This window comes from Hyperoodon ampullatus (assembly GCF_949752795.1).
Source record: "Hyperoodon ampullatus genome assembly, chromosome: 19".
NCBI classification, from domain to species: domain Eukaryota; kingdom Metazoa; phylum Chordata; class Mammalia; order Artiodactyla; family Ziphiidae; genus Hyperoodon; species Hyperoodon ampullatus.
Window position 1 is genome coordinate 32,794,082 of NC_136932.1, and position 69,282 is coordinate 32,863,363.

A 69,282-nucleotide genomic window follows, 5' to 3' on the forward strand; every position below is an offset into this window, starting at 1 on the left:
TAAAACTTGATTTGCAATTAGAGTTGTCTGCCAACTGTCATTGTCACCTGATGTGGTGATGCCTCTGAAGGACCCGAAGGTCTCCATTTACTCTTTAATTTTTCCCCAACAGCACAGTAATGCCCTCTGCATTATGATCATAATTCAAAGCCTTCCTGAGCACCGACTGGGGGCTGGACGGTGTGCTGGGTGATGAGATACTGCAAAAAAAAAAAAAGCAAGATCTCACCTCTTGGAGAGCTTGGTGGGTAAAGGTGTGGCTCTGGATTTGAATCCTTGCTTTGTCACCTCGCAGCCACATGGCCTTGGACAGGGTATCTACTCTTTCCCAGCCTCAGTTTCCTCATCTGTGAAATAAGGTTGCTCTAAGAGTTGCACGTAAAGCACTTAGCACAGCGTCTGGCACGTAGTGACTGCTCACAAGGCATCTGTTATTGTTAAAGGTGAAGCCAGGTCTTCCCTGGTGGCGCAGTGGTTAAGAACCCGCCTCCCAATGCAGGGGACATGGGTTTGAGCCCTGGTCCAGGAAGATCCCAAACGCTGTGGAGCAGCTAAGCCTGTGCGCCACAACTACTGAGCCTGTGCTCTAGAGCCCGCGAGCCACAACTACTGACTCCCGTGCACCTAGAACCCCGTGCTCCGCAACAAGAGAAGCCACCACAATGAGAAGTCCACATGCAGCAACGAAGACCCAATGCAGCCAAAAATAAATAAGTAAATAAATTTATAAAAAAAAAAGATGAAGCCAGATGATTAAGTAAATGTTAACAATACTGGACAATGAGTTATGATCAGAGAAATGCGAAGTGTCATGGAACACATAGTGGGGTCTAGGAAAGGCTACCCAGAGGAAGTGATGTTTAAACAGAGAGGTAGGAATTGGCTAGAGCAAGGCAGTGTGTGTTTGTGTGTGTGTGTATGTGTGTGTTCCTGGCAGTTGCAACAGCTTGTGCAAAGTCTTGGAGGCTTGGAGGCAACAGAAGAGAGCATGGCATCTGGAGAGACTGAAAAGTGTTCAGAATGTCCAGAGCAGGACTGTGCAATAGAATTCTCTGCTATGATGGCACAGTTCTATCTCTGTGCTATCCAATGTGGCAGCCACTAACCACATGTGACTATGAGCATTTGAAATGTGGCTAATGTGACTGTAGAACTGAGTGTTTGATTTAATTTTATTGTAACTGACTTAAATTTAAATAGCCACTGTGGCTGGCGACCTTACATTGGACAGCACAGGTGTTTACACTGGAGTGTAGTGTGTACCTTCAATCAGAGATGAAGGTGGAGTGTGGAGAAGGGCATCCAGACTGCACTGGCTTGGTATGGACTTTGCCTTTTACTCCAAGTGTCGAGGGAAGCCACCAGTTGGGGGGAGGGGAGTTAGGTGATCTGGTTTTCATTTTTGAACGACCACTCTCGTTGCTGTAAGTAGAATCGATTATGGGGGTGTTGGGGACAGGAGTGAACCAGGGAGACCAGCTTGAAGGCAGCTGTGGTCTCCCCGGCAGGGATGATAGTTGCTTGGATCAGGCAGAGATAGAGACAAATTGCTAGGTTTGCCGGGTGTGGGGTTCCTGACGGCTTGGATTTTAGGAATGAGGGAGAGGGAGGTGACCTAGGGCTGGATACTTACTTGGATGGTGGCTGCGTCCCCAAGCCCCAGCGCTGAGTCTGGACCAGGGCTGGTCTGGAAAGGAGGTCTAATTTCGAAGCACAGGTCGGGCTCCTGTCCGCCCCTGCTGGCTGGTGCTGGAAGCGCCTTTAGCTCAGAGAAGGAAGGCAGCGGCCGTCAGGGCCACTGGCTGGGGGGCTGGGGGGCTGGGGGGCTGGGGGAAGGCCCCGAAAGGCCGGGTGGGCGGGGTGCATTTCCAGGGCGAGGTGCTGGGCTGAGTCTCTCCTCTCCGGGGGGCGTCCACATCAGCTCTCCCTGCCCTGCGACGGGTCAACCAGTTCCCACGCTGAGACACATGGCCGTTGGGGGGCAAGTGGAGGGGAAGGGGAGGGGTGGATGTCCGTGCAGTGGGGCGAGTCCCCTCCCCGCCCCACGCGACACGCCAGCTTCCCCCGAGGCAGGGCCCCGCACCCAAGGGTTGCCTCTGACTGCCCCCCCCGCATCTGGGGGCCTCAGCGGCAGGCAGTGGGGTGGGGGCGGGTGGGAGGAGGGGCGTGTCTCCCCAGAGAGGGTGTGGCCCATGGTCCGGAGGGTCAGTCTCCCGGCCAGCGGGTCCTGCCGGGGGAGAGCTGACCCCGCGGCGGCCAGGCGGGAGGGCCGATGGGCTGAGCGTGCGGAACGCCGACGGACCCAGCCGGCTCGCGGGGCTCCCAGCCAGCCCGCGCCCCTCCGGGCCGCACTTCCTCGGCAGCTCCGCCGCCCGCCCGGACGCGCCGCGCGCAGCCTCCGCCGAGCCGGTGAGTCAGGGATGATGCGGGCTTCCCAGGGGCCCGGGCCCCGAATCCTGACGGTGAAGGGTGGCGGCCGGGAAGCCCGGGTGGGCTCCCCCGGCCCTGAGCCAGGGTCTTCGAGGGGCTCCGGCTCTCTTCTCCACCTGGCCTACCAGATCCTTCCTCCCCGGCCGGGAGGATGGAGGGTCCGGGGGTCCAGCGGCTGGGCAGACAGCTGTTGCTGCGGAGACTTGGGAGCAGTGGGCTGGGAGGCAGAATGGTGAGGGGCTGGGGACATCAGCCAGGCTAAATGGCGTGTGGCCCGGGAAGGACGCCCCAGGTGGGCAGAAAGACGCAGGGTCGAAACTGCATGGTGAGGCAGTCGACAGGCCCTGGCCTCTCCTGCTGCTGTGGGAAGATGCCCCCCGCCGGCCCCACCCCACCCCGGGGCTGAAGCTGCGCAGAAGATGGTCCAGGCCCTGACCCTCCCACCCTCCGCTTCCCGTCCCCAAGCTCTGCTCTGCTCCCTGCCCCCTTCTCCTCCGCGCCAGCCCAGCTGTCTCCCCCTCCCCAGCTCTGGACTCAGTTTCCTTCTTTCTGCCCACCCACTGGGGGGGCCCCCCGGGGCTTCCCCCTCCCCGCCCTGGGGCCCCGCCCTGGCGAGCGCTGGCGGCTGTGGTTTCAGCTCTCCTGGGAGGGTGAGCTGAGCTCCCCCGCCTGGCCTCGGGCCTGCCGGGGAGCTGCTGGGTGAGAGGGGGCTTGGGCACCAGCGAGGCGTCTCCCTCCTGCTGTGAAGCCCCTAGAGACCCTAAGGCACACAGAGGTGGCACTCCTCAGAGACTGCAAGTACAGACGGGCCCTGAAAGGTTTTGAGAACTGAAGAGGAACGTCACGGTAGGCCGCGGTGGTTTCAGACTAGGCTCTGCCAGCAGCTTGGGACCTTGGGAAAGTCACTTCCCCTTTCTGAGCCCTAGTCCTCCTGGCAGCAAAATGAGGGGTTTGATAGGCCAGGGGTTTTCTAACGATTTCCCCAGAGCACCCCACACCCCCTGTGTGGGAGGTTGAGTGACCTGCCCCACCCAAAACTGCATTTTGTTTTTGATGTAAATATTGGCCACTGGGCAAGATGTTGTGTAGAGAAAGGGGTGTGCTGTTAACACAGATGTTTTCGGACCAGGGGCTGTGGCCTCTCAGGGATCAGGAAGTCCCAGAGGGAAGGTCAGGGACAGCTGTGGCCCCTGTTCCTCCAGCAGATCCTGGTCCTCCCTCCTTGCTTCCCTCCCCGCTCCTGCTGGGCTGAGCTCCCGGCTGGCGGCTGGTCTGCTTGTTACCCAGCTTCTAAACCTCTCTGGGCCCGGGCTTCAGCCAGCCCTCCTGCCCCCACTCCTACTGGGAGAAGCAGATGCCTCTGACATCTCTGTTCCCACAGAGGTTCCAGCCAGAAGGAGCAGCCTCCTCCCCTTAGGATGGCCTCGCCCTCCAGCCCGCCCGCTTTCAGGCTCGAGACGACAGATGGAGGCCAGGAAGATGGTGCCCAGGTGGACAAAGGAAAACTGGGCGGTGGTGCCGGGCCGCCCCCCATGGAGTCACCATTCCAGGGCGAGGACCGGAACTTCTCGCCTCAGATCAAAGTGAACCTCGGCTTCCGAAAGGGGGCAGGTGCCAGGTGAGGCAGCAAGCGGCGCCGGGGGAGCCCGGGGGCCTCACCGCCAGCAGAGTCAGACTGGGTGGCCTAGCCCAGCCCCAGTGCCCCTGTGCCACAGCCTTGGGGGTCCTGGGTCTGGCTCTGATGGCTCCTGGGCCCGACAGGCTGAACCCTGCTCTGCTCTCTGGGATTGCTCCTTCCAGAACCTTCCCCATTCTTCGCCTTCTGTCTCCTGGGGTTGTGTTCTTCTTGTAGGGACATACTCTTTCACCTCCTGGCATGTCCCTTGTTGGTGCCGTCCCCTTCCCAGCCACAGTCCCTGCGAGGGGTGCTAGCAAGATCCACGCTCCCGTCCAAGAGAATCAAGGACATCCGGAAATGTCCCGGGTGTTCCCAGGCTCTGCTCCAAGGCTGGACCTGTTGCCCTGGGGTCCTGGACTCTTGGGATCGAGGACGGTGGCCTTCTGCTCGGAGCCACCTTCACTGTGACTTTCCCGTGATGTCTTCTAATTCAGACTGTGGGAGCCACTGTGGGAGCGCCACCTCCAGTCCTGTGGGTGTGGGGGAAGGGTGCACCTGGGTCCCCACAGTGTGAGGTCTGACATACGAGGCTGGAGAACCTGCATGGGCCAGGCAGCTCTCTGCCAGGGAAGCCCCTCCCTCCCTGCTCATGCCTGGGACTCAGCCCCCAGCCTCGGCCTCCCAGCCCAGAGCCGCCTGTCCTGTTTGTGCTGCAGGACCGAGGTCAGGTTCAGACCAGGGCAGGAGAGGATGCTTGCAAGGCTTCTGGGAGTGGGGTCACCTGCCCGAGGCAGAACCGGCCCCTCGATGCCCTTTGGTGCTTCAATCTGTGCTCCCGTGGGGCCTCCCTATACCAGGACCGTGATGCCTCCCTGTGACAGGAAGTGCTTTGTCCAAATAGCCACTTCCCCCGGCTGGACTGCCCCCCGGACTCCCCAGTCAGCCGCAGTGACCTCTTGGTCACGTCATGGCCGCATGGTCTGCTGGACGGATGATGCTGCGTCTGGCCAGGCAGCTTCCTGCCCTATCAATCACGCGATCATGGTTTAAAACATGACTGATCCCAATAATCCCCCCACTCATTAGAGCCCCCAACCCTTTCTTGGTTGATCCATTCCATGGCAGACCAGAGGGTCCCCAAAGCATCAAATAGTCCCCCCTTTCTTTTCCTGGTCTTGGTACCAGGAGCCCCAGGGGTGAGCCCCGGCGGGGATGCCCACACACGCTGGATTCAGAAGGGCTACCAGCCCCTCCCGGGGCCTTTCCCAGAGGTGTGGCTTCTCAGGAAAATTCTGTGAGTGTCTGGTGTCCGCTCTGGACCCCACGTCTCTGAGAATCCTCCGTCTGTCCAGCCTGGAGTCTCTCTGGGGTTGGGAGTCGGGGTCTAGAGTTAGTTGAACAGCCAGCACCCCACACCCCGTGAGCTCTGCACCATGTGACTTTGGGAAAGTTACTCTACCTCCTTGTTTGTCTGATGGAGAAAATAGAGATTACTCACGCAGGGCAGAAGTGAGGGCCAAAGGGGCAGGTACTCCATTGTTCGTCCATAGATGGTTTTGGAGAGGACGTGGGGCTTTTCTTGATTTTCTTGGTGAGGCCAGAGGCACGTACGGCCCCCAACAGTCTGTGGGCACCTCCGGTAGCCCCGCCCCGACCCAGAGCCCAGCTCAAGAGCCATGACGAGCTCCTGTGCTGAAATGGACAATGAGGCTGTTGCAAGCAGTGGGGCACCTAGCGAATGACAGGAGATGCCTGCAGTCAGGACACGTGGTCCGGTGCCCCAGACAGGCCCCTCCTCCGGGGGTCTGAGCACTTGCGGTCTCCTTGGTCTGCCTGGGTGCATAGAGGCTCTCAAAAGGGGCTCCTGGGCCCCAGAAAAGGCTCCCTGGGAAGCGGGACTTTCTGGGGGCCCAGGGCTCTCCTGCAGCGTCAGTCACAAACCACACCCCCACAGCCAGCCAGACCCGAACCGCTTCGACCGTGACCGGCTCTTCAGCGTGGTGGCCCGGGGGGTCCCCGAGGATCTGGTGGGGCTACCAGAGTACCTGCGCCGGACCAGCAAGTACCTCACGGACTCGGAGTACACAGGTAGGCCTGCTGCTCGGGCCAGAGCCGCCGTGTGCTGTGCTGAGACCAGGCTGCCGGCTGGGTGTTGGCCACAGGAGCTGAGGGGCGAGGAGGGGCGGAGTTCTAGCAGCCCTCCTGCCAGGACGACTGCAGGCGCCCTGCTGACAGAGCGGAGGACGGCCGTTCCCTCTTGCACTCACCCCACCGGCTCCCAGCCTGCCTCTGCCGCCCTCAGCCGTTTCAGTGGCCGAATGGAGGGATATTCACAGCCTTCCTCAATGCAGCCTTTCCCTGTCTCTCTCTCTTTTTCAGTAACAGCATCGCTGAGATCTAATACACGTACCTTACACTTTATCCATCTCAGAGCATTCTTTGCCCCAAATCTAAATATCTGTATTGTTTGGGGATATCTGATTAGGAAAAGAACATGTGTGCCTTCTAGAAGGTTCAAATAGTAATGAAATGTATAAAGCTGAGGGTAAAAACAGTCTGTCATCCTGGACCCCTGATAATGATTTGGGGTACATATTTTCAAACTGTTTAAATACATTAGGCATATATTTACATAAATGGGGTCATGCCATTGATGTAAATACATAATGATGTGCTTGTAATGGGCTTTCCCCCAACTTAGTCCATTTCAGTACACAGGCCTCTAACTCAGTCACTGTAACAACCTGCAGAGTTTCCCATCCTGTACATTTACCACAATTTACTTAACTAACCCCTTACTGGTGGCCATTTAGGTTGTGTGTAGTTTTCGGCCTCAATACACTGTGTGCCAGGCCCTCTGTGGGCTAAGAATTTTGTATATGATTCCACGTGATCCTTACAATAACCCTGGAATGGTCCCATTTTACAGTGAGGAAAACTGAGGTTAAGAGAGGCCAAGGGGCTTTCCTGGTGGCGCAGTGGTTAAGAATCCGCCTGCCAATGCAGGGGACACGGGTTCAATTCCTGGTACAGTGGGCCACAACTACTGAGCCTGTGCTCTAGAGCCCATGAGCCACAGCTGAGCCTGCACGCCACAACTACTGAAGCCCGCATGCCTAGAGCCCATGCTCCGCAACGAGAGACGCCACCGCAATAAGAAGCGCACACACCACAACGAAGAGTAGCCCCCGCTCACCACAACTAGAGAAAGCCCACGCGCAGCAGTGAAGCCCCAGTGCAGCCAAAGTTATAAACAAATAAACAGGAGGCCAAGTGACTTGCCCAGAGGAGACACAGTCATTAAGTGGTAGAGCCACTTAAGAAATACTGCTCCAGGGCTTCCCTGGTGGCGCAGTGGTTAAGAATCCACCTGCCAATGCAGGGACACGGGTTCGAGCCCTGGTCCGGGAAGATCCCACATGCCGCGGAGCAACTAAGCCCGTGCGCCACCACTACTGAGCCTGCGCTCTAGAGCCCACGAGCCACAACTACTGAAGCCCGTGCTCCTAGAGCCCATGCTCTGCAACAAGAGAAGCCACCGCGACGAGAAGCCCGTGCACCACAACGAAGAGTAGCCCTTGCTCACCGCAACTAGAGAAAGCCTGCGCACAGCAACTAAGACCCAACGCAGCCATAAATAAATAAATTTAAAAAAAAAGAAATACTGCTCCAAATGTTCTCATGTAGACACTGTTGCACACATGACGAACTCTGTCTTAGAAACTTAATTTCTAGGGCAGAAACTGTAGTCATACCTGTTGGTATTCTAACACCTGTTGGCTGGAGTCTTAACTCCCTGCAGCATGGCTGGGCTCCCTCCAGCCGGCCGGGGTACTTTGGGGCATGGGCTCACTGTACAGGCGGGTGGGTGGCCTGAGCACTGCGGTGCCCTCTCCCTCCTCCCACAGAGGGCTCCACGGGGAAGACATGCCTGATGAAGGCCGTGCTGAACCTTCGGGACGGGACCAACGCCTGCATTGAGCCACTGCTGCAGATTGACCGGGACTCGGGCAATCCTCGGCCTCTGGTCAACGCCCAGTGCACAGATGAGTACTACAAAGGCCACAGCGCCCTGCACATTGCCATCGAGAAGAGGAGCCTGCCGTGTGTGAAGCTCCTGGTGGAGAATGGGGCCGACGTGCATGCCCGGGCCTGTGGCCAGTTCTTCCAGAAGAAGAGCCAAGAGACCTGCTTTTACTTCGGTGAGGAGGCTTCTTGGATAAATTGAGCTGCAGAGGGGGTAAGGCCTCGCCCAAGGTCACAGGGTTAATGTGACCCTTAAACCCAGATCTGTCTGACCCTGAGGCTCATGCTTCTAATAGCTAGGCCGCCTGCAAAAGCAGTTTGTCTTAAGAGCTGTTGTATCCTTGTCTGGCCACGGAAGCTCACCACACATGAGCTCAGACCAGGGCAGGGGAACAGGGGTGTAGAACTGGTGTGTGAGGAGACTAGACCAGACGGGGCCTGGTGGAAGGGGTGTCTGGGCCCCGGCAAAGCAAAGAGAAAGAGGCGGGGAGCGGGAACACTGGTTGGCAGGCTACCGCTCTGCTCCCTTAGATGGTGAAAAGCTTTGGGCCCCTCTCCCTTGGGTCACAGCTGGACAGAGTCACCTTGACTGGGGCTCCTAGGAGGATGCAGGGCCCGGGGACTTCTCCGCTCACTGCACTGGCCTGGGTGGGCCCGGGACCCCAAGGCAGTGCGCATCCTCTCCTGTGGGCGCCTGACCCGCCTCAAGGAGGTCCAGGGAGCGTGAGAAGCAGGCGGGTGGACGCTGGGAGGCCCGAGGCTCAAGCTGTCCCCTCGGCCCCCAGGCGAGATGCCCCTCTCTCTGGCCGCCTGCACCAAGCAGTGGGATGTGGTGACCTATCTCCTGGAAAACCCGCACCAGCCCGCCAGCCTGCAGGCCGCCGACTCGCTGGGCAACACGGCCCTGCATGCCTTGGTGATGATCGCAGACAACTCGGCCGAGAACACGGAGCTGGTGACCCGCATGTACGATGGGCTGCTCCAGGCGGGGGCCCGCCTCTGCCCCACGGTGCGGCTCGAGGACATCCCCAACCTGCAGGGCCTCACGCCCCTGAAGCTGGCTGCCAAGGAGGGCAAAATTGAGGTGAGTGGCCAGCCCCCCTTTCCAGGAAGCAGCAGGACTCAACCAGGATTTCTGCAGAAAGAGCCTGGGGTGGTGTCTAGCTCAGGACAGTTTCAGCATGCACCTCTCTTGTGTGTGTGTTTGTTGATAAATTATATATGAGCTACAGAATGAATATATTACATTTTACAACAGGGATTTTATTTACTTATTTTCTTTTGGCTGCGCAGCTTACAGGATCTTAGCTCCCCGATCAGGGATTCAACCCAGGCCACGGCAGTGAAAGCACCAAATCCTAAACACTGGACCACCAGGGAACTCTCACGGATTGTTTTTTTAAGTCACTTGGGTTTCTTGATTAGGAGACAGTCTTCTCATGTTCTTTGTTCTCAGGTTTTCTTCGTATTGATGGCTAAGTGTTCTTGATAACGAACATATCATCATATTGTTTACTATAACAGTTGCAAATTTTTCTCCCAGTTCAATATTAAAAAAAATGTTATGGCATTTTTTGCGACACAGAATTTTTACATTTTTATGTATCCAAGGGTTATTATCGTTTCCTTGGTTTTGCTATTGCTTAATTCCTTCTACAAGGTTTTAAAACTTTGTGTGTGCGTGTGCATATGTGTGCACGTGAGTGTGTATACTCCATATCCATATTTGCTTCCAGACTTTTCTTTTGCAGTTTGATTTTTTTTTTTTTTTTTTTTTTTTTTTTTGCTGTACGCGGGCCTCTCACTGCTGTGGCCTCTCCCGTTGCGGAGCACAGGCTCCGGACACACAGGCTCCGCGGCCATGGCTCGCGGGCCCAGCCGCTCCGCGGCATGTGGGATCTTCCGGGATCGGGGCACGAACCCGTGTCCCCTGCATCGGCAGGCGGACTCTCAACCACTGCGCCACCAGGGAAGCCCCTGCAGTTTGATTTTTAATGCCTATAACTTTGATTTATCTGAAAGTTATAGGTTACTCTTTTAAAGAGTAAGCACGAGGGACTTCCCTAGTGGTCCAATGGTTAGGACTCTTTGCTTTCATTGCCGAGGGCCCAGGTTCAATCCCTGGTTGGGGAACTAAGAGCCGCTCGGCAAAAAAAAAAAAAAAAAAAAAAAAAGCATGATCCAGCTTTACTTTTTTCCCAAATGACTTTCCTGTTGTCTGGTCCTTATTATTAGGGGAGCTTACAACCCACACAGCTGACACAGGGCCCAATGCTTAGAACACAGGTATTTTTAAAGGTTAAGATAAAAATAAACATAAGCGGAAGTTTTATGTTTTTTTCCTGCCCTCCAAGGTCCCTGGGGTGTGGGTACCTCTCTTTGCTGTCTAGAGGCATGGCTGTGTGGCTTATGGAAGCCGCCCCCCAATCTGGGAAGCCTCCCCACCATTCCTCATTTGTAAGACCAAATTGCTTCTGGACCTGTCCGGGTTAGGGGTGGCTTCTAGTCTGTTGAAAGCTCTAGACTCTGGCCACAAACGTGCACACACGTGTGTAGCTGGTAGCCTCTGGTCTCATGGGGCCTTAAGGACCCTTGGATTGGGGGTCCCTCGGCCACATGAGTGTCCAGGAAAGAGGCATTGGGGCAGGAGTGCGGAAGGAAGAGGCAGGCTGGCATAGGCGGGTGGGTGGGAGTGTCTACACGGTGGCTGAGTGTGGTGGACCTGTGTAAGAGTTCATATGCGCAAGGACCCGTGGGTGCAGGGCGTGTTCGCGTGTCTGGGCGGTGGGCAGCTCTGTGCACGCCAAGCTCACGTGCCTGCCCTGTAGATTCTCAGACACATCCTGCAGCGGGAGTTCCTGGGGCCGTGCCAGTTCCTTTCCCGCAAGTTCACGGAGTGGTCCTACGGGCCTGTGCGGGTGTCGCTGTATGACCTGGCCTCTGTGGACAGCTGGGAGGAGAACTCAGTGCTGGAGATCATCGCCTTTCATTGCCAAAGCCCGGTGAGCCTGCTTCACCCCGAGGGCGGGGGCGTGCGTAGGGGGCCTGGCAGAGCTCCCTGCAAGGTCCACAGTTCGGGGCTGCCTGCAGCACCACCCCTGCCCTTTAACTGAGCAGTCGGGGTGTGGCTGCACGTGTGAACCCGGCCGCCGGGCACACACTCGCTCCACACGGGCCGGTCCCACCTGACACGGGGGTCACACGGGGGTCCCGGTGGCTACCACTGGGGGCCTCTCTGTTGACCAGCACCTGCTCTGGACTGGTCACTCCACAGCCATGAGGGTGGGGTGGCGGCCGGCGGGGAGGGGTCGTTCGGGGCTCCGCACCCTCTCCGCTCTCCCCTGCTGCCTCCACATGTACTTGCTGAATGCGCCTCTGGCTCTCGCCTTCCCATCCCAGCACCGGCACCGGATGGTGGTTTTGGAGCCGCTGAACAAACTGCTGCAGGCGAAGTGGAATCTGCTCATCCCCAGGTTCCTCTTCAACTTCCTGTGTTACTTGACCTACGTGTCCATCTTCACCGCTGTCACCTACCACCAGCCTGCCCTGGACAAGGCAAGGCAGGGAGGGGCACATCCTGGGGAGGCCTCCTGGAAACAGTCCTGGCAGAAGATGGGGCAGGGATTACAACCCCGCCCTGCAAATGCTGACTGGAGGCCTGACTGCTTGGTGGTCTGCCCACGGCGCTTACATAGCTGGTCATGATATGGAAGTAACAACACAGTAGTAACAACAACAATAATAGTACTTACTCAGTGTGCAGCACACGTGAGAAAGTATTCAAGTGATTGACGACGTGTGTTAATGTATTTAATTAATTTCACAACAACCCTCTGAGATGATGAACTCTTATCATCGCCAGTTTACAGTTGAGGGAAGGAAGGCACAGAGAGTTTAAGGAACCTACCCAGGGTCACATAGGCTGTGAGTGGTGGAGTTGGGTTCTGAACCCAGGGAGTCTGGCTCCAGAGCCCATGTTCTCTCTGCTGCTCGGGGGGCCTCCCCATAGCTCTCACGAGGAATGGGCCCTCAGCCTCGCTCTCAGCGGGAAGCTGCTGTGTGGGGGGTGCCCAGGCCCGACCCGAGTGTGTCTTCGTGCAGGACTTACTCCCGCTGGAAGTGACTGCTGGGAACTCCATGCTGCTGCTGGGCCACATCCTGATGCTGGTCGTGGGGGCCAACATCGTCATGGGCCAGGTGAGGGTTCCTCCCATCCCCCACCCCAAACCTGGAATTCTGCTACAAGAAGCCTGAGAGTGAGCTCACGACAGGGCCTTCATTTATGGGAAGCTGAATCCCACGCCTGGTCCCATCCTGGCCAGCCTCAGGGCAGCTGAGGGCCGAGGGTTCTGGCCTTGCCTTCTGGGCTCGGTACCCTCCCTGCTGTGCTTTCTGGGGTGCCCACGGGGCAGCAGATATCTCCTGTGATTCCTTGGCGGTGCCAGCTCTGCTCACCTGGGAATGGAGCTGGAAGCCCCCGCCCCCAGGTCCCTGGCTCATTCCTCACTTGGGGAGCACAGAAGGGTGGCGTGCCTCCAGCACGGCCTCTTCAGGGCAAGATGCTGCCAGCTTGCAGGAGACAGGCTGGGCCGTGGCACTGAGACTCTTGAGTGAGTCTTTGAGAGTGGGCAGGACTTAGGCACCAAGGCCAGGTTGGCTGGAGCACCCGGTGGTCCCTGTGAGGCCAGTGAGGGGGAGGGAAAGGAGCCTCTTTCACCATGTGGAGTGTGAGTCCTCCACCTGGATCCACAGGGAGACAGGAGGCCCCTGGCATTGTCTGGGTGTCTGCACTTTTTGGAAACAGGGTCCAAACTTTCTCAGCTACCAGCAGGACTCATGAGCACCCCCAAAATTCAAAGCTGCCGCCCGAGCCCCTGAGGTGGTCCTGGCGAGACTTTTACAAGCAGGCCGGCCGGCGGCCCTGAGGGCAGCGGGGCTGCTTGTGGCCTGGAGAGCAGGTGTCACGGCCTGTCCTCCTCCTTCCCCCGCAGCTGTGGTACTTCTGGAGGCGCCGTCTGTTCATCTGGATCTCGTTCATGGACAGCTACTTTGAAATCCTCTTGTACGTGTGACCTCACTCCTCCTCCCGTCTCCTGCCTGGGAGAGGGCACCAGGCGGGCTTTGGGGGTGAGGACCCTGGGCCAGGGAGCTCCGGGAGGCTGGGAGCAGCTCACAGGCCAGACTCCAGAGTCGGGCTGCTGTCTGTTCCGGGTCCTGAGCATGACAGTCACATCGACCGAGCCCTCGCTCCGCACCAGTGGAGCCTGAAGTCTTTACACACGTGTCTCCCTGAATCCTCACCGACACTCTCCGAGCCGGGCGTTATTACTGTTACCCCCATTGTACGGGGGAGGGGACTGAGGTCCACGGGGGTTGAATGCCTTGCCCGAGGTGGAGGTCAGGATGCTTGGATCCAGTCCCACACAGAGGCGGAGCTTCTCATCTCTGAGCCCGCGGAGGGAGAGGCAGCGGGGGTCAGCGCTGGCCACAGGAGGCCTGCAAGCTGACGCCGCCCTGCCTCCACGCAGCCTGGTCCAGGCGCTGCTCACCGTGCTGTCCCAGGTGCTGCGCTTCCTGGCCATCGAGTGGTACCTGCCCCTGCTCGTGTGCTCACTGGCGCTGGGCTGGCTGAACTTGCTGTACTACACGCGCGGCCTGCAGCACACGGGCATCTACAGTGTCATGATCCAGAAGGTGAGAGGCAGGAGTGGCCCCGTGCAGCCAGACGGGGCAGGGCTGGACACCACACCCCGGGGGGCTCCTTGTGGGCCCAGCGGGCAGGTGCCTCCCCCAAGCTGAACCCCCCACGGCTCATGCCTTCTAGGTCATCCTGCGGGACCTGCTCCGCTTCCTCCTGGTCTACTTGGTCTTCCTTTTCGGCTTCGCTGTAGGTAAGGGCCCCCCGTCCCCCACCCACTCCTCGCCCCCCCTCGAGGCTGCCCGCTGGTCTCCCCAGGCTGAGGACCCCCTGCCTATCTCCTCAGCACTGGTGAGCCTGAGCCGGGAGGCCGAGGCCCCCGGGGCCCCTGCGGGCTCCAACACCACGGAGGTGGCGGGAAAGGGGGACAAGGAGGGCAGCAGGGCCCCGTACGAGGGCGTCCTGGACGCCTCCCTGGAGCTGTTCAAGTTCACCATCGGCATGGGTGAGCTGGCCCTGCAGGCCCAGCTGCGCTTCCGCGGGGCGGTGCTGCTGCTGCTCCTGGCCTACGTGCTGCTCACCTACGTCCTGCTGCTCAACATGCTCATCGCGCTCATGAGCGAGACTGTCAACAGCGTCGCCAGCGACAGCTGGAGCATCTGGAAGCTGCAGGTGCCCAGCGACGTGCCCCGTCCCCTCCAGTGTCCTGGGCCCGGCAGGAGTGGGTCCGCCCCTCACAGGGACCCCCCGTTGTCCACGCCTTCCCGCGCAGGGCTGACGTGAGGCTGCAGTAAGGCCTGAGGGCGGTGCCTGGCGCACAGTAGGTGCTCAGCGTGTTAGTCACCATCATCATTAGTATTAAGTGCTTCCTGAGAGCCTAGTGCAGGGCTAGGCACAGTTCTAGGCTCTAAAGACCCGGCAGAGAACAAGACGGAGAGCCCGCCCTCATACAGCCCCCTTCTGTGTTCGTCGCTTGTTCCGTGGGGCTGGCTTGGTGGACGAGGCAGGCGGGATGCGCAATCCTGCAGCTGGCCCAGGCTGCAGGAGCTTTGGGAGCAGGGGCTCGGGTAGCTGGGAGCTCATGTGACACCTGCCTGCCGTGGAAGCAAGAGCCGCTTCTTGACTGGGGAGGGTCGGGGGTGGGCCTAGGCAGTTGGTGCAGGGAGAACCTCGCCCCGGGGGGCTGGACTGTGTGACCAATTCACCGTTGACCTTGGGCAAGCCCCTTATCTTCTCTGAGCCTCACCTGCAAAGTTCTGTGCCCGCCCCCCGCCCCCAGCTCGCTTGCGTGGTAGCAGCAGGCACATGTGACGTTCCGTACCTGGTGGAATTCTAGAACCTGTAACGATGCAATTGCAAGGAACTGTAGGGCGCTCGTCACATGCTGACTTCCCAGCAGCCACCCAAGGCATATTGGCCTCAGTCTGCAAGTGGGAAAGAGACTCAGAGGGATGCAGGGCCTGACACCACATAGGTACTCAAACCTTGGGGCTGGATTCAAATCCACGCACTTAGCAGATGCTGACTTCTACTGTAAAGTGCTGGCCACTCTGTCTGATGCATCCTTTGTCCCCAGAAAGCCATCTCTGTCCTGGAGATGGAGAACGGCTACTGGTGGTGCAGGAGGAAGAAGCAGCGGGCAGGTGTGAGGCTGACAGTTGGCATCAGGCCAGATGGTCGCCCCGACGAGCGCTGGTGCTTCAGGTGAGTGGAGAGGCTGGGGCGCGGCCTGGGGACCTTGCTGAAAACCAGGCGTCAGCGGCTAGGAGTCAGGTCTGGTGGGAAAGGCAGGGCCTCGGAGCACCAGGGGACTCCGCCCTGGACAGGCGAGGTCAGTGATGCTGGATCTCATAGGCCCGGGCTCCACTGCCTGCTCTTCCTGTCTGGTCACCTTCCTGTCCCACTGACTGAAACTGGAGGTCCCTCCCCAGTGGTCCCTGACCGACTCCTTCTGGCCTGAAATGGGGCACATTTAGGAGGCCAAGAAGCCAGAGGCATCCTCGGGTTAGAGCATGCTAAGCTTGCCCCGCCTGGTCGGCTCTGCCCTCCCAACGCCCCCGTCCTGACCACAGAGACTACAACCCTTCCACGGAGAGCAGACGCTCCCATGGGGGCGGGAACCTGGTGACAAGTGCACGGCCAGCAACACACTTTCCTGAGGTAGCAGCCAAGCAAGGGCGGTGGGTCTTAGCCACGTGGAGTAGCTGTGAAAGGGCCCCAGAACTTGGGAACACACAGATCCAGCTGATCTAAACTCCTCTCTGGATGCTGGGGGCAACCCAGGTCGCCGTGAACAGCCAGAGGGGACAGACGCCTGTTCCCCTTGGTGGGCGCCTGGCCGGGTCGGCAGTCAGTCTGAGAGCCGAGAGGATGGGGCTCGCGGGGGCTGCTGGGTGGCCCAGCGTCCTGCGGAGAGAAGCCCCGTCCTCCTCACAGCCCTGGTGTGCACCCCTCGGGGGCCCCTCTCCTGGGGCAGAGCACGCTGCCGCCTCGGCCTCCCGGAGCCTCACAGCTGCCCTGTGGCCCGCAGGGTAGAGGAGGTGAACTGGGCTGCGTGGGAGCAGACGCTGCCCACGGTGCGCGAGGAGCCCTCGGGGCCAGGCGGCCCTGGTGAGTAGCTGTGGAGTGTGTGTGTGTGTGTGCGCGTGTGTAAAGGATTTGCCCCTTAAAGCGGCGCTTCCCCCCACTCCCGCCCCCCCACCCCGTCGCCTGGGAAACCGGCTCTTGGGCACCCTCCCCTCCGGGCAGAGCGGCCAGCAGGGGGACAAGTTAGGGAGACCCCCCAGCCCTGTGGCTCCGCCCCGACAGGCCAGCCTCGCTGCCGCCACACCGCTGAGAGGCCACTTCCTCCGCCTTTGTCCCCGTCTCAGGCCCGTGTCCCCTCCATTCTAGGGTGGCGCTGGCCCCCTCCACGGCCGGCAGGCGCCCACCTCCAGTCTTCGGTCCCCCTCCTCTCCTTTCTCGTGCTCTTTCCCACCCCTTCACTTGCCGTGGCCACCCGACACCCTGTACGTGGTCTCCTCCGGCCGCCCAGGCTCCTGGGTCCCTGACCGCGGCCCTCACGAAGCGACAGCTTTCCTGCGCGTCTCTGTGTCGCCCTTCCTCCGAGTCCTGCCGTCCCATCCCTGCAAGACTCAGAAAGCGCCCTTGTCCCTCATCTTGCCCCAAGCCACCCCGACCCACCCACCTGCCGCCGCCTCCAGCTGGACACCCCCAACAGGAACAGCCTTGGGCTGCCCTGTACGTCGGCCGCCCCTCCTGGCCCAGGCAGGAGGCCTTGCGGGTCCCTCCCCCTCCCCCTTCCCCTGGCGCTGAGTGTCCTGGGGACCTCCGGTGGCCCCTCTGCCCTGCGCCTCACCTCTCCCACGTCTGCACCACGGGGGGGCTGCTCAGCTGGCACCCGGACCCCAGACAAGGCTTTACGTCCAGGCTCGTCCTACTCCAATCCCTCCTACGTAGATGAAAACTACACACAGCCGCACCACACACCGCCTCCCACTCCCTGGCGGGCCGCACCCCTCCCCCCGGGGTCAAGGCCCAGAGCCGTTGTCCAGCCCCCTCCCCGCACCTCCCTCCATGTGCCGGCCGGTCCCTCCACAGTGCTCATCGTCCCTTCCTTTCCTGGGCTCTTGTCTCTGTAAGTGCCCGTCCATCCTCCGGGGGGCCGTCCCTTCTCCACCTTCCCCACCGGTGGCGGTGGCGGGGGGTCTCCTCTCTCCTCTGAGCACCTGACGCTCCCCTCCCTCTGGCTCCTCAGCACATCATCTCGGCTGTTTTGGTTTCGAACACAAAGGCCAGTCACCTGCAGGGACTTTCAGCTCCTGGGAGGAGGTCCCTGACTGGCACCTGGCAGGGGTTCAAGAGATGCTTGCAGAAGCAGGGAGGCAGGAGAGAGACTGCTAGGGACCCCGAGGCTGCTGTCCCCTGGCATGATGTGGTTTCATGGCTGTGGCTCCCTCCTGTTTCCCTGGTGCCTGCGTCCTGGGGACACTCCCTTCATCCCATTCACAGGCACCCTGAAGAAACCAGCCCTGGCCTCCCAATCCAGCCAGGACAGTGCCGTGGAGGAAGACCATGTGCCCCTCCAGCTCCTTGAGTCCCACTGATGCAGCAGGGGGCCGGGAGGACAGAGCACGGAATGTTTCCAGCCCCACCTACTGGCTCTGGGACCTCAAGGGACTTTGGTGGCAAACATAAATAAGTAATTTCTTGTGGCTAACTCTCCTGGAAACATTAGTTGAGTAAAGGTACTGGGCCCCAGGACTTCCCTGGTGGCGCAGTGGTTAAGAATCCGCCTGCCAATGCAGGGGACACGGGTTCGAGCCCTGGTCTGGGAAGACCCCACATGCCACGGAGCAACTAAGACCGTGCGCCACAACGGTCTCTAGAGCCCACGTGCCGCAACTATTGAATCCCACGTGCCTAGAGCCCGTGCTCCGCAACAAGAGAAGCCACCGCAATGAGAAGTCCACGCACCGCAACGAAGAGTAGGCCCCGCTCAATGCAACTAGAGAAAAGCCCGCGCACTGCAGCAAAGACCAACGCAGCCAAAAATAAAAAAAAAAAGAATTAAAAAAAAAATGTACTGGGCCCCTGAGCTGGTCGGCGTCTGCATGTCTCTGTGAGCTCACGTCGGTGTCTGGGGCCAGGCTGCTCCCGCCCTCTCCTGGGCACAGGGACCCTCACCTACCGCCCCCCAGTTTGCCCTCTTCGGGGTGCAGGCAGCTAGCCGAGGCGCTGTGCCTGCTGTCACCACAGACGCGAGGTGGTGGACACCAGCAAGCACAGCCGCCTGTCCTTCCTCTCCCACAGCCTCCAGACACCCCTTAAAGCCACCCCAGGACGTCTCTCAAAGCCTTTGCACTCCTGGGCTTACTTAGTTCAGGCTGTGGATTATTGCCTCCTCTCCCCGCTGGCTTCCTGCGCAGTTCCCACCCTTCCAAGCCAGAGGGACCTTCCTGAGACACAAGGGCAACAAGTTACCCCCGTCTCTGAAGGCTTGAGAGGCTCCCGGCGCCGACGGGGGCCCTAGCTGGCACCCCCAGCCCTCCGCGGTGTTGCAGACGCCTCCTGCTCTCCTTGGCACCTGCAGTATATCCTTCACGCAGGATGGTGGACCTCGTGTGTGTCTGCCTCGTGTGTGGCTTGGCTCTCCCTAGAAGCCTCCTCTCTCTCCATTAAAATGCTACGCTTATTTCTAAAACCAGCTCAAAAACCTAGGTCTCACTACCGCCTTTCCAGTTTTCACCCTTAGGGTAATGTGTGTTCGTAAGACGCGCGTGCACGGGTTGAATGTTTTTTAAGTGGCAAGAGCCGAGCCTGTTCCCACGCTGGGACGGAGGGAGGTTTCGCCGCTGGTGAGACGGGGCACAGCTGGAGGAGTCCCGAGGGAGAGGGGACGGAGGAAAGAGACTGAGGAGGGGGGTCGGAGCGCAGGGGGCTGGAGAGGCTCGTGCAGGGAGAGCAGACGGCACCGCCCCCAGGGCCAGAAGCAGCTACGGTGTGTGCACACTTGCTGCGCGCCCAGGCTCTGCAGGGTTTCAAGGGCGTGATCGCACGTGATGCGCAGAACCGCCGTCTGTGGCCTCGGTCGCTCCACCTTCCAGAAGAGCAACCGGAAGCTCCCGACGGCGGACTCTTCGCTCGGGACCACCCGGCTGCGGGTCGGCGGGTCGGCGGGTCGGCGGGAAAGCCTCCAAACGGCTGGCGCGCACTGGACCTGCGCACGCGCGCTGGGGCTCGCTGTGCCCCTGTGACCCAGAATTCCACGGCCTCGGAAGAGACCATGGGCTCTGCAGGAGGGGGGAGTCCGGGGGCGGGGCCTGCACCATTAAATGGGCTGGAAGTTCCGTGAGTTTTTTGCCATAATCCCCCTCCCTTCTGTGAGGGGTGGAATGTTCCGACTGCTTAAGAGGCTGGGACGGCTGTTGTGAGGCCTTTCCACTCTAGGTGTCGGGCGGCTGGTGGTGAGTTTGTCTAGGCCGGTCCGCGGGCCGCAAGGGCGAGGGAGCCAGAGCTTTTCTTTTTGATTTTTATTTTTTTTGCGGTACGCGGGCCTCTCACCGCTGTGGCCTCTCCCGTTGCGGAGCACACGCTCCGGACGCACAGGCTCAGCGGCCATGTCTCACGGGCCCAGCCGCTCCGCGGCATGTGGGATCCTCCCAGACTGGGGCACGAACCCGTGTCCCCTGCATCAGCAGGCGGACTCTAAACCACTGCGCCACCAGGGAAGCCCCAGAGCTTTTCTAATTTCTCGAACGATGTCCTCGGGGAGCCTGATTGGAGGGCGGCGGGCGGCTGCATCCACGCGGGTCTTAGGGCGGGCGCCGTGGCCTTGTGTCCGAGTTTGGGGGCCGAGGCCCGAGGACCGCGTGCGTCTTAATCCGGCCGGGCAGCCGCCGTCTCGGGACCCCTGACCCCGGGCTCGCCGCTGGGAGTGAGCACCCCCGAGAGAACTAGGTAAGAGGGGCTGCCTGCACCCTAGGGCGCGGAACGACGTTCGTAGTGGGGCCACAAGGGAGGCTTGCTCGGCTATCCTGATGATTCCGTAGCAAGTGCCGTCAGACACGAGGACTGATGATTTCTCCGCCCATCCGATCTCAGTCGCTGACACCTGATGCTTTACGTTACTGTAGCTGCCAGAGTCTGCCCTAAATGCACGCTCTAATCTTTGTTTCAGAGGGCAGACACTCGATTTTGGAGACGGGAGCAACATCCCTACCCGAGGTTAAGAGCCAGTCTGGGTAAGGATTAATACGTATTGTAACTTAGCCGTGTCGGTCTTGCAACCTTAAATGGACTGATAACTGCCTGGTGTCTTATCCCTGTTGTCGCTTTCATGCATTTGACGTAATTATGCGCTGCCTCGTTGCATAACTGCAACGGTTAGGAGGTTGCGGCCCCAAGTTACGTCTAAACCGCATCTGTATTCAGAAACGGATGCCTTAAGGCGGTTTTAGCCGAAGCCCAGGTCCCTGGGGCGGTACTGTGGTGAGGTGCTTGGCTGCTCTGATGAAATCACTAATAGGAAGTGCCGTCAGAAGCGATAACTGACGATACCAGTTCCTGGCTGACTGCAGTCACGCGTCCTCACCAGTAGCTGGTGCTCAGGAGTAAGCTGTTCTGGACTGTGACCCATAATCTCTCTTCACCCAGGTTGCAAATTAGTGAAGGGTGGCCAGCGCGTGACCACCAACAGCTGGGTATGGGATCCCGAGCATTGGCCTGCTCCGAGGTAAGCTAGCTTTGGGCTCTGGAGAAGTTTGTGGTTGAGGAGGCCTAGCTCTTGAGTTGATTCATGTGAAGTTGCTACTGGACCAGATATTGGCAGTGTCCTCCGGCTGACCTAATACCTCGTGTCGGTGCAGCCCTTGAGCATTATTGAGAAAATATCGGAGAATGAGTTTGGTTCGTGATGTCTGGACCAGACTGCAGAGTGAGCCCAGGAGTTCCTTTGAGGTCATGGCTGTACAGTCCTGAGCAAACTGCTTATCTGCTCTGAAAATGGACAGCCTTAGGTCTGTTTGCAGAAACAACGTGACTGAATGGAGGTTAAGACAATGGGAACTGCCTCCAGTTGCTTTTGGCATCTGCTGTCTGTCCATGGGTGCCTCATTCATCCCGCCAGGTTTTGAGCACTGAAGAGTGGGATCGGCGCAGCAGAGCTCTAAAGTGGGCGGCAGTGGCAGCAGCACCCCAGCCCAAGAAGAGGTAAGATTAGGTCTGCACAGTGACCACCCCCACAGTAGGATGGATAAGCAGCTAGTTTTGTTGAAATGGATTTGCGGAAAAGGATATCAAATGATGAAATCACCTAAAAAAGCTGGAATTACCGGCAGATTGTGTGGTGGTGAACCTACGGTTTTCTGAAGATACCTTTTAGGCTGTGAATGACTGTTCTTGGAGTATAAAGTAAGATTAACTGATACTTGGTTTCCTTGCAGGCTGTGCTGCGGCAGGGCAGAATTTGAAGTCCTAAGGACCAGGGGCGGCCATCAACGTGGGCCCTGAAAACCTAGGCCTCCCACATTTGGTGTAGAAACACTCACCCTGTGCTGAGTGGCAAGAGGGACATTCTTACCGATGAGGGAGCCAAGAAATGGATTTTCTGGGACCGCGTGGACTGGCACTTCTGGTGTCACTAAATTCATGAGTTTTCTTGTATCGTCCCTTAACCAAAAGGAACTTTTGTACTTTTAAATATTGTATAAATGTGTTCTTGGGTGAGAGCCTGAGATTTTTTGTTTGTTTTTGCGGTACATGGGCCTCTCACTCCTGTGGCCTCTCCCGTTGCGGAGCACAGGCTCCAGACACGCAGGCTCAGCGGCCATGGCTCACGGGCCCGCCCGGACCGGGGCACGAACCCGTGTCCCCTGCATCGGCAGGCGGACTCTCAATCACTGCGCCACCAGGGAAGCCCAGCCTGAGGTTTTTGAACTGGAAGCTTCCTGAAATTTGTATCTCCATGCAGTTAACCATAAACAATGTAATAAAAGTATGGTCTTTGGTATTGGTTCTTACAAATGTGTATTTGAAGAAAAAGTCCAGTTTGATCACTGCTGACAAATATTAGCAGTCCAGGTATTAGTACTTGTCATCTTCCCTTAAGGTAGGTCTAAGCTGTTCTCCCTTCTTGAGACTTGGGGCAAAAACCCCAAAGCATTTTAAGGCATCTGTAACTGAGTCCAGTCCCCATCCCTCTGGGCTCTGTCTGCCCTTTTGCATAGCCTCCCTCTAGCTCCTGAAGCCCTACCCCACACCTGCCCAGACAGCAGCAGGCAAGGACCCTCTTCAGCCATCCCCATCTTGCCACCTTTCACCGGTGTGAAGGTCTTGGCTACCCTACTGGGCTTGAGGCTGGAGGCATGTCAGGCTGTGCTTCCCTAGTCCTCTGCTGTTTGCCTGAGGGGCTCTGTCTGGTTCACCAACACTGGGCACCCAGAATGATTTTCTCTAGCTCAAGAATGATTGGTTCCCAATGTCCCTGGACTTGCTAATTGTGCCTGAAAGGGATGACTTTTTAACCCGTAGGCCTTGGGTAAGGGGAAGGTAGGGTGAAAACCTTGGCTTTCTCCCCTTGGGGACCTCCGGTTTTTTTCCCCTTCTCCCAGTTGTCTTGCTTGGAGGCACCTCATCTTTGTGGTCCTGCGTTTTCGGGAATGTGCTCAGAGTAGCAAGGTTTACTTTGGGGACTCCATGCGGAGGGATTTTATGGGAAAAGGGTCCTTTCGAAAGGAAGCAAGGCTTACTCTGGCCTGTACCCTAGGAACACTGACGCATGTGGAATTCCACTAGTCTGGGGTTTCTGAGTGGCATGTGCTGTCTGCCCCAGACTTCTAGGCTGTCCTAAATATTGAAGGGTATAGGGGGGTGGCTGGTCCCGTGGCTAGACCTCTGGGGTCACAGGCTGAAGGGTGAGCCTTGTAAATGGAGGCTGAGACTGGGAAGTTGGTCCCAAGGAGCCAGGGCGCCACAAGGAGGAGGCAGACACCCCTCAGTTCAGATGGGGATGAGGCTCCTGGGGTCTCCTGCAGCCAGTCCCCTACCCCAACCTTCAGCCAGGAGCTAGGGATTCCGACCTACCTCCATCAGGGGCACATCCGGCATCTGGATATTTGTAATTCAGGACTGGAAAATCCCGGGTTAGATGCAGAGCCCCCACTACACTTCCTTTTCTGGGGGGAAAGCTCTGACCGATCACGTTAACTCAAGCCTCCAGCATCCCCAGCCCCTACATGGCACCCACAAGTTGGGAAGCTGAGGGTTGGTTCCTCTTGAGCCAGGGATGACTGCTCAGGAGCCAAAAGGCAGATGTGGATTGACAAGGGGGTGATGGAGAGGACCAGAGAGGAATTACAGTCCTCCTTTCCTAGATGCTACCATCTGGCTTCCTGGGTCGGGGGGAGGTGCTGCCAGGCCCGTTCTGGATGGTGGCCTGCCACCCGGCTGGGAACGCCCGCCCTGCCTCAGCCATCCTACCCCAGCAGGACTCCCTGGAGAGGCCCCCACCTCCCTGTCACGTCTGAGGTGCACCTGTAGTCTCCCTGCCTTCCTGGTCCCCTCCAGGGTCCTCCTGGCCCACAGTCTCGTCCCGGGCCTCGTCCCCACTGCCCGGGCCTTCGCCCAGCTCCAGGATGGTGGGCAGGTGGCCCTGCTTGGGGGAGCGCTTGCGCAGGCTGAGCAGGAAGGGCTGGGGCAGTGAGAAGATGTCCACGTTGTTGCCCAGGTCGATCCACGTGACGCTGGGGAACTTCCTGGGGTCCTTCAGGGCGTCAGTGAGGTCGCGCAGCAGGGCCCGCGTCAGCCGGTTGCCGTTGAGGGCCAGCGTGGTCAGCCGGGGCAGCGTGCTGAGTGCCGGCAGCAGCTGCAGGACCATGTCGTCCGTGAGGCCCGTGAAGCCCAGCTCCACGCTGTCCACCTGCTCCCCGCAGCGCTGCAGGTAGCCGGTCACCCGCTCCAGGTCACGGGGGGTCAGCGGGATGCCAGACAGGTCCACTGTGTTGTCCAGAGGGTTCCCGGCCAGGACTGCCTTGAGGCTGAAGGGGAGATGAGACAGCAGCGTTCAAGCGGGTGGGGCAGGCTTTTCTCCCGAGGCAACCTCCACTCAGCCCTCTGCCCACGGGGCAGAGACCAGGGGCCCCGGTCCCCTTGCACTGCCCACATCTCAGCCCGGCTGCCCGGCAGGCAGAGCCTGGGGATCACAGGGCAAGGCCCAGGTGTTTCTGCAGTGACTAAGGAGACATTCTGGGGCCAACGCCAGGGTCTGCACTGGACTCCTTCCTTCCTTTTTTTTTTTTTAAATTATTTTTTTTTTATTTTGGCTGCACCGGGTGTTAGTTGCGGCACGCAGGATCTTTAGTTGTGGCAGGCAGGCTTCGTCCCTCATGCGACCTTTAGTTAGTTTCTTAACCTCTGCGCCTCTGTTATTTGCCTCAGAAATGAAGCCGACTGGGTACCGTAGGGTCGTCATGTGAAATAATAAACGCAGTGAGAATGGCGCCCTGTGCAGGAGGGCGGCGAACGGCCGAGCTCCCTGCTACCCCACGAGTGCCACAGACCTTGGAAGCCCCTCCTTCAAGACCATCTTCCCTGCCAGACAGAGGGTCCTTGGGGGGGCCCTCGGGACAGCAGGCGGGGGAGGGCACAGGGGCCCCGAGCCTGGCATGGGCTGCTGTCAACCCCCTTCCATTCCCTACCGCCCGCCACCCCTTGCTCTTCTTTTTCACCCGCTCCCTTGCTCGGCGGCCCAGATCTCCCAGCTTCCAGATACCCCAGGCAAGCCCCGAGGCTCCAACCCTGGGAAGGACAGGGAGTTGGAGGGGGCTCAGCACCTGTTACCATCAGCAGCCCTGGGATCACAGCTTGGGCTTCCTTGTCGGCCTCTTAGGAGAAAAAACAGGCCAAGGGAAGAGCTCGGTAAGAGTCTCAGTGGAGGGAAGACAAGTGCAAAGGCCCTGAGGCTGGTAGAGCTCAGCATGTCTGTGAACCAGCAGGAAGGCCAGTGTGTGGGCGGGGGCGGGTGGGGACCGTCACTTGGGCCTGAGTGGGTTTCAGTCAGCGGGACAGGGAGGCGTCCGAGCAGAGTGAGGCTTCTGAACGAAGAATGGACTGAGCGCCCTGTGTGCTGGGGAGACAGGAGGCCCCTGGGTCTCAGCAGAGTATACCCTCCCGCATTTCCCTCCTCCAGAGCTAGCGCACAAGCAGACAAAACTGCTCTGTCCCCGCATTTGGTCCCTGCCCTCAGCCCACTTGGCACCCCCTTTGGCGACTTCCTCCACCAGGGAAGGGCCCTTGAGGATCCATCTCCTCTCCTGCCTTGGGGGGCGGGGGGTGGTGTCCAGAAGAAGGGAAGGGGGCCCAGAGCTCTTCTGCTCAGCGAGGGGGCTGGCCTTCCCCTCCCATCTGTGGGACCCGGAGGAGGAGCCTGCGCGCCAGCAGGGCCCGGCCAGAGCCTTCAGGACACCGGCCACTCCGCTCCGTGATTCGCAAGCAGTTCCCCTCTGCTTCTTTCTGCGGTGCTGTTCTGGCCCCCAGGTCCTGTGTCCCAGTGTCCCCTCTGCCCCCAGGGTGCAGGGGGCCACACGAGCCCTGAGGGTCCTCACTGCTGTACGCCAGGGACAAGGCTGGGGTCTGGGTCCCCCTGGGAGACGACAGGAGGGCTGGGGCGAGTGCCCGCATTCAGCGCACCAGGATCAGAAACCCCTCTTGTCCCCCTCCCCCAGCATCAGGACGGGCACGCACCCCCAGATCCCACCACACAGAGCGGGGCCCAGCCGCCAGCATCTCCCAGGGCTCCTGCCCACCTGGAATGCCCACCCTGCCTGCCACTTTCCCCCCGGCCCCCAGCCCTTCACTTCACCTTCTCCAAGCAGCTCTTGCCCCCCCATCCACGGCCCCGGGATGGGGTGCTGTCCCGCCAACGCCCGGCCCAGCACAGCTGGCTTTGAGTTGCCCTTGTAGGAGGCGGCTGGGCGGCGGCGGGGGAGACCTGCCTCGGGTGACCGTGACTCACCAGGCCTGTGGCTTCCTCTTCACCAGCCCGCGATGGCGCCTCCACTGGGAATGGGGGCTGAGGTGGTAGGTCAGCTGCCGGCACAGCTTCTCCATGGCGCCCAGTGCGTCACCCTCCTGCAGAGGAAGCCACGGGTCCCTGACTCGAGGGAGCAGGCAGGGAGCCCAGGCCCCCACCTCCGGCTTCCTGCCTCTGCGGGAGCAGCACGGACCCCAGGCCGAGCTGGGGAGGCCTGCTGTGCGGGCCCAAGGTGGCCGCCCTGAGCAGGGAGCAGGGGTTGCAAACTCATCTGCATGATGGTTTTAGTTTCTGTGAATTCGCTGCTATCGCTGAAAAACCTGAGATTTCTATAGAAGTTTGGATTCCAGGTGATCTGACAGTTCACCCCTTAGCCAGGGTTGCCACGGTCCCTGCCGCTCCCCGATGCCCAGGGCCATCTTGCTCACTCGTTCGCCAGACAAATACCCGCTGGGTACCTCCTAGGTGCCGGGCACTTGCTCTAGAAGCTGGGGATTCAACCACAAGCAAACGTCCTTGCTCGCGTATTCCACACAGCAAAGGGGACAGTGAAATACTTTACCGCGTCTCTTCTGCCCACGTCAACGGTGGGAAAATAAAAGAATGAGGTGCCAAGTGGTTTCCGGCCCAGTTCATTCACTTCGTTACCTGTCTGGCCCATCAGCATTTGACCTTGAGACCCTGGGTGTTATGGCCTGAATTGTGTCCCTCTGCCAAGTTCTTAAATTGAAGTTCTAATCCCCAATACCTCAGAATGCGGCTGTATTTGGAAACTGGGCCTCTGAAGAGTAATTAAGGTAAAATGAGATCACTGCGGTGGGCCCTAATCCTATACGACTGGTGTCCTCATGAGACGAGATCAGGACACAGACACGTACAGAGGGGAGACCGCATGAGCACACAGGGAGAAGACGGCCATGTACACACCAAGGAGAGACACCTCAGAAGAAACCAACCCTGCTGACGCCTTGATCTCGGACTTCCAGCCTCCACAACTGTGAGGAAATACATTTCTGTTGTTTAAGTGGTATTTTTGTCACGGCAGCCCCAGCAAACAAATACTCTGGGTTAAAGGATGCAGCAGAGAGATTTTAGAGGCTCCAACTCTGTCCCAAGGGGAGTCAATTCAACAAAGAGTCCCCGAGGCCTGGGAGACCGAGTGGCCCAGAGCGTGCGCTCCCACCAGATGGTCCGGTGCCAAGGGCCTAGGCCAGGAAGTGCCAGGCACGGATGCAAACCCACTTGCAGACGGCAACGCGATGTGGTGAGGTCAGCCACGAGCCAGGGGCCAGTGCCCAGCAGGGCGCCTGGCACAGAGAGGCTGCTCAGTAAAGGCTGGCTTGATTATCACCATTACCATCATCACTCTGTTAGTGCTGTCCCCCCACCCCCATCTGCTGTTTGGCCCTCCAAGGTTTCAGGTTACCTGTGGTCAACCTCGGTCCAAAAATATTAAGTGGAAACTTCCAGAAATAAACTCAGAAGTCTACAATTGTGCGCCATTCTGAGTAGCGTGATGAAGTTGCGTGCTGTCCCACTCCTTCCCACCTGGGACATAAATCATCCCTTTGTACAGTGCATTATCACTGCATATGTTACCTGCCCTTTAGTGTAGGAAAAACAGGGATTTTCGGGCTTGGTGCTATCTGCGGTTTCAGGCATCCCATGAAGGTCTTGGAACATATCCCAAGGGTCACGGTGCTGGCCGGGGTGAAGGCCAACTTTGGAGGCCAAAGGGAGAAGGGGAGGGGCTGGCACATCTCGAGCTGAGGGTCTGCACCCAGGACCCCTGCATGCTGGAATCACCCAGAGCTTTAGACAACACTGCTGCCTGGGCCACCCCGCAGCGATGGGTGGGCAGCCCGGGCACGGGGACTTTTCAAAGCTCCCCCGGTGATGCCCCTGTGCTGCCAGGTGGACACACCTTACAGACAAGAAGGGCCAGCGGGTGGGGTGGGGTGGTCTGCCCGGCATCACCCCTGCGACCACCGGGGACAGAACGTGGCCAGTCTCCCACAGCACCCGTTCCAAAGCCGAGGAATGAGCTCCTGGCCCTAAACCTAACCTCCCGCAGGGCTTCCAAAATCAGGGGCCACGAACTCTCCCTCCGCCCTCCGGGCCCGGAAGGAAGGAACAGGAAAAGGGGCGGCAAAGCAGCCGCCGCAGTGCGCCGACACTGCCACCAGGGGGCAGCCGCGCGCAGGGCGAGGCCCCCAACCTGAGCCTGTTTCCTCATTTACTAAACAGGGACGGAAGATGTGGTCACTTAACAGCGGACCTGACACCAAACGTGAGCTAATGTTCTCGGAAGTGAAAGCCCCTCCGCTTGTCTGGACTAACGAAACACAGCTAACCTTTACCGAGTTATATCACCTACTATACGCTGGGCACTAACTCATAGCCATCCCATGAAACAGGGGCCCCTCTAATCCCGCTTGACACATGTGGGAACGGAGGCACCAAGAAGTGGAGGGGATGGCAGGCCACTCGACGTGTAGGACGGCATCAGGATCCAAACCCCGCAGTCGCCTTGAGGCTGGGCTCTGCTCTGCCCTTGAGGGATGAATCTTTTGCGAAGGTTGGTTCAAGTAGCTTCTATCGTTTGCAAACCAGAAAAGCCTCAAGCAAGCCCACCTACGTTTTCCCAACTCCATCACTTTTGGAAGCCCCCTCCAGGCCTCCTCCTGCAGGAAGAGTTAGACTAAGCAGGAGTCGCCCAGCGTGGAGGACGAGGAAGGAAGGGGAGGGAGGCGAAGAAGGAGGATGCTGGCCCCTCTCCTCTCATTCAGAAAGCCGCGGGGCCCAGCAGCGCTTTTGTGGGACCACACCCCACTCCCAAGCCACAGCTGACCGGTCCAGAGGCGGACCCTGGGGGATTCCCGACTTGGGACAAGACTCCTCGGGGGCTGAACACTGACAAGTCAACTCAGGAGCCCCGGGCAGCCATGAGGTGTGGGTAGAGGGGTGGGGAGTGAGGCCGGGTGGAGCAGAGGGAGGGGGGCAGGTGTGTGTGCTGTTCGGGGTTCTAGTGCCTCTTTCAAGCTTGGCTGCCACCGGGAAGGATAAGTCCTCTTCCTGGCTGGAGGCAGGCCGCGGGGGCTTCTGTTGCTTGCAACAGAGGAGGCTGCAAGGCAGGCTGCGGAATCTGCAGCTTTCCCTCCCACCCGTGGAGAAGGAAGGAGGGGGAGGGGCTGTGGCACAAGTCGGGTACACTGGGCACCGGCCCAGCGCCGCTGACCGCGGGCCTTGGAGAAGACCCTGCCTGAGGGACTCACTGACCAGGCAGGAGAGAGGCCCACGGCAGACCTGCAGGCCCCTCCGGACCGGGTCACCGTGTCCCTCTGACGCCCCCTGCCGTCTTCAACCCCCCACCCCAAGAACTGTAGCAAGCACAGCCCTGACCGCTCTGCACTCAAGGCTTCCTCACTCAGTCATCAGACACGACTGCCCTGTCTACTGCACCCTGGACGCTGCTCCAGATCCGGAGACTGTGCTGGGCTTTTTGGTCCACTCCCCACCCCGTTCTCTGTGCTGGGAAGGCTGAGCTCTTACAGACGGCACCACCCGGCCCTCTTGCTCCTGGCTGTCAGTGGGACTCAGCTAACGGGACGGAGGTCAGAGGGCAGGAGAGAAAGGCCCAGGATTAACTCTTCTCACTCTCTCCTTGCTTTAGCCAGCCTCCAAGTCGGCCCCCACGGATGCTGGCCTCCTGGCAGGGTACAGCCTCCTTCCACACTGCATTAGGGCTGACTGGGTGATCAATATGCTACGGCAGCAGGGACAGTATATGATGTCTGAGGCTGGCTCATAGAAGACCCTGTGCTTCTCCCTTGCTCTCGGGGATCACCCCCTCTGGGGTAAGCCAGCTGCCCTGATGTGAGGAAGCTCAAGCAGTCCTGTGGACCAGCCACGGGGCTCGGAGCTGAGGCTTGCCACCAGCAGCCATGGGGTATGCTACCCTGCCAGTCCCCGTCGAGCCACCAGGACTCGCAGCCTGGGCCAATGTCCTGAGCCCCTAACTAGAACCCCCCGCCTGTGCTGCTCCTGAATTCCCGACCTGCAGAGGTGGATCAATGATGAATGTCTGTTGTTTTGAGCCACAATGCTTTGGGGTGACTTGCTATGCAGCAATAGAAAATACAATAAAATATAAAAGAAGAACAAAAACACAAGGTGGCTCTGGGAGAGCTCCTCAACAAATCACTGAGCATACACCCTCATTTTAGTGTCTGCTGGTGGGAAGCCTGATGGTGGACATGATGGAACAGACGTGCTGGGTGGGAAGGAAGGAGTCCCTAAAACTTCCCGCTACATGATCCACGCTGATAGGGGGATTTGTTCTGGGTGATTTAGGGACACCCAGGCGGAAATGTCCAGGAGTGGGAAGACTTTTGAGTCTAAAGACAGGCTGCAGATACAGACTTGGGATTCATCAATACCATCATCATACCAATGCCTCTTCCCCCTTCTGCGGGCAGGCACAGACCCAGCCCTTTCTAGGGTCTCGGCCCACACCCTGCTAGGGTACAGGAGGGGGTTTCTGGTAGGCTGAGAAAATAGACAGGACTCATTCGAGGTGGTCATCTTAGCGGCGGGAAGGATTATTTGTCTTGTGGATGCTTCACCAGGAGTTGGACCAGAAAGGGCTACTTTCTTCATCCCATCTCACAGCTAAGGGAGACCCCGCCCCCCCCCACCTTTTGTCTACAACCTCTCGGCACACACTTGGGCTGATCTGAAATCCTCAGATGAAAGAGGTTCGAGCAGCAAGGCCTGGCTAGCCCTGAGCCAGCTCACATGGGTGTGTGTGTGTGTGTGTGTGCAGAGGCCACCCCCATCATCACCTTGGGGACCCCAGAGCCAGGATCTCCCACCCATGCCTCAACCTCAGCTGGGAGAGTCCTTCCAGAGGGCCTCTCCTGCCACGTGGCCTTGGGTACGGGTAGGGGACTGGCCAGGGCCTGGGCCTCCAGCAGGGTGGACCCCACTCTGGCTGCCTCTAGAAATCTGGGTTGGAGATAAGCCTGTTGATTTCCAAGACTCTGAGTCCATGGGGGCTGGGCCTGAGGCCGTGACTTTCTTGCTTCTGTGTCCCCCACTGACCTGCTAAGTCTGAGCACCCCGCCTGGCATGTGGTCAGTGCCCACAGACTGGTGACACCTCGGCTTCTGGGTGTGAGGCTCTCGGCCGTGCCAGGCACACACCCACGCTTCCTGTAAATCATCTCACTGAGCTCTCAAGCCAGCTTTACAGGGGAGGCTATGGCTACGTCCACATCCGAGTTGAGGAAAACAAGTTCAGCTAATTAAGTGACCTGAGAAGGTTACACCTGTGCCACGGAAGCAGTGTTTGTCCCCCCTCCGCCCCCAGTTCATATGTTGAACCCCAATCCCAACGTGATGGTGTCTGGAGGGAGGGCCTTTGGGAGGTGATTAGGATCGGACGAGGCCACGAGGGTTATCGGAAGAGACCAGAGCGCTAGCTCACCTCCCTTCTGCCACGTGAGGCCACAAGGAGAATGTGGCCGTCTGCAAACCACAAAGAATGTCCTCACCAGAACCTGACCGGCCCGGCACCCTGACCTCAGCCCTCCAGCCTCCAGAACTGTGAGAGATAAGTGTCTGTTGTTTATTAGCCACCCAGTCAATGGTAATTTGATGTAGGAGCCTGAGCAAAACCACCTGTGAATGGCCCTCTAGCCCTCCCCAGTGGGGGGGGACAGATGGCAGTGCAGGACCCCTTGGCCTCAGCCCGCAGCCCCTTAGTCCTGTCCTGTTTCCTGGGGTCGACATGGGCAGTTGACCACCTGCAGACCCGCCTACGTGGAGGGAGGGGGGCACTGGAACTGCCCCCAAACAGGCCCCTCCTCCCCAGCCCAGCCCAGGTCTTGCGAGCCCCACGGAGCACTGATGGCCCAGAGATCCAGCACCTGAGCGCTGGCCTGCCCTGCCCAGCACTGGGGCCCGAACGCTGGGGTTCTCACCTGGGCCGTAACCTTTCTCAGGTCGCTTCATCACCTGTATTTCGTCTTCCTCAACTCTAAGATGGGCATAAAAAACAGTCCTCTCCTATTGAGCTGCTCTGAGTGCCCTGTCATCTGTCACTCCTCTCACCTGTGGGCAACTAAATCCATGCTCTGGAAAGGGCAGGGGTCTGGCACCCACAAGGCCTCCTACGGCCTGGTCTCAGCTCCCCAGGAGAGCCAGGTATACCCTGAATGAGAAGTGGGCGGTTCCAGCTGCAGCCGGTCCCCTGTGGCCCCTGCACCAGCTCCTCGTCCCCAGGCCTTGGGGCTCCCAGTCCGCCGACGCTCATTACTGTCACACGTCTGAGCCCAGCACCCCTGCCTCTTGGTGTATCCCTCCACCCACCCACCCCACACCTGCCCCGACGGGCTCCCAGCCCTCCATGGCCAGCACCCCACCTTGAAGTCTTGACACCAGGCATTCCAGAGAGAAGCCAGAGAGAAGGCCCTAAACAAAGCCCCAGATGGAGGTGCCACCCCAGAGCAAGGTTTCAGCCCCTGGGCGCCCGGGCCAGGTGCAGGGTGGGCTTGGAAACCGCCTCTCGCCCTGATCCTAGGTTCTGCTCTGAAGTGGAGGCCGCCCCAGGCACTCCTCCATCCTGCCCTGGATTTCTGCCCCTTCCTTCCTGCTGCAAGGAAGTGCATCTCTTGGAAGCTGCTGGAAACTGAGGGATGGGAGCGAAGAAACCAAAACAGAGAGAAAAGCCCAAGTGTGGAGCTGCCCTTGCCCTGGCCCTCCTGTCCCTGCCTGGGTCCCAGCCTGGACTGTGGAGCCAGCGGGAAGAGGGGCAGATCCCCCAGACCCAGAGGGGCTGGGCAGCGCCCGCGGAGTCTGGAGAGCCTCGGAGCCAGGCAGGAAGTGGACAGGAGTGAAGTGGGTGGGTGTAAAATGACACTTGGCCTCAGAGAGGAGGACAAGTGGGCATAGTGGGGACTGCAGCAAACAGAGCGGCATGTAGGGCCACAGCTACATTTGCTTACACAGCGCCTTTGTGCAAAAAAGACAAAGCCCATCTCTAGGTGGACACAGTCTTGCACCCGTGCCCCTGGCTGGTGGGCAGAGAGAGGGCTGGACCAAGCTGTCTCCTGTCTCCCCGACCCCTGCCACCTCTGTGTACACATCTTTGTGCAGGGTACAGCCTACACAACCATACCTGGTGGCTCTGGCCCCATGTAACAGGGGTGGCTACTCAACTCCAGGCCTGTAGAAACGAGGAGCTTCCCATTTTTCAAGGGCAGCTAATATGGGGATTGTATGAAATACCCTGAGGTTTACATGTTGGTAGTGAATCCAGATTTACTGCAGCCCGTGGGCCAAACAAGGCCGGTGCTGATGGTGCTGGTATGCAGCCTCCGCCGTGGATGCTGGGCCTCAGGGCAGGGTGGGCACCTCAGGTGCTGCACGAGGGGCCCAGGCAGCGCTGGCCAGCCCCCCTTGGGCACCGGGCTGCTCCGCCCAGGAAGCTCCCCCCTTACACCCCGGAGCTCGCTGGCTCAGACCACGGACACCCTACCGGCTTAGGACAGTGGATGTGGCGTGCCAGGCTGATGATGAGGTCGTGTGTGATGGGGTCCACCAGGTTCCTGAAGCTGGCGTAGCGGTACAGGACGTCGTCCAGCGAGGTCGACTCCATGCCTAGGTCCTGCAAGAGGGAGGGATGCCCAGAGCTCAGCGAGGCTCCACCTCACCCTGGAGCCCCGCCCAACGTGCCCAGACTGCCCCCTGACCAGGGAGGAGACCCCTCCAAAGTGGCTTCCCATCCCACACGGAAGCATTTACAGAAAGTCCCCCGGGGGCCAGACAAGCCCCTGCAGAGACGGCCCTCCCTAGATAGCCCCCCAGCCTTTGCCTCTCCAGTTCCCCCAAGGAGGAAGCCAAGGGTGGTGGGCCACAGCGCTGGTGGCTGCTTCTCCACCTGGGACAAAATTTGGACACGGCGTGATGGTAAAACTCTTGTGCTTTGTGACAGGACCACGTATTGGTATTTATTTGCTTTCTTTTTGCTTCTGAGGTCATTCTTACGGCTCCTTCTGTGAAGGACCCCGCCTTGGTGTTCCTCTGCCTTGGGGGGTTGGGTCTCTGAGTTGTGGGGTTGAAAGGAGAAGCTGCCAGGCACCCAGAAGAAAACCCCACCAGCCCTCCCCCTAAGAAAGGGTGTCAAGTGAGGTCCTCGTAACAGGAGGGGCGGGAGCACAGAGGCAAGGGGCACGGAGCGGGCGGGGGCCATGGCAGAAACCTCTGGGGCAGAGGTTCCCCAAGCCTGGGGAGGGACAAGGGCTGGGAGCATCTGCAGAGGCCCCTGTCCACCAGCAAGAGACCCCACGGGCTTGGCCAAGAGCAGTGACCAGTCTGGGTCCTAATTCCCGGGGCCTCGCTCCAAATGTTCTGGACTGTACAAGACCTGAAGACTCTTGTCCAACCCCAGGGAAGGGGTAGGCCCCCCAGCCACGGCTAAGCTTGAATTTCCCACCAGCCAAGCTGGCGGGGGCTTGAAACAGTTAATTGCTTTAGAGAAGTAAAGAAAGATGGTTTTCTACCCCAGGGTGCTGGACTAAACGTGTGCCCTCTGTCTGTGGAAGAGCTTGGGTACGGCTTCTGACTCTTCTCAAACCCCCTCTCCAGTTTCTGTTGTCCTTGGCCGGAGCTGTGGTTCCCTCCTAGCTTGGGGCCTTGCACAGAGCAGAAAGGAACAAGGGCATTCCCATCTGAGGACTGCCCCACCCTAGGCCCCCTGGGCCCCCAAGCCGTATGTGGAGCTGCCCCATCACCGCCCAGAGAAGGCAGGCTCCCAGCCTGGGTTGCCATGGTCCAGCCACCTGCGGACAGGAATGTGTGGTGACAGGTGAGTCCCAGCTGGGGTTTGCTCCCTTGTCATTTCGGTGAGTTAGCCTGAACTTTTCTAAATACCTTCCCCATGTGATTCTTAGAAATCCCTGAAAGCAAGTAGGCTGGGTATCCTTATTCCCAATTTACAGAGGAAGAAGCTAAGGCTCAGAGCAGCTGACTTTTTTTTTAACTCACCGTCAGAATTTCAGGAATGGAATGTAGGACTGGTGGCTACAGTTAGCACAGCTGTGTGGGACACTTGAGAGTTGTGAGGACAGTAGATTCTAAAAATCCTCATCACAAGGAAGAAAACATGTTTTCAAACTATATGAGGTGATGAATGTTAACTAAACTTACTGTGGTAATTATTTTGCAATATTTGTAAGTCAAGTAATTATGCTATACACCTTAAACTTAGTGCCAAGTCAATTATACCTCAGTAACACAGAAAGAAAAATAAATTGCATGTAATAAAGATGTTAAAAAAAAAAGAATTTCAGAAATGGTAGGGGTGGGCTTCCACGTGGGCCTGGGGCCTGTCTTGGGAGGATCTGCCTTGTCTACCCCTGGGGTGAGCTGGGCAGCAAGCAGGCTGGAGGGCGGGGATGCTGCCCTGTGGTTTGGCCGCTGACATTTCTAAGAGCAAAGAGAGAAAGGGCTTTGCTGGGGTATCTGGAGGGGCCGTGCGCTCTGTCCCATGGGAAGCCTCGCGAGTCCAGGTCCTAGCGGGGTCCCCCCCACCGCAATGGTTCCGGGAGCTCTGCCTCCACCTCCCTGTTGGAAGAAATGGGTCTCGAGTGCCATCGAGGACACAACGGGCCAGCCTTGGGCTGTTTCTGTTTGGCAGGAATGAGCCTCAGAGGCAGCGGCCGTGCCCAGCGCCAGGTCCTCTGGCTGCGGAGATAACTGACACGGTCTGGCGTGGACGCGGTGAGGGAGGCGCCGGCTCAGGGTGCGGACAGGTCCAATCGTGCCGTGGACCTGTCCCCACCTGGCTTGTCCAGCCCCTCAGCCTCCCGGGAGGCATCCGGGGCAAGCTACCCGTGTCACTGCGTCTCAGCCTCCTCGTATGTAAAATGGGGACGGTGACCCCGCGTCACAGGTGGGCGAGGGACATAAACCTAGTAACACAAGGTAACGACTCCGCAGGGAAGAGAATCACCAGCTGAGCTCCCCTCCCCCTTCGGTGCCCCACCCCCCGCCACGTGCACAGGTTCTTAGTCTCTTTTTGGATACCAGGCCCATTTGAGAACGTGACAAAAGCCATGACCTCTCTCTCTAGAAAAGCCCGGGAGTCGGGGCAGGACAGGGAGCCTGGCGCACAGTCCACACCGACCTCATGGTCAGCAGGGCATGCCAGGGCCGCGGGGAAGCTAACTGTCACCAAGCAAAGTGCAGACCCTGGCGCCGCCCTCTGTGTGGTAGGAGAGGCTGGGAATATAGGAAGCGGAATTCAGGCTGTCAATACGTGGACGAGAGACCTCTTCCCCCTTGGGGTCCGTTTCCCCATCTGTGAAAGGGGCAAACGGACCACACTCGTAGTTACTGAGCCGTGTCCCAAGACCTTGGGGCTGAGGATGACAGGAGAGAGGCCAGAAGAGTCAGCGAGGCTTTGGGCCCAGCTCTCCACGCAACAGCTCTCTGGCTGTCCTTCAGGGTTTTTGTTTGTTTTTTTTTTTTTTGCGGTACGCGGGCCTCTCACTGCTGTGGCCACTCCCGTTGCGGAGCACAGGCTCCGGACGCGCAGGCTCAGCGGCCATGGCTCACGGGCCCAGCCGCTCCGCGGCATGTGGGATCTTCCTGGACCGGGGCACGAACCCATGTCCCCTGCATCAGCAGGCGGACTCTCAACCACTGCGCCACCAGGGAAGCCCTTGTTTTTGTTTTTGTTTTTGTTTTTTAAAGTAGTTCTGTTGTCAGAGAAGTTTGAAACCCCGGGACTGGATGGCTGCTTGCGTTTCTTGGGTTCCTACCAGCCCTGCCCCGTCTTCCCACTCCCCTCCCCCTCCTTTCCAGGCCAGTAGAGGCCATCCCATCCTGGCAGGACCAAGGAAACCCTAGCTGCCAAGCCAGGACGCTGGGGCAGGTGTGGGAAGATGTAAACTGTCCTTCCCCAGCCCCCCGCCCCCTGCCACGCACATCCCGCCCTGCATGTCCCCACCCTCCCTGTCAGTCTGGGTGCCCAGCCTGCTGACAGTGGGTCCCTCTCTCCACGCTGCTGCTGTTGTCTGGGGTCATGGAATTGTGGCTGGGGAGGGCGCAGAGGGTGGGAGAAGGGAGAAGGGAGGGGGGAGGGGGAGGGGGGAGGGGGAGGGGGGAGGGGGGAGGGGGGAGGGGAGGGGGGAGGGAGGGGGTCTCCCCAGGAAGGCAGATGTGCTCTGGGTAAGTTACCTGTGAGTCATGGCCACCGCCCGCCCTGTGAATTCCAGCTGGGGTGGGGCTCCCGGAGGTCCCAGGGCTCTGGGTTACAAGAAGCTGCAACAGGGAGACCCAGATGGGGGCCTGACAGACGCTGCTGCAGTTTCATCGCTTTATTCCTTTACTTCGACCCCACCTAGGCCCCTGGAATGCTTGTGCGGCTTTCAGACACCTCACATGTCCTGAGGGCCTCGGGCCACGTCTGGCGTCCTTGGTGTCCTCTCCGTGTCACCCACCAAGCCACCCACATTGTCACCCATACTGGGGACAAATGTGTCATGACTGCACTGACAGTGCTACATACCCTGCCCACCAGGGACCTCACAGTTCCGCTCTGCCCTGGCTGCCTGTCGGGGTGGGGGAATGAGGCGGGTGGAAGAACCAAGTCGATGTGCGGCTCCTCCAGGCTGCCCCGGGCGACTGCTTTGGCCTTGGAGGGGCTGGCCTGCCTTGCAAATACCAGGCGCTGCGGAGACTCCTAGCTTCCTCATTGTGTATCTAAATGGTACTATCTCTAGGACCTGTGCGTGTGGACGGTTCCCGATCAGAAAACCTGGGAACATCAGCCCGAGTCACTGCTTTGGGCAGCTTGGCACGGAGAGTGTCGCTGGCCTGCGACCAAGGGGGTGAACGGCAAGCACGTGTCACCTCAAAGAAGTGGGGCTCCCATGTTACTGAAGCTTGAAGAACCAGGTTTGGGGACTCACTCCAGTGGGAAGAGTGAGGGGTACGGCTTTCCAAAAAGCAAGCAGAGATTCACAGTATTTCTCAAAGTGTGAAGGGGGTCCTCAAGACCCTTTCAGGGCCTCTGTGAGGGCCTCTTTTCCAATGACACAGCAGCATGATGCTACATTTTCTTTGTAGACTTCAACCAGAACAACCTACTACAAGACATCGAATGCAGAAGCAGTGCGTGTGAGAATCCAGCTGTCTTCTACTAAGCCAGCCACACATGAAAGGGAGTCACAAAACTATGAAACAATGCCGCTCTTCTCACTATATTCTTTCTTTTGGAAAATATAGTTATTTTCACAAAAATTTCTTTCACATTGCAAGCTTATTAACTTTAAATGAATGAATAAATAAATCTTTAAAATATTTTTGTTTTTATTTCTTATACAGCAGATAGCATTTATAAGATATGACCCACATAGAGAAAACCTCTTTGAGGTCCTCAATAATTTAGAGTATAAAGGTTCCTCAAAAAATTAAAAACAGAACTACCATACAATCCAGCAATCCCACTTCTGGGTATATATCCAAAGGAAATGAAAACGTACTATCAAAGAGACAACTCCACTCCCATGTTCACTGCAGCATTATTCACAATAGCCAAGACACGGCGACAACCTAAGTGCCCATCAACCTATGACTGGATATAGCAGCTGTGGTCTATATACACAATGGAATACTATTCAGCCGCGAGAAAGAAGGAAATCCTGCAACAACGTGGATAGACCTTGAGGACATTATGCTCAGTGAGATAAGTCAGAGAAAGACAAATACTGTATGATTTCACTTATGTGTGGAACCTAAGAAGAACTGAAAACTCTGAAAAACAGAGTGGATTGGGGCTGGGGGGTAGGGGAATGGGAGACGGTGTTTAAAGGTACATACTTGCAACTAGAAGAAAAATAAGTCCTGGAGACTAATACACAGTACAACTATGAAAGACAACAAAACTATTGTTACCAACACTAGAAGAAGTGATATTTATGGGACAAGACAGGGGTGTTGGCTAACGCTACAATGGCAACCACATTGCAATATAAATGTATCAAGTCAATACATTGTGGGCCTTAAACAATGTTATACGTCAATTATATCTCAATTTAAAAGAGTTAAAAAAGTATAAAGAGGGCTCTTGGACTTCCCTGGTGGTCCAGTGGTTAAGACTCTGCGCTTCCGCTCAAGGGGGTGTGGGTTTGATCCCTGGTCTGGGAAGTTCCGCACGCCACGCAGCACGGCCAGAAACAAAAACAAAAACAATTAAATTAGAAAAAATAAAGAGGGTTCTTGATACCGAAAACAGCTGGAGAACCGCAGGGCTAGAAGCATGGGATACCCTGGGAGAAAGGGGCTAAGCTGAGCCAGGCTAGGAGCCAGGGAGCCCCTGGGGAGGGTGTAGCTTCCCTGCTATGCTCTCTCCCATCACTCCGACCCTCGGCGAGGCTCCCTGTTGATGCGGGTGTGGTTTTGGTGGTGGGGCGGGGTGGGGGGTCTGGGAGAGGAAGCTCAGCCCATGCCCACAGCTCGTGTCTGGTGTCTGGGAGCAGAAGCGCTATCAATCTCGGGGGCTGGCCCCCAACTAGTGAGCTGGCACCGTGGGGACCCCGGGCAGCTTCAGAGGGGGCACCCAGGACGTCGGCAGCGCTTGGGGTGGAGGGTCAGCGGGGAATTTTGACACTTGCCTGACGGCCAGCCTCTCCTCTTCTTGGCCTTTCTGAGTATAATCAGAGATTTTAGATCCAGGTCACTGCTCTTATTGTTTTAGTTTGTGGGTTTTTTTTTTTTAATTGTTAAAGGCACTCCATCGATGATAAAATTTGGCCATGTGCATTCAGTTTGAACACAGATTTGCACGTCTTTGGGACTGAGCTAACGTTCAGGGCCGCCACTCAGCCCTTCCCTGGAGCTGCTCCCATACCTGCACCTCATGCCGTCACTGCCCGAGAACGTCATCCAGAATGAATACATGGGTGGTTATTTTCTGAGCTCTAGCCTACCTGAAAAACCTTTATGTTAACGTCGTACCTGAAGGCAACCTGGCTAGAGAGAAACTAACCTTCAAAACGCGGTAGCCCCCTGGTACTCAGCATGGCAGGCGACTCTGAGGCAGTCTGGTTTTTGTGTCTTTAGCTGCTTTTTCTGCCCAGACGTCCATGGGATTGTCTTTGACAATAACCTCTAGCTGCCTCTCCTGGATGGTCTCAGCACACGGTACCCCCCTTCCCAGGAACATCAGTTCAACATACGGCGTAGCCCAAAAAGCAGCCGATGTCTTTACAGCAATCTCACAAGGTCACCAAAAGGGCACCCTCGTGACAGCCCACCCAAACTCCTAACATCCCTTCCTTGTGTCTCCCCCAAGACCCCACCTGTCCCTCAGTGGCTCATCTCGACCCTGCAACCTCTCTCCGCACCCAGCCCTTCCCTTCCTAACACAAATCAAATCAACTCCTCTGGCTCATCCAGTTCTTAGCTCAAGCCACCGCCAGCCCCACTCCAACCAGAAGAAGCCAGTGTTGAGGATGGACACACAGCTGGAGCTCCTGTGCATTGCCGGTAGGAACGTGAAGTGGTGCAGCCACCGTGGGGAACACTACGGCGATCCCTCAAAAAATTAAAAACAGAGTTACCATATGACCCAGCGACTCCACTTCTGGGTACATATGCCAAAGAACTGAAAGCAGGGACTCAGACAGATCCTTCTACGCCTATGTTCATAGCAGCATTATTCACAATGGTCAAAAGGCGGAAATGACCCAAGTGTCCATCAGCTTCTACAGACGCACGGATAAACAAAGTGTGGTATATGTCTACAACGGAATAAGAAGGAATGAGATCTGACATATGCTACACTGTGGATGATCCCTGAGGACATTACGCTGAGAGAAATCAGTCATAAAAGGATGATTCCACGCATATGAGGTACCCAGAGAAGTCAACTTCATAGACACAGAGTAGAACGGCGGGTGCCAGGGGCTGTGGGGGAGAGAGGCTGGGGAGTTGTTGTTTCATGGGGACAGAGTTTCAGTTTTGCAAGATGAAGAGTTCTGAGGATGATGGTGGTGAAGGTTGCAAAACAATGTGAATGTGCTTAACGATACTGAAGTGTAGAAATGGTTAATTTAAGATGGTAAATTTTATGTGATGTGCATTTTGCAACAATTTAAATTTTAAAAAAGGTCCTGCGACCCAGGAAGGCAAAAAACAGACACCTTCCTGAGATAACGAGGGAGCACATGTTTCTGGCCATTGTTTTTCTGCCTGCCACACCTGGTTATTACAATTTTTTACCACTGTGTGTCTAGTTGTGGGTGTTTTCTTTGAATTTACCTTCAGTGTTGGGGTCATTCCATCTACAAACATGGACCTTGTTATAGCCTGTCTCCTTATCAGGAGAGCGGATGCTGGCTCTGAGCGCCTTCTGAGCTGACCTCTTCTCGTGTTCATCCCGTAACACACGCCCGTGGACGGGCCGGGTTTGCTTCTGCCACTGACTTCATGTCCGGCACCGTCAACCCCACTCCCACTGCTTCCAGTCAGGACTGTGTGTTGGCCAGTGTTTCGAATCCTTGCAGTTCTTATTTTGCTCATTAATCTCCCTTTTCATCTCACCCTCCGTTTTTTTTTCCTTTTTTGCCTCTTTTCGTGACATTTTGTTCTTTTCCCACAAAGTTCATTTCCCCCGGATCCTGCCGTAGATCATTCCAGAGTCAGGGTCCAGCCTCCACAGTATTTACCCGACGCACAGGGTTATTTTCTCCACTTGCTCACCCCTGAAGGAGGGGTGATCTAGTGAGGCCCCATCCACCATCTGTCTAGTGTGATGTTATGATTTAAAATAAGAAATAGATATTTGGTCTTTGTCCTCTTTCTGGCACAGAGCTCCTAAAACCTGCGGAATTTCCTAACTGATGAGAGAGACAAAGGTGTCTTTTGTTATGAGATGACTTTTTTAATGACTTTATTTTGGTTAATGAGGTGACTTTTGGAAGGCCCCTTGGTCACCTGAGGATGAGGCCAGGGGAACCAACCATGCCATTAGAGGTTGGAGCTTTCAGTCCCGTCCCTATCTCAGAGCGCGGAGAGGGGATGAAGAGAATCAGTCACCAATGGCCAACGAGGTACTCAGTCGAGCCTACGTGATGAAATCTCCAGAAACTCTCCAAAGTGCGGGGTTCAGAGAGCTTCTGGGTCAGTGAACACGGGGAGGTGTGGAGAGTGGACACCTGGAGGGCTGGAAGCTCCGTGTCCTTCCCCACACCTGGCCCTGTGCCTCTCTCCCATCTGGCTGTTCCTGAGTTACATCTTTTTTTTTTTAATTTATTAATTTTTGGCTGTGTTGGGTCTTGGTTGCTATGCGCAGCCTTTTCTCTAGTTGCGGCGAGCAGGGGCTACTCTTCGTTGTGGTGCACAGGCTTCTCATTGCGGTGGCTTCTCTTGTTGCAGAGCACAGGCTCTAGGCTCACACGGGCTTCAGCAGTTGTGGCATGTGGGCTCAGTAGTTGTGGCGCACGGGCTCAGCTGCTCTGTGGCCTGTGGGATCTTCCTGGACCAGGGCCCGAACCCGTGTCCCTTGCATTGGCAGGTGGATTCTTAACCACTGCGCCACGAGGGCAGTCCTGAGTTACATCCTTTTATAATAAACTAGTGAGTAAAATGTTTTCCTGAGTTCTGTGAGCCACTCTAACAAATTAATCCAACCCAAGGAGAGGGTCATGAGAACCTCCAAACTATAGCTGATTGGTCAGAAGCACAGGTAACAACCTGGACTTGTGATTAGAGTCTGAAGTGGGAGGCTGCCTTGTGGGATCCCCTTAACCTGTGGGATCGGACACCATCTCTGGATAGAGAGCATCAGAATTGAGTTGAATTGTAGGACACCCAGCTCGTGTCAAGGAACTAACTGTTTGTTGGTGTGAAAACCACACCCGTACGTTGGAATTTTAACCAGAATCTTGACCTTGTCCCACGGCTGCCTCCCTGGATAAGAGCTGAGTCCACCTCTCAGGTTCTGGTTTGTAAGGAGTCCAGCCTGGGGAACACACCCTGGACACTGAGCTAATGTGACTCTGACCTTGGGAAGGGACATCTTTGCCCGCCTCCACAGCCTGGGCCGCCAAAACTCCAAAGGTGGAGTCTGTGGAAACCCACAGTGGTATCCATATCCCAGGACTTCCCCATCCCTGGCTGAGCCCACGGGCCACGCTGGACTGCCAGCGGCCACCGCTCGCGGGTTTCCCTCTCTCCCGCCTGCCTGGTGGAGGTAGCGTCTGAGGGTGGCTTTCTCCAAATACACGCAGAGATGCCTGGGGAGGGTGCAGTGAGGGCAGCATTTCTGCCCCCAAATCACTGCTCGCGTGGGAAAGGGGCAGCTGCCTGACTTCCTCCGACTGGGGAGAAGGGGGCGTCCCCTTCCTCTGGGAGGTCTCAGCTTCCGGGGGGAGCCGGGGCAGCTCCATCTGTCTCAGAGCTGGAAGGGGTTCCTCCCAGACCGCCCACCTTTCTAGGCTTTCAGGAATTTTCATCTGTTTTTGGTGTGTCTCCGCAGGTATTTTAGGCCGAAGCCACTCAGGAGGCTGCCACGCACTCGCTATTTTAAACCACGAGCACCCTCCTGCCTTTTAAGTTCCAGGTTTTGGGCCTGTTCCCAGAAGGAAGGCCCTGCGGGAAATGAGCTTGTGTCTGTCTCTCTCCTCCAGGCATGAAGCTAGGGCTCCTGCAACCGAGCCCGGGGAAGGAGCAGGCAGCAGGCTCCGCATATTAAGCAGAAAAGGTAGCCAGCTGCATTGAAGCCACCGGAGTCCACGTGCGCGGGGCGATAATGAGGCAGTGATCCTCTTCCGGAGCATCAGAGGCCACTATTCCGGGGGAGGGACACAGTCTGCGGTACTGGCCTGCCTGGGCGACCGGTCTCCGTGTCCCCTCCCCCCTGACATTCTGGCTGCCTCATGGATTCCCAGGGGAGGGACGGGAACTGCCAGGTGCTGTCAGGGAAATGCAGCCCCAGGAAGCCGCCAGGGGGAGAAGCCAGAAGAGCTCGATGTGAATGAAGACCATGGCCTCTAAGGAAGGTGGGCAGAGTCTTAAAAGTGCCACTGGGGATGGACGGGACACCCGGGGCAAGGTACACACCACGTGTGAGAAACAGAAACGGATGCGCCGGGCTAAATGGCAGCGCCCAAAAGACAACTCCACATCCCTAGTCCCCAGAATGTGTGCATTTATCTCATTTGGAAAAAGAGTCTTTGCAGATTAAGTTAAGGATCTCAAGATGAGATCATCTTGGGTTACCCAGTTGGGCCCTAAATCCAACGACAGGTGTCCTTACAAGAGACGGACACAGAGAAGAAGGGGATGGGAAGATGGATGCAGCCAGAGTGAAGAGTGAAATCTCCCGACAGCCTCTCAAGGGAGTGTGGCCTGCCGACACCTTGATTTGAGGCTTCTGGTCTCCAGAGCAGTGAGAGAAGTTTCTGTTGTTCTAAGCCACCAAAACAGTGGTTGTCTGTGATGGCAGCCCTAGGAAACTAATACACCGGATGGAAACAGTGGTGGCATTTTCCCCAGGGGACGCACCAAGGCGAAAGGTTAGGGCAGGTGGGCGGGGACCCCTTTCCTCCTCTGGCCTGTGCTGACCTCAACCAGGAGCACAGCTGTGGGCAACTGGGACCGTTATCGGCAGAAACCTCCTTGCTGCTTCCACCAGCCCTGGGTCCTCTCTGGGTGCGTGCACCCCCGACACACTCCCCTTTGCTGTCTGCTCCCAGAGGTGGGACTGGGCTAGTCAGAGATGCTCCCTGTAGGGACTTCCCTGGCGCTCCAGTGGTTAGGACTCCGTGCATTCACTCCCGAGGGCCTGGGGTTCAATCCCTGGACAGGGTTAACCAAGATCCCACAAGCCGGGTGGCACAGCCAGAAAAACAAAAGAAATGCTCCCTACAGGACCACATCCCCTAAGACGGTTTCCAGCCCAATGCGAGAAAGAACATTTAAAAACAAGTGGTGGGCTTCCCTGGTGGCGCAGTGGTTGAGAGTCCACCTGCCGATGCAGGGGACACGGGTTCGTGCCCCGGTCTGGGAGGATCCCACGTGCCGCAGAGCGGCTGGGCCTGTGAGCCATGGCCGCTGAGCCTGTGCGTCTGGAGCCTGTGCTCCGCAATGGGAGAGGCCACGGCAGTGAGAGGCCCGCGTACCGCAAAAAAATAAATAAATAAAAATAAAAACAAGTGGTAAAGGGAATCCTGACACGCACTCCAACAGGATGAACTGGGAGGACAGGATGCTAAATGAAATAAGCCAGTCACAGAAGGACACATACTGTACGATTCCACTCGTATGAGTTCCCTAGAGGAGTCCAATCCATAGAGGCAGAAGGTAGGATGGAGGTTGCCAGGGGCTGGGGAGAAGGGGATGGGGAATTAGTGTTTAATGGGGACAGAGTTTCAGTTTGGGAAAATGAAGAGTTCTGTAGATGGATGGTTGCACAACACTGTAGATGTGCTTAATGCCACTGAACTGTACACATAAAAGTGGTTAAAATGATAAGTTTTATGTTATCTACACTTTACCACAATTTAAAAAAATCAAGTAGTGAGTTCACAGACACTGGAACTATGTCAGTGGGGAGAGATCCCTTAGTGCTGCTGTAGCAGGAGTTCTGTACCAGGAGGGAAGGTCGCTGCTAAGGACTCTTCCTTCTGGCCCCCTGGGATGAGTCATTAGCGTGGCCTTGGATGCACGATCCCGGAGCCAAGGGCATGGGGTGTGCACCATCCAAGAGGACACCGCTAAACAGCTGAAGAGGTGGGGCCCTGAGGGCAGGAAGAACAAGCAAGGACGGATGAAAGGAACAGCAGCAGACAGCATCTAGCCCAGCGGTGAAGCCGCCAGGACAGGGGAGTTGGAGGGGGGCAGTTCGGGGTACTGAGGACAGAAGGTCGCTCTTGGGCTGCTCCGTTGCCTCTTAACCCTGAAGGCGTTGAATTACACCGGCAGACACTAGAGGAATGCAGCTCAGATACACCTAGAAATTCATAAATCTGGCACTTCACACACTTGTAACACTTCAGAGAATCACGTAAGTCAGAGTACCTAACAGATGAGGCCTGCAATTCCGATTTGAAAGGGGTAAGTGAGTAACTGACTTTAGGCTTATGATTTTAAGCGGGACGCTGAAGGAGGATCTGGCTGAGTTTGTGACAGTTTTGAAATGTTTAACAGAATTTAATACACCTTATTTATAAGCTTATTACATTTTAAGAACTGTTCAGGAGCTTGGGAAAGTCCTGCTTTTTAGGATGGCTATTTATAAACTTCAGAAAACTGGATGTAGTAAATTTGTAAAATCACTAAGATATTGAAAGAAACTTAACCAAGTTATAAGCACTCTACCCTTAAATGTGATCATTTAAATCTACTAGATTCATAAACAGAATAATGGCATTTGTAGCTTAGACTTAAAATCTTAGGGAAACAGTAGGCTTTAACATTTTTCGTTCAGTATGTTGAATCGTAATTGAGAAAATCTAGCACCCATGAGTACTGCGTGTGTCTGTATATATGTGCGTGTATGTGTGTGTGTGGTGTGTGTGCACAAACACGTCCCAAGGACACCATAAACCTCCCAGGGACACGACGATGAGGCCGAGGTCCGGGCGGGCAGCTGTCGTGTGTGTAGCCCGGGGAGGGAGGCCAGAGGCGCGCGCGCACGCACGCACGCACGCGCACGCACACACACACACACACACACACACACACTCTCAGACTTCAGAAACACCAAACAGCAAAGCAAACTTGAAGAAGTCATAAAAACAACCGCCGCATTGGCCTCTCCCTGAAAGAAACCCGCTGGCATTGGCCTGCTTGCTGGCAAGGCTGCTCCCGCCGGCTCCAGGGCGGGTGCTGCCCCTCGGGCCCCCGGCCGCCGCTGCCCTGCCCACTTGCCTGTCCGGCTGAGGGGCGAAGCCGGTTCTCTCGTCCCATCGCAGGGCCGCCATCCCCCAGGGGTGGCTGGGGGCTCCTCCACGACCACCGGCCCTTCAGGGTTTGAAGGCGGGCACCCTGGCAGGCGACCCTCCTTAACTGTGACAAGGGCCTGGTGGGTCTGCTCTCCCCGCCAGGACACAGCGTGCTGGCTTCACGGCTGCACGTTATTTGTGTTTTAACTTTGAGGTCTTTAAAAATGACACTCTCTGCACAAAGCAGGCCTCTGGAAACAGATGTTTGACCATTGCCAAGTGTAATGCAATTAAAATCCAAGAAACAGCAGTAGCAACAAATAAATAAAAGGCCGCTGTCTCTTCAGAAAAACATAAAATCAGCCGGGAAGCACAGCAGGCCTGAAGAGGGTTTGCTCTGCCCGCTGTGGTCACAGGTCCACCCAGGCTCTGCTCAGGCAGGGCAGGAGCCCCCCAGGCTCCAGGCCTGAGGTAGCCCCTAGGTCACTGTGTGGCCCCGGGCACGTGCCCCCCGCCCCTGTGCCTTCCTCCCATCTGATGTTTTAGCCACCGCTTTAAGACTGAAAGGCTGGGAGCATTCGCACTACTTCCCAAACTTATTTTCCAGCCGCCCGCTCCCCAGAGCACCTTGTGGGCTTATGACTCTGCAGAAAGGCTGGGGCCAGCAGGTCCCTGAGGTCCACCCGCTCCTACATTCCACAGATTCTCAGCACTCTGTCATCCATCCCGCGCCCTCCTGATCTGTGCTTGGGAAATAATCCGTTGTTGATGGCTTCCGGTGAATGCATTTAAGCCCATTTGTCTTTCCATGTGGTTACTGTTGCCCATTTTAAATAAAAGGTTTGGTCCATTGTGGAAGGAAATGCAGAAGAAGAAGCGGTGGAGGAGTGACTTCAAGGCTCCTTCTGGCTCCCTGACAACCTGCTTTCAAAGCAGGACAGGCTTCATGGGACAGCCCACTTCTCAGAGTGAGACGTCAAGGACCAGAGGGTTGTGATCCAGAGGCAGCGCAAGGGGACCCCGGGGGCCTCCGGAAGTTTCTTACCCGCCTCCCCCAGACATCAGCCCTGGAGGACAAGTGTAACAGTCAGGGTTCTCCAGAGGAACAGAGCTGATAAGAGGGGTGTGTGTGAGAGAGAGGGATGTGTGGGGAATAGTGACTGTGGGAACTGGCAGGTCTGAAGGCAGGCAGCCTGGGGCAGAATTCCTCCGCCTTTTCTCTCAAGGGACTTCAACTGATTGCAAGAGGCCGATCCACACTACAGAAGATCACCCGCTTTACACAAGGTTGACTGATTTAACGTTAATCTCATCTAAAAAGTATCTTTGCGGCAACATCTAGACTCACATTTGACCAAAAACTGGGTAACATGGCCTTGCCGAGATGGCACATAAAATCACCCCCACCCCCCACAAACTAGGGGTCTTTACCACTTTAAATCTCTAAGTCAGGGCTTCCCTGGTGGCGCAGTGGTTGAGAATCTGCCTGCTAATGCAGGGGACACAGGTTCGAGCCCTGGTCTGGGAGGATCCCACATGCCGCGGAGCAACTAGGCCCGTGAGCCACAACTACTGAGCCTGCGTGTCAGGAGCCTGTGCTCCGCAACAAGAGAGGCCGCGATAGTGAGAGGCCTGTGCACCGCGATGAAGAGCGGCCCCCGCTTGCCACAACTAGAGAAAGCCCTCGCACAGAAACCAAGACCCAAGACAGCAAAAAATAAATTAATTAATTAATAAACTCCTACCCCCAACATCTTCTTTAAAAAAAAAAAAACCTCTAGGTCAGAGGCAAGGCCAGGGCACAGCCTCCAAGAATCCGGGTGAGCAGAGATGAGTCACACAGGACAGGGAGTCCAGCTCGAACGCAGCTCACACCCAAGTGCAGGGGTAAGAGGTCCCCCAGGTCCACGGCCGCGGGCGAGGCCCTGCCTGCGCTCCAGCTCAGCTGATTTCCCCAAGACCTTTTCTCTGGGCAGCGGGGGTTGGGGGGGCAGCAGTGGACCCAGGGAAGGAGCCCCGGCCAGGTGGACTCGTCCCCATCTTTAAGGCCCTGCTCCACCTCGGGGCCTCACTGCCCCACAAGTGGAAGAACCAGGAGCCACAACCAGCAGCAACAAGAAAGAATCAGTGAGCCTCAAAGGCTGCAAAGGGCAGTGTCCTTGGGGAGGGAGGGCTTTTGCCTGGTCTCTGGGAGGTCACCGAGTTTGTCCACAGCTTCCAGGGACCCTGGGAGGGCCGGGGTGGAGGTGGAAGTGGGTGAAGTGAAAGGGCCAAAGTGACAGGCCCAAGTGGAGGCCCAGAGCCTCCTGCCCGGGACCCAGGTCTCTCTCCCCATCCCAGGGTCCCTGGGTTCTGCCCACAGGACTTCCTTGGTGGCGTCTCCCCCGCAAAGCACGGCCCAGGCGCAACACACTGGCTCTCACGTCCCCAGCCAGCTGCCTCTGCTCCTTTGGGTTTCCTGGCCAGCTCCTTCCAGCTTTCCAAAACTGTTTCTCCAGTTCCATCCTGCTCCCCCAACTTCCTGAGCCTCTGGCCCCCTCACAGTGCCCTCTTCTGGGCCCTCGCATGTGGACCAGCCTCCCACTGAGATGTGTCACACCGAAAACATCTCTATTATTCTCCCCCTGCTTGACTGGGCCGGTTCTCAACCAGCAGGTGATTTCTGGAGAGATGGGAATTCTCAGAACAGGTGACTTGGAAACTTGTGTCTGAGTTTGCATCTCCGAGAACCTCCCCACTTCCGATGGTCCCTGGGCTGGCAGCTGTTTGGAAACCCCATGGGAATTTTTACCCCAAAACTCCACAACTGCAGAAGAAAACAGAAAACGTAGATTGGCCGATGATAATGTTAAGATGCTCAGAAGACTGGCTCGTACTAGGAAAAACTAAACTGAAGGGAGTTATTTCATCTGGACATGTGGAGGTTATTTACAGGGGGTGGAAGCATCCAGCCCTAATTTCCCGCAGAATCAGTGGAGGCGGGGATGCAAACAGTCTGGGAAGCTGGAGGGGAATTCCTGGTCCCCAGGACATGGGGGAGGGGCTGGAGTCCGTGGGAGCCCAGCAAGGAAGGACTCTCTGATCTACCTGTGTCCCCCGTGATGCTCCCCACTGAGCCTGACTCCAGACCCACTGATGTCTTTGCATCTGTCCAACACCCTTGGAGAGGCAGGAGTGTTGACCTGGAACCTTCTAGAAGAAGATGCCCGATCGTTTCAGCTCCCTGATTCAGGAGGGAGAGGGTAAGCGTTCAGCTCAGAGGCAGAAATCATGTTCTGGCTGACACTGCACTGTTCCCTGCCGTAGGTGATGTGGGAAGGCCATGCCCGAGGGGGCAAATGGGAGAAGGGGTGAGCCTCCTGACTGGCTTCAGCTGATAAAGACTGAACTTCTGTGCACCTTCACCGAGGATGCTAAGTACAGCTGTGCAGGATGCACACTGCACAAGGGTGTCTGGGTGGGCCTGAACTCACCAAGCCTTGACTTTGTCTCTGCCAACCAGAGAGGTGTCTTCTTCTACTTCTCACAAAGGCACTGTATGGGCCAGGAGCTGCCTTACATCTCACTGAAGGACTGAGCTGATGAGGCACCACTGGGCCACCTGGACTCACTCACTGAATGGCCTTCACGCCCCCAGAGTCCTTGGTTGCCAGGAGCAGGGGTGTGGCCACGCTCCACTGTGCGGGTAGTGAGCTCATGAAACACACTCCTTACTGGGACCACCCTCTCTTTGGGCTGTGCTCCGCTCTCCACCTCCTCCAATTTCATCTTGGCCTCCACTGCCTCATCATCCCACTTTAACAAACAAACCACTGAAAAAGTACCACTTGGAGGATGTGCTGGGGGACAGGGGGCCAAGGGCCTGGGAAGGGAGTGTGAACAGGAGAGGCACAGGTCTGAGCACCAGGACCGCTGGGAGGGGCCAGGTAGGGCAGGTGAGACAAAGCCCCAACTAGGAAGTGGGGGGCTGGTGCCCTGCAGCTCCCAGCCCAGCTCCTGGTCCATTTGGGAGCCTGGAGGGAGGAAGGGTTTGTGCTGGTGTGCAGAGGTCAGCCCCAAGGGTCTGCTTCCCTCCAGAAGCCCCTCCCCGTGTCCCAGCTCTTGCACAAGCTGGGGACAAGGGAGTGACATCAGTGCACGACTGTGAATCCGGCTCAGGTGGGAATGAACGGGTCCATCCCTGAATCCACGGGAGTCTGGTGGAACCTGCGTGGTGGCAGGGAACCTCAGTGGTCATCTCAGCCACACAGCCCTTCACTTTGTTGGTGGGGAAACTGAGGCCAGAGAAGGGAAGGGGCTGGCAAATTAGAGCCTGAGCTGGGACCAGAGCCAAGGTCCCCCCAGTTCCCAGTGAAGGCGGCCACCAGAGCGGAGCCCTTTCTCTGAGCCCCGCTAAGCACCTGCACCAGCACTGGCCTCCTGGATCCTCACAACCCCTCCATGAGGTGGGGGGACAATTACTACTGTCTCTTCTGCCTCCCGGGGCCTAGACCACTGCCTGGAAGAACGGGCACTAGACTGTGGGACACGTGAATCACTCTCAGGTCTTAGTTTTGCTCATCTGTATTTTCTTGTTTTCGTACAATGATGATGCACTGCTTTTATAATATTAAAAAAGAAACCCCCCCATTTTTTGCTTTAAGCAATATCCTGCTGACCTCACAAGACTATTTAAGGAGCAAAATAAACAGGAGAAAATGCTTTATGGGCTGGGAAGCAGCACGCAGGCGGGAGGGGTGTCTCCAGCGCCTGACCTCCCGCCCAAGGCACCGGGCACCGACCAGACCAGACAACGAACCCCCCAGCCGCTGACTCCTTCCAGTTCTCACGGTCCCCATGGCTGCCTTCCTGCCATGGAGGCTGGGGCGTGGCGGCTGCAGAGGGAAGCTGAACAAGATCGGGCCAAATAACAGAGACGAAAAGTCTGCTTCTCGCCCAGGGAGAGGGAGAGACCCAGAGAAGGCCCAGGAGGCGGGCGGGAGAGAGGCAGACAGAGGCCGGGAGGCGGAGGCCAGAGCAGGCAGGGGCAGCCATGGAGGTGGGCACAGACCTCAGGTCCAACGTGAGGCCACCCTGCAGGCAAACACTGACATCCTCCACTCTCGCCCGACTCTGCGTCTATCCTGGTTAAGATGAAGTTAGAAACATCAAAATGCCACATCCCTTGAGCAGCAGCCTTCGGCAGAACTCCATATGGCTGGAGCAGCCAGGAGTTTGAGCTAATAAAAGTTAAAAAAAAAAAAAAAAAAAAAGGCTGGGAAATGTTCCCAGAGAGCCACGTGGGCTCTGCTCGGGCCAGAGGGTGGGGTGGGGAGGAAGGCAGGCACGGTAAGGCCCGGCCCCGCCCGCCCGGCTTGGCCTGTCAAGGTCACTGCTCTCATTAGAACAGCAGACTCTCCCAGTGACAGTGATGGAGCCCGCCGGTTTACACAACTGCTCCCACCCCCAGTTTCTCCTAAGGAGGGTGGATGTGACACACCCAGTGGGCCAGGGGATGCAGCATAGGGGTGTGTGTGTGTCATCCTTCTTACAGGTCGCCCACGGTGCTGCTCCTGGTGGGAAAGTGACGGAGGGCAGATGGCTGGCTGAGACCTCCACTTGGGGTGGGGATCTCCCCGGATGTTGACCCCACCCCTTGGGCGCCCCGATGGGGAAGCCAGAGAAACCCTAATCACCTCGATAACCCTTTTGCAGGTGGCTCCCGCCTGCAGGCATGTGTGGGCTGTGTGGGCGGACCAGCGGAGCCGCTGGAACCCTGAGGATGGGGGAGGCTGACAGTACCAATGCCTCTGGTACTGGCAGGATGACTCGAGAGGTCTGAGCCAGACCCTGCTGGCTCCTGAGCGAGGACACTGGGCGGGGGGTGGGACGGCGGGGAGGGGTAGCGTCCCTGAGGAGAAGCTTAAAATCCTCTCGACAAGGACTTCCTGTGCCCGGTATACGATCTGTGGCCTCTGCCAGCAAAGTGCACTTGGCAATGAAATGACTCTGGGGAAGGGGAGGGTGCACCGATGCACCAAGGCGCTGTTAGGGCAAAGGCGGGGGTCCGCGGTGGGGCCCAGGCTGTCTGTGGGCATCTCTGAGGGGGCGGGCATCAGCTCTAGCAGAGGGCCCCCTCTGCACCAGACCTGAAGCCAGGATAGCTGGCCCAGACCCGGCCCTGCCGTCTCCCCCCAGCCATACTGAGGTGGCCGTGTCCCTGGCCTTGGAAACCAGTAGAGCAGGCCCTGGCGTGGGATTCCTCCTGCTTCTGCAGCCCTGGAAATGCCCAGCCCGGTCAGAGAGCAGCAGCGTTTGAAAAGGCAGGTTTCTCTTTGCGGATGGAACGAACATGATTCAGCACAAGCAGCGAGCGAGGAAGGTGGAGGCCAGCCCCCGTCAGGCTCCTCTCTCTCCCGCCACCTCAGCAAAGGGCCTACACTGCACCTGCCGAGCGGGATCCCCACGGAGCCCGCGGAGGCCGGGCACCATGCCACTCCCCTCTCCAAGAACACCACTGCCTGGCCGGCTGCCAGGCACAGCCGATCCCTGCGGACACGGCTCCCAGGAATCCAACCAGATGAGAGCAAACTCGCCAGATCTCACGACCATACCAGCAGGCCGGGCAAATAAGCCCCTGGATGCATCAGCCCAGATCCAAGGGCTTGCTGAGGACATGCCGTGACAGTGCGTCCCCAGCACACGACTCCCTAAAGATTGCAGCAGCTGGTGTTCAACACAAAAGCGGTGCTGGGGTCTCCACCCTCAGGAAGCATGTGACATAGTCTGACAAACAAAATGGACAGCGGGGAAAACTATGTCTGTATGGACGATTAAATCCACACAGCCTAACCGGCAAGCAGATCTCAGAGTCGTGGGCTGACGTGGCTCAGGAGGGTGGCCTTGGAAAGGTAAGGAGCATTTCATGGAAAGGAGGAAGTGCATCCCAGGTGGAGAAGAACAAGATCGAGGCTGACAGTGGGGAACTCCCTGCTCTTTGTCTGCTGGCCTTCAACCTGCTCACCTAAGCGATCTTCTTGGGGGGTTGTCGGAGGAAAACAGCAACTCCTGCTCGTCTTTCCGCCTCCAGGAAGGAAAGAGCACCCAGCCTCCAGGTTCCCAAGGGCCCTGCACGTGCTCGTCCTTTAGCCAGCCTCCTGGGGCAGCCAGTCACCCTCGGTTCCTGAGGGATCCTTTCTGCACTGCTGGCGAGGCTCATGTTCCCAGGAGCCACACCGTCGGGCCAAGCCTGGCACAGCTCTGCTCAGTGGGGCTGCGCCATACTGAGCAGCAGTAAGCCAACCAGATCAGACCCTCTTTATGGGAAGGCAGGGAGGAGGCGGCCACCTCAGCCTGGGGTATTCTGGGGAAACTGAGCCCTTACTCTGGTGCTCCATGAAGCTGGCTGATGGCCCAGTCTGGGATTTGGGGACTCAGAGAAACCACTGCTCTGAAAAGATGACACCCCACCTCTCACATAGCCTGGCACTTGCCCTCTCTCCATGACTAAAGGTTACTTCTTCCCCAGGGCTCCTTGAAGATGGCAAGTGTAAGCCTAAGACTCAGGAAGCAACATCTGGGGAAGGGTGAGGCCTGCAGGGCCGGGGCCGGGGGAGGGGAGAGGAGCGGCCTCTTCTATCCACAGCTGACTTCTTTCATCCCCACGCTGCCCCACACTGCTTCGGAACTTGCAGTGAGCTTCTGACCCGGACTGAGTCCTGGTCAGGTAGAAAGAATCTAAAACATCCTGGGCCCGGCCTGAGAAAGGGTATGAGACCCTGCCCGCAGCCCACCCAGACCCCAAGCAGATTCTCCTATTTCTTATCATCGTTGCCTTGAGAAAGAGTCTTGATTTGCAGAACCAAGGCAATTTCACACACTTTGTAGCATTTTCTCTGCTCAGTACCTCAGATACCCTCTGGGAAACAAGGAAACGCCACACAGAGGTTATCAGCTGGGTCCAAGGTCAAAGCAGACTGAGGACCGGAAGGCAAGCTGCCCGAGCTGACCCTTGGCCCCAGGCTCTTACTGAGATGACACGGCTCCTAAAGGGAAGGGGGCGGCTCTCTGCCCCTTCCAGGCAGCTGGCAGCTTCCTGGCATCCTGCCTGCACCCCCAGCACAGCTCGGCATCCTTAACATAAGGAGGCCTCCTGATTCCTCTCTGGCCAGGGACAGGCACGGACAGGCTGGAGAGTCTCCCATCAGGGAAACCGCCCCCCAAATCTTAGGTTGGAAAAAATCCTAGATTCAGAAGCAGCAGTAGCGGCAGCCACTATCCTTCCGCCCACTGTGAATTGCCACATGTGGTCCTGGGGTCTCTAGTTCCACATCCTGAGCCTGTAGCAAGTCACATGGTCGGGGGAGGGGAGGTCACAGATGGGGGCATATCCTGAACTTGGGGTCTGCGAACCCCCCGAAATACCTGCAAGATTGTGAATGTTGCTGCACTGGTCTGGTAAGAGTGTCTAGAACTCTTGCAGGGCCACAAAAAGCTCACGGACTCAAGGGGGTGAAGAACCACAGGGACTGAGGACCTCCAGCCTCCTCTCCGCCTTGGGCTCTGGGCAGCCACACACGTTGTCAAACACAGAAGAAAGTGAGGACGGCCGTGACTGTCGGGCTGCCATCATCTCTGCCTGTTCCTCTTCATCAACGCCACCCTGCACCTTGTGGGGCTGGGACAGCATCCCAGCAGGACCAGCCCCCGAGCTCTGCACACCCTGCCTCCGCCCACTGTTACTGATGGGGCCTCGCTGGTCCGACCCCGCCGAGGCCCCGGGTGTTTGCACCTCTCTCAGCGACTGCTATTCCCTTCCTGAACATCACCACCTCCAGCCTAGAGGAGAAAACTGGAAAATACGATTTAGGAGAAAGAGCCACTTCAGTGCACAACACAGATGCAGCTCTACATTCCTCCAAACAGCCTCAGGGTCCTAAAAAACCACCTCTTCGTTTCTCACAGACATTTGGACACTCGGGGCTCCCCTCCCACGCTGCCCAGGGCCCACCGCCACTTCCTGGAGGGGCCCCGATCTGCAAGTTCCAGGCAACACAGCTCTCCAGGCGCCCTGGGCAGGCCCGTCACTGGCTCCAGAGAGGCCCACAGCCCTTCCCCAGAGGTCAGGAAAGCCCAGCACATGGCTGGAACTGGAGGGCAAGTTATGCGGCTGCTTTCACAGAAAAGGGTGAGCCTGGCTAACCTCTGCCCTCCATCAGCCCTCGCAGTCCTGCCACCGAGAAGGATGTCAGGACACCGACAAGACACCATCTCTCCGGAAATGCTCTCTGTCTCAAGGACCCTGTGGGGGTCACAGGGATGCATTACTCTCCGAAACGAGCTTCCCCAGGATGTGGAATCACACTCAGCCTCGAGGGTCTGCCTCACCCCGCAGGCCCCAGCGGACTGACTGGCGGCCCTGTGCTCTTTCACCCTCCCAGAAGGGCTTGTCTGGACCTCCACCGTCAGCCCCTCCACGGTCCTGAATCCTCCGAAGCACCCACCCCAGTGCGAGGGTACAGCACATGATCAGAAAAACCTTCTCACTGTCTGGTGTGCAAATGGCTATGATGGTTTGGAAAATCCATTATGCTGTTTGAAAGCAAAACAGTTTCCACAGAGGCCATACACTAGTTTCCAGTTTTTGAAAGACAAAGAAATACACACCAGGAAAGTTATGTGGTGCGGAATGTCATCTTTCTTTGATGACTGGGCTCAGAGAAGGCACCTGGGGATCCAGTGGCATCTCAGGCAGCCTTCCGGATGCTGTTTGGGAAAGTGGAGGCCAGAGCAGAGGCCTCTGCTTCCCTCTCCCTGTACAGCACACACCTTGGGAACACACACTCCAGGGTAACCCACACCACATATAAAGGGGGTTGGGGGTCTGCTGCAGACTCCAGGAGGGATGTGGGTCTGATTCGATTTTGGAAGCTCCTCCCAGGAAGGCTCTCCTACAGCCTCTCTCATCAGTGATGGAAGAACTTCAGAAAGGCCACCCGAGAGGCCCCATCCCCCATCCCCTCCGGACTCCACCACTAACGGGGTCAATCTAGCAAGAATACGGGCTTGGACTCAGCTACCCTCACAAAGCCCCGCCAAGACAACCTCTGGGGATGCAGGAGGTGCACCCTCCTGCCTCTCTGCCACTCCACGAAATCCACGGCGCAGGCCGCCCCCTCCCTCAAAAGAAAGTGAGGAAGGAAAAAAGCCAAAGAGAGGTGGGGGACAGCGTCAGCCCCAGGGCAGCCCCAAAGCAGAGGGGACCAGCCAGATGTGCAAAGACGGTCCCTAACCAGCGGGGCAGGGACGGGAACAGGCTGAGGGCAGAGTGCAGGCAGCCTCCTGAAGTCCCTGCAGATAGACAGTCACGTAGGAACCCAGTCCAGCCCCACCCCCGCCCCCCTCCACTGCTCCGCGGGGCTCCCGGCTGGGCGCCTGCCAAAGTTAGTCACGGGAGAGAAAACCTTGTCGCCCACCCGAACCGCCAACCGGGACGCCTCTCCTCCAGGAGGCCTCCGGGTGGGCAAAGCGCCTGGGGACTGGCATCTCACCAGCCCCAGGGCTGCGCCCTTGGACGCCCCCTGGGGGAGCTGACGACTGCGCATTCCTTGAGGACCCTTGACAGGGGTGACTGCCGGCGGGTAGAGGGGAAGAAAAGCGCCTCAGCCCAGGGAGGCATCCCTTCCCACGAACCGTCCCCGGGACCAGCCTCCTCCTCTGCCTGCGGAGGACTGAAGCGGGGACATTATTCCAACAGGTCCCCCTCAGCCGGGCCTCACCGGGCCAGCCTTCCTCCGCCCTGTCCTGAGGCCTCGAATTCAGGGGCAGCGCCGAGGCACCTGCGGCCAGACCGGGCTCCATCCCCGAGAGCAGGGACCCGGGCGGTGCCCCACGGCGCTCCGGGGCCTCTGCGGGAAGGGGCGGGGCGCCCCCGCGCCCCCTCCCGGCGCTCACCTGGCGCAGGTGCTGCAGCAGCGTCCCCGCCTCCTCCCGCCGGCCCTGGCGCACCATCCGCAGCAGCTCCTGGACCATGCCGACGCGCCGGTGGTAGGGGGGCAGCCCCGCGCCGGCGCCCGCGCGCCCCGCCTTGTCCCCGGCGCGCAGCAGCAGCGACGCCCAGAAGTCGGGCCGCTCGCGGCGGGGGCCGGGCGCCGCGCCGGGGCTGGCTCTCTCCGCCAGGCTGCCCTTGGTCTGCCGGGTGCCCATGCCGCCGCCGCCGCCCGCGCTCTCCGCGCCGGGCCGCGACGCCGCGTCCCCGCCGCCGCCGCCCGCCCCTCTGCCGCCCGACGCGCGCGCCTCCCGGGCGGCAACTTTCGGGGAACTGTTGCGCGCGGGCGGGCGGGGGCGGCGGCGGCGTCCGCGCTCCTCCTCCGCGCTCCCCGGGCGCGCTCCCCCGGCGCTCGCCGCCCGCCCGCCGGCCCCGCCCCGGCCTGGCCGCCCCGCCCCCGGCTCCGCCGCCGCGCGCCTCCCGGGCCTCGCGTGCCCCCCTCTTCCCCTCCCCGCTCCTCCGCTCCGGCTGGGCCGCCTGGCGCCCCCTCCTTGTGGTCCCCGCGCCGCGCCCCCTGCCGGCTGCCGCGCTGCGCCTCACGGGCGGTGGCGCGGGGCGAAGGGGGCGGCCGGGGCTTCACTCCCGGCCGGCACCACTCTCCCCAGATGCTTCCACGACCGCGCGCGGATGAGGCCCATAGGAGGCGGGGGGAGGGGAGGGGGCCCGTGCGCTCGGCGACGTGGGGAAGGTTTGGAGCTTGGAAGCTGTGGGGTGGGCGGGCGGGTCTCAGCCCCGGAGTCGGGTTTCTCAAAGTGGGCGCCGCTGAGCGTCAGAGCCCAAGTCGTCCGAGGGCTGGTTGAGAACGCAGACTCCCGGGCCTCGCCCCAGACCCGCCCGATGAGAGTTTCCGCGGCGGGGCCTGGCGAGCTGCATTTTTAGCCAGCCTCTCGGCTGATTCTGACGGACACTCCTTTGAGACGGCCAGTGGCGGCAGGCGGTGGTGCATGAACCAGAATCCAGGTGCAAGGCTGCGTGTTGTGTGCGTGTTCTTTTAGGGAGAGCCCATTGCTTGCATCTGTCAGTGTCAAAGGGTTTGGACCATCCAGGTGCAAAGAACAGCTGTCTTCTCTTGCTCTCGCTCTCACACCTGAAGGGGCCTGGGGGTAACCCCCGTGTGAAAAAGCAGAAGCATGCCTGCAAGCAGCCCCACGGCACGTTCCTACCGTCCCCTCCCTTCCTGGCTCCACGCCAGACCAGCCCTCACCCCCTTGGTGCGGCAGATCCCCCAGGGTCAGACGGTGCTAGGAAAGCTGGCCACAGCCCTGGCAGAGAGAAGGCTCAGGCACCCGGGGACCTCCTCTGTCGCGACCCGGACCACCTTGGTCTCAGGGTCACGGCTGCGGGAGGAGCAGTTGTGTCGCTTGTCTCTGACCCAGGCCCTGAGTGCTGCTCTGGGGGAAAGGACAGCGTGGGCTGTAGGGCAGGAGAGTCGGATCCTGAATCAGAGAGAGCTGAAGTCCACTGTGTCCTGAGCCCGGAGCGTCAGGCAAGTCCTCAGCTCCCTCCTGGGCCGCGTGGGAGGAGAACACTGTGCCCTGGGCTGGGAGGGTGAGAGGGGTACAGAAACTCCAAGCAGGGTGCACGTGCCCCACAGAGGCCTCACCTCCTCCCGCTCTGTGAGTGAACGCTGGGTCAGCCCCTAGTACCTGGAGGGCGGCCTTGTGTCCCCCAGCTGGCTTCCTCTGCCCTCTGGACGCCCCACTCGCAAGGGCCCACCTCTGCCGGCACAGAACACTCAGTCTTCCTGAAGGCTGCCTTCGCAGGGCTGGGCGACACCTTCCAAATTCACCTGCACCCTTTGTGTGTAGAACACACCTGTTGGCATCTCCAGAGAACCCCGGCCAGGAAACACTTTGGTGCCTCTCTAACCTGCAGGACCACGAGGCAAAGTGGCCTCCAGGAAACGTGCTGATCAGGCCCCTCCCTAGGGACGCTGGGCTCCACTCCCCTGGCAGGTTGGCCGGCGGGAGGGCGTGTGGCTGGAGCAATGCCATCTCAGTGGAAGAGGGCCCAGGCCATCCACCGCTGGGATCTGAGTGCCATCCCTTTCCTCTTCTCCAGAGACCTGGTTCCGTCCTTCTCCTTGCTCTTAATTTCATCCCCAATTTTCCCTCTTTTCTGGCTTGTTCTCCTCAGTATGTAATCTGCTCAAATCTCTTCCATCTATTTAGAAAGGAAACTTGTATTTGCTCCCATCCCTCCGGTTACCAAGGCCCCATCTCTCTCTTTCCTTCTCAGCCAAGTTCCTTGGAAATACCTTGTATGTACATCCATTCATTCCTCACCCACTCCAGCTTGGCTTCTGGCTGCACCATGTCACTGAAATGTCGCTTGCCAGTGACCTAGTTGCTAAGCTCAGTGACTACTTTCAGTCTTCATCTTCCTTGACTTTTAAGCATCATCTGATCCTGTTGCCTACTCTGTTTTGATGGAAACTGCACTCCCTTGGCCTGTAAGGAACTGCTCTCCTCCAGGCTTCTTTCTTGACGTCCTCTGGGAGCTCCCTTTCTTAGCTGTATCCTTTACTCATTGCTGCTACCCTGGGTGCGGCCCCAGACCTCTTCCTAGGCAATTTTTTTTCTTTAATTAATTTTGGGTTGCGTTGGGTCTTCGTTGCTGCATGCAGGCTTTTCTTTAGTTGTGGCGAGCGGGGGCTGCTCTTCATTGCAGTGCACGGGCTTCTCATTGTGGTGGCTTCTCTTGTTGCGGAGCACGGGCTCTAGGCGCGCGGGCTTCAGTAGTTGTGGCACACAGGCTTCAGTAGCTGTGGCTCGAGGGCTCTAGAGTGCAGGCTCAGTAGTTGTGGTGCATGGGCTTCGTTCCTCCGCGGCATGTGGCATCTTCCCGGACCAGGGCTCAGACCTGTGTCCCCTGCATTAGCGGGCGGATTCTTAACCACTGCGCCACCAGGGAAGCCCTAGGCAATGTTATTTATACTCATGGCTTCATCTGACATGCACACACTGATGACTCTAAGTCTCTCTCTCCAACTCACAAGCTGGGAAGTTAACCTGTCACTGAATCTTGGATGCTGGCAGAAGACATGACGCTGGGTCAGAGACGTAGGACTTTCTATTCAGGCACCCAAAGCACCTAGCGTGAGCATCAGCATATTTGCATCAGTTCCCCTGGCCTCTGAGTCCTGCAGGAGCAGTGTGCTGGGCCCAGAGGGATGCTGCACACGCAGCGGGTTTGCATCATCAAGGGTGGAGGACACCCAGCTTGGGAATCTACTGCTTATATAGGAAGCCAGTAAGCAAGCCTGGAGGAAACAAACACAGTGCTGAGAAGTGGTCCAGGTGCCAAGTGGCCAGGTCCTACCTTCTTGGCACACATGGCGAGATGTGAAGGAGTGAGAGAGGCCTGTGGAGGATTCTCTCTTCCACTGGTGGGCACTTCAGACTCCACAAACGAGCACATCTCCTTCCCAACCTGCCCACTCTGGGCTCTGTTTCCTGTGAGTAGCGGCAGCCAGAAACCCTGGAGCCACTGTGCACTCAGGTCTCTGAGCATCTGTGTCTGGTCCCCGAGTCCAGGTGATGGTGCCCAGGGTGGTAGCTCTCATGTGTGTGTGTTCACTGCGTGCTCCGTCTCGGGCTTTGTGCTCTCCAGCACAGTGCTCTTTCATCCTTTCAACAGCCGTGAGGTCGCTCTTACTATTGTCCTGACTTCACAGCTGAGGAAATGGACTCTTTGAGAGGTTAGTAATGGGTGGGGAGGGGATTCACACTCAGGTCTGCCTACCCTGAGAGCCTAGCTGTGAATATGACTTGATATCATGGATCCTACTGGATACACATTACACGGTACAGCCCCGGCCTTGTGGACGACCTGTCGTTTTCACCCCAATCATTGCGTCACAATAGCCTTCTTTCTAACCTGTCTCCCCACCGCCAGTCTTGCCCCTTCTAGTGCATCTTCCATGGAGCAGCAGGCGCCATCATTCTAAAAGGGGAAACACGGTCACAGTCACACAGGCACACAGACACACACAACCTCTCCCCCTTCAGTGACGTCTATCCCTTTCGGTCCAAACTTCTCAACATGCATTGCTGTTCTCCAGGTGCTACACTGTCATCATCCTGTGTTACTTACACCTGTCCCAAGATGCCATATTCCTTTTTTTTTTTTTTTTTTGGCCATGCCGCACGGCTTGCAGGATCTCAGTTCCCTGACCAGGGACTGAACCCAGGCCATGGCAGTGAAAGCTCAGAATCCTAACCACTAGGCCACCAGGGAACTCCCAAGATGCCATCTCCTGTGCCTTTGCACACACTGCATGTGTTCCTGGGATGTTGTCCTTCACCTCCTTAACAGATGCCTACTCCTTCCTCAGGTCTCGGTTTAGGTATCACCTCCCTCAGGAAGCCTTCCCTGAATGCCTCCCATGCCTGCCTCCATGTGACTACAATACCCCGTGAATACGACTGCGTATCTTGTTTCTACAGTTCGTTAGCACATGCTGCTGTTCTTCTGCCTGGAGCATCCTTCTTCATCCCTTCATTGGCCAATCCCTCTTCTTCCCTTGCCTCCCACCAGCCGGTTAGGTGTCCATCTCGTGTTTCTCCAAGTCTGACCACCTGTGCCGATACTGCTGTTGTGGCCGGTGATCTCATCAGGGAGGAGCTCAGCAAACATTTGCTGAATGAAAATCCCGTGGGCCCCCAGGCGCTCAGGAACCAGAGCACTGATATGCCGGTGGGGTGTGTTGACATAGACGACCTTCAGGAAATCCATTTGCAGGCAACTGAGAAGCAAACGGGAAGCAGGCAAGAAAGTTGAGAGCGCTAATGTAGCTTGTTCTTTCAAGAAACTTGCTTGTGAATGGGCTGGTGACCAGAGGGACATGGGGCAGAGAGGCTGCTGCTGTTCCTTATTGGTGGTTTGTTACAAGACAGATGGATCATTTATTTAGAGGGAATTTATCCCTTCGGTCATTCTCTTTTAAGCAGGTAATTTTTGTAACATGAGAAGCACTGGCCTTCTCCATCAAACCTGGAATTATGGAATTCTCATCATGATTTTTCTTTGAACACTCACTTCAGTTTCTTCTCCTGTTGTAAGAATTTGAAGTATAAGATGCCTAGTGGGGCTTCCCTGGTGGCGCAGTGGTTGCGAGTCCGCCTGCCGATGCGGGGGACACGGGTTCGTGCCCCGGTCTGGGAAGATCCCACATGCCGCGGAGCGGCTGGGCCCGTGAGCCATGGCCGCTGAGCCTGCGCATCCGGAGCCCGTGCTCCGAAACGGGAGAGGCCACAACAGTGAGAGGCCCGCATAATGCAAAAAAAAAAAAAAAAAAAAAAAAAAAAGATGCCTAGTGAAAATTAAAGCTCTTTCAGATTATATAAATGCTGAAGTAAAAACATCTAATGTGGGCTTCCCTGGTGGCGCAGTGGTTGGGGGTCCGCCTGCCGATGCACGGGACGCGGGTTCGTGCCCCGGTCCGGGGGGATCCCACATGCCGCGGGGCGGCTGGGCCCGTGAGCCGTGGCCGATGCGCCTGCGCGTCCGGAGCCTGTGCTCCGCAGCGGGAGAGGCCGCAACAGTGAGAGGCCCACGTACCGCAAACAAACAAACAAAATCTAATGTATGGATCAAACACTAAATATTTTTATCCACGATTCAAGCTCTTATTGCTGCAATACATTTTATTTTATTATTTTTTTAATTTTATTTTTTAACATCTTTATTGGAGTATAACTGCTTTACAATGGTGTGTTAGTTTCTGCTGTATAACAAAGTGAATCAGCTATACATATACATATATCCCCATATCTCTTCCCTCTTGCGTCTCCCTCCCTCCCACCCTCCCTATCCCACCCCTCTAGGTGGTCACAAAGCACCGAGCTGATCTCCCTGTGCTATGCGACTGCTTCCCATTAGTTATCTTTTTACATTTGGTCATGTATATTGGTCCATGCCACTCTCTCACTTCATCCCAGTTTACCCTTCCCCCTCCCTGTGTCCTCAATTCCATTCTCTACATCTGCGTCTTTATTCCTATCCTGCCCCTAGGTTCTTCAGAACCATTTTCTTTTTTTTTTAGATTCCATATATATGTGTTAGTATATGGTATTTGTTTTTCTTTCTGACATACTTCACTCTGTATGACAGACTCTAGGTCCATCCACCTCACTACAAATAACTCAATTTCGTTTCTTTTCATGGCTGAGTAATAGTCCATTGTATATATGTGCCACATCTTCTTTATCCATTCATCTGTTGATGGACACTTACGTTGCTTCCATGTCCTGGCTATTGTAAATAGAGCTGCCATGAACACTGTGGTACATGACTCTTTTTGAATTATGGTTTTCTTAGGGTATATGCCCAGTAGTGGCATTGCTGGGTCGTATGGTAATTCTATTTTTAGTTTTTTAAGGAACCTCCATACTGTTCTCCATAGTGGCTGCACCAATTCACATTCCCACTGACAGTGCAAAAGGGTTCCCTTTTCTCCACACCCTCTGCAGCATTTATTGTTTGTAGATTTTTTGATGATGGCCATTCTGACCGGTGTGAGGTGATACCTCATTGTAGTTTTGATTTGCTGCAATACATTTTACACTGATAATATTGAACCCTTTTCTTAATAATCATGCAAAAATGTTTTGATAGCCCTTTTTACAGCAGAAGAAACCAATGTTTAGAAAAAAGTAAAGAGTTTGGCCAGTGCTTCCTTGAGAGCTGGAATTCAAAACCAGGTCTGCACTGCTTTAGAGAATATAAATGTTCAACATAATTAAAATTTTTTTGTTTGAAAATGTCATGTTGGTGCTGCTCATCTTTGAATGTGGGGAGAGGGCTTAGCCAGGAGGAGCTCAGGAGAGGAAGGCTCCTGCCCAGGTGCTGGGAGGTGGTCCAGAACATCACTGAAGGGATGAGCTTCAGACAAGCCTCAGGGAGACTCCAGCACAGATGTGGGAAAGGAGGAAGAAAGACACAAATAAGTTTGCAGATGGAAGAGAAACTAGGGGCGTAACTACCTGCTAAAATGCCAGGAAGGCAGGGCAGGGGCTTGTGAAGAGAGGTGCAATGGGACCTCCACTGAGGGGAGAGGGAGCTGCCAGGCAGCTGGAGGGGAGGTCAGGCAGGAAGGGCACATCCAGAACCTTCTGTAGGCGGGAGACAGGAGACAGCGTTAGGGTTAGGGTTAGGGTTAGGGGACCACACTTTGAGAAGAGCCGGAAGAGCTGGGTGTGTGGAAGAAGTGAGGGAGAGTTTTTGCTCATTAAGGTTGCCAAGGGGCCAGGCCAGATCTGGGCTCAGAGGAATTCAAGGCGTCCCTGAAGAACTGGCCCCGAGCGAACACTAGAGACACACGTGCACACAAGCACAGGCACACGCGATGCAGGGGCCCTGTCTCTTAGTCCATTTTCTTCTCAAAGGAAGACCCCTTCCCCCTTGTAGGGTGCTCCCCCCTCCCCCCCGCCTACTTCTCTCCCAGCAGCTACTCCCACACGTGGTCCCTTCTTCAGGGCCCCTGAAGGCTGCCCTGTGCTGGGGATGAATGTGAACCCCTGAGTTTGTCCCAAAGTGCAAGCAGATCACCTGTGACGTCCCAAACATGGGGCCAGCTCTCATCAGGAAGCTCGAAGCCCCAGGACAGCTGGCCCAGGCCTTTGCTGGAGAGGATTTAGAGAAGTGGCCTGGGCGGGGAGAAGGGCTGGCAAGGGCAGGAGAACGAGCGAGCAGCCAGGGCTCAAGTTCCAAGGCTCCCCTTGCAGATGGAGCTCCAGAAGGACCGTCCTGGGATCGATCCACCCAGTGCCACTGAGAAGTGCACACAAGGCTGACTGCACGATTCCCCTCTACTTCCCAAATTGTTTCTTTGTTGCTCCATGCGTGACTTGCTTTAATTTGGTTATTTAGTTAGTTATGTAACAAGTGCCCATGAACTCACCGTCCAAAACAAAACGAGCCAAGCCAAACCTATGACAACAACCGACATTTCATCGTAGGGTTCCCTGTATCCCATCACCCTGACCCCCTGCCTTTCTCTTCATATTATTTTAACATTTCTCTCTATAATGGAAACATCAAACACATCCAAAGCTAGAGAGACTAGTGAATCCACATGTCCTTCTTGTCCAGATTTTAACTTTTCAAATCATGCCCAACTCTTGTTTTACCCATTTTCTCTGTTTCCACATTCTTTAGGTAGCTGTATTGTATTTATGTGATCCTAAAGGGTATCTATTTTTAGTTTGGTTGTTTTGCATCAAATAAATAAATATATATATATAATTTATATATATATATCTATATATTATAATGATATATCAAAGAATATCTTGCTCTGTGTAATTTTTTTCAGAGCTACTATTTTCACTTAGTGTTGTGTTGGGAAGAATCATGCCTGTTGCCACCTGTCACTGTAGTTTGTCCGTTTGGTTGGTGTATCATGGTACACTGTATGAATGTACCTTGGTTTATCTCTCCACCCTCCCGCTGATGGCCATTCAAGTTGTTTCCAGCCTTTTGCTACTGGGAAGAGTGCTCTTATGATTATTCTTTGACGTTCTTGTCGTACTCCTGGTAGAGCTCTAGAAGTGGAAAGGTTTGGCTTTAGGATTAACAGGGGGTTGTTTCCCACCAAAGTACTGCCCCCCCCAAGACTGTATGAGAGACCCCTCCCCCATCCACGTCCTCTTCTCCTCCCTAATGCTGGTTATTGACAGGCTTATTAATTTTTTTCCGATTACTCTGCCAATTAAAGTATTTGGCTGGCCAAAAAGTTCGTTCGGGGTTTTCTGTAACATCTTATGGAAAAACCCGGATGAACTTTTTGGCTAACCCAGTGGAATGTCATTGGGGCCTTAATTTGCATTTCCTCGATAACTGGTGTCTTAGCTCAGGCTGCCAAACAAAATACCATAGATTAGGGTTTGGACTTGCTAGGGACTTGTCACCCCCCTCCTTCTTTCCTGTTTCCCCCTTTGGGAATGGGAATGTCCATTCTAAGCCCCCCAGTCTATGGCACTTTGTTACGGCAGCCGACTAGGACAGCCGGTGATGCTGGCTAGCTCTTCTTCACCTGCTTACTGGCCCGTGCATCTCCTTTTCTGTTAAATGCCTGTTCACCTCTTTTGTCCATTTTCAATTGGGTTGTTCAATTTGTTTTCTACTGCCGCTATAACACATCCCCACAAACTTGTGGTTCAAAAGAACATAACTTTATCAAGTTACAGTTCTGGAGTCCAAAGTCTGCCATGGGTGTTGCTGGGTAAAATCAAGGTGCTGGTAGAGCTGCGCTCCTCCTGCAGGCTCTAGGGGAGAATCTGTTCCTGCCCCTTTCCAGCGTCTAGCGGCACCTGTGTGACTTGCTCATGCTCCCCTTCAGCAATCACATCACTCTGACCTCTGGTTCTGTTGTCACATCTCTGCTCTCTCTGACCCTCCTGCCTCCCTCGTATAAGGACCTGGAGATGACATTGTCCCCCGCCCTAAGTTCCAGCATCATCTCCCATCTCAAGATCCCTCGCTTAGTCACATCTGCAAAGTCCCCTTTGCCATGGAAGCCAACATATTCAGTGGTTCTGGGGATCAGGGCGTGGACATCGCTGAGGACCACTGTTCTGCCTGTCACACTTGCGCTCTCGCCTTCTTCATGGTCGCTGTGAGCAGAGCCCTGAACAGGATGGAGCAGCAGAGGCCAGTCCCACATGGAGGCCAGCGCTGGCTGCACCTGTTCCCCACCCTCTCCACCGGGCCCCTGTAGGTGTTTGGGGAGAGAGCAAAGCCCTGCCACCGCAGACCCTCTGAGCCACGGGCCACCGGGATGGTCCATGTTCCCAGGTGCCAGGAGACATACCTGCCTCACGTGTCCTGACACTGCTTCACTTCTTCCCGACATGTTATATTTTTCAAAGTGCTTTCCCATCCACACTCTCCCTTGGCTCTGACGCTGTCACAGGCTGAGTGCAATGGGGGGACTGTGCTGGAAGCTTCCCGTCTCAGCGCTGAGACTAGCATATCCCATGCTCCTAATCCCCAACCTGGGGGTCTTCCTAGGATGCTGGGCTTCAGGGGAGAGACCCAGGTGACTTGTGAGGGGGCCTGGTTCTAGCCTCCCCTATCAACTGCCACATGGTGAGAGCTGCAGGGTCATGGGGCAGGGCTTAGAATCACACAGGATTGGTCTAAGTCCCTGCTCAACCACTTACAGCTGTGTGACCTTGGGCAGGTGGTTTAACCTCTCTGGGCCTTGGTGCCTCTTCTATAAAAGGCGAATATTGATTGTACCTGCATTTCAAGGTTATTATGAGGATAAAATGAGATCGTGTGTATTACTGGCTTACATAATCCATGACATATACTACACTTCATGAATGGCAGATAGCAAGTTTAATAGATGACTACAAAAACAAACAACCTGATTTAAAAACGGGCAAAGGACTTGAATAGACATGTCTCCAAAGAAGATGCATGAATGGGCAATGAAAAGATGCTCGACATCACCGGTCATTAGGGAAATGGAGATCAAAGCTACTATGAGATACCACCTTATGCCCATTAGGATAGCTACTATCAAAAACAAAAACAGGGGCTTCCCTGGTGGCGCAGTGGTTGGGAGTCCACCTGCCGATGCAGGGGACATGGGTTCGTGCCCCGGTCAGGGAAGATCCCACATGCCGCAGAGCGGCTAGGCCCGTGAGCCATGGCCGCTGGGCCTGCGCGTCCGGAGCCTGTGCTCCGCAACGGGAGAGGCCACAGCAGTGAGAGGCCCGCGTAATGCAAAAAACAAAAAACAAAAAATAGGAAGTTTCAGGGAGGATGTGGAGAAACTGCAACCTCTGTGCACTGTTGGTGGGAATGTAAAATGGCACAGCCAACATAATGGGAAAAAGCATGGTGGTTCCTCAAACAATTGAACACAGAACTACCATATGACCCAGCATTCCACATCCAGGTATATACCCAAAAGAATTAAAAGCAGGGACTTGAACAGATATTTATACACCCATGTCCATAGCAGCATTATTCATAATAGTTGAAAGGTGGAAGCAACCCAGGTGTCCACTGATGGATGAACGGCTAAACAAACTGTGGTCTATAC

The 69,282-nt window shown here is 56.9% G+C and overlaps 3 protein-coding genes across 3 annotated transcripts; 2 read left to right on the forward strand and 1 right to left on the reverse strand.

Annotated features, from left to right (window-relative positions):
- Positions 1-3,827: 3,827 nt before the first annotated feature.
- TRPV2 (transient receptor potential cation channel subfamily V member 2) lies at positions 3,828-18,553 on the forward strand. Its single transcript, XM_079726035.1, has 14 exons — positions 3,828-4,048; positions 6,003-6,136; positions 7,957-8,250; positions 8,860-9,158; positions 10,903-11,076; positions 11,474-11,629; positions 12,176-12,271; positions 13,066-13,136; positions 13,603-13,768; positions 13,899-13,965; positions 14,059-14,384; positions 15,289-15,416; positions 16,243-16,322; positions 17,724-18,553. The coding sequence occupies exons 1-14, from the start codon at positions 3,849-3,851 to the stop codon at positions 17,816-17,818; spliced, it is 2,286 nt and encodes a 761-aa protein (XP_079582161.1). The 5' UTR covers positions 3,828-3,848; the 3' UTR covers positions 17,819-18,553.
- A 720-nt stretch (positions 18,554-19,273) lies between these two features.
- Positions 19,274-22,221, forward strand: LOC307067931 (uncharacterized protein; the record flags this gene model as incomplete). Its single annotated transcript, XM_079725553.1, has 6 exons — positions 19,274-19,391; positions 19,662-19,678; positions 20,392-20,455; positions 20,868-20,946; positions 21,242-21,422; positions 21,656-22,221. The coding sequence occupies 5 exons, from the start codon at positions 19,274-19,276 to the stop codon at positions 21,351-21,353; spliced, it is 390 nt and encodes a 129-aa protein (XP_079581679.1). The 3' UTR covers positions 21,354-21,422; positions 21,656-22,221.
- A 1,506-nt stretch (positions 22,222-23,727) lies between these two features.
- LRRC75A (leucine rich repeat containing 75A) lies at positions 23,728-58,381 on the reverse strand (the record flags this gene model as incomplete). The annotated part of the gene is made up of 4 exons (XM_079726066.1): positions 23,728-24,247; positions 26,224-26,339; positions 33,781-33,909; positions 58,130-58,381. 4 exons carry the CDS (start codon positions 58,379-58,381, stop codon positions 23,728-23,730), a joined length of 1,017 nt encoding a protein of 338 aa, XP_079582192.1.
- Positions 58,382-69,282: the final 10,901 nt, after the last annotated feature.

Excerpts from the sequence above, each read along its gene's own strand:
- TRPV2 (XM_079726035.1), top strand. The coding sequence starts at position 3,849 with ATGGCCTCGCCCTCCAGCCCGCCCGCTTTCAGGCTCGAGACGACAGAT. Across the intron at positions 4,049-6,002 it reads CGAAAGGGGGCAGGTGCCAG|CCAGCCAGACCCGAACCGCT; the intron begins GTGAGGCAGCAA and ends ACACCCCCACAG. Across the intron at positions 14,385-15,288 it reads GGAGCATCTGGAAGCTGCAG|AAAGCCATCTCTGTCCTGGA; the intron begins GTGCCCAGCGAC and ends CTTTGTCCCCAG.